The sequence below is a fragment of the Tachysurus fulvidraco genome, chromosome 21 (genome assembly GCF_022655615.1).
Source record: "Tachysurus fulvidraco isolate hzauxx_2018 chromosome 21, HZAU_PFXX_2.0, whole genome shotgun sequence".
In the NCBI taxonomy this organism is placed as follows: domain Eukaryota; kingdom Metazoa; phylum Chordata; class Actinopteri; order Siluriformes; family Bagridae; genus Tachysurus; species Tachysurus fulvidraco.
The window spans coordinates 3,382,035-3,452,204 of NC_062538.1; the positions used below are offsets into that span (position 1 = coordinate 3,382,035).

General features: G+C 41.6%; 6 protein-coding genes across 12 annotated transcripts in view; 4 read left to right on the forward strand and 2 right to left on the reverse strand.

Annotated features, from left to right (window-relative positions):
- Positions 1–11,932, forward strand: part of ssh2b (slingshot protein phosphatase 2b) — a 30,361-nt gene extending 18,429 nt beyond the window's left edge. For both annotated transcript variants that reach the window (XM_027153354.2, XM_027153355.2), the window contains 13 exons: positions 150–268; positions 394–458; positions 583–704; positions 847–912; positions 1,008–1,073; positions 1,164–1,358; positions 3,445–3,538; positions 5,138–5,266; positions 5,361–5,407; positions 5,518–5,664; positions 5,825–6,025; positions 6,463–7,345; positions 9,707–11,932. In XM_027153354.2, the coding sequence (XP_027009155.2) occupies positions 150–268; positions 394–458; positions 583–704; positions 847–912; positions 1,008–1,073; positions 1,164–1,358; positions 3,445–3,538; positions 5,138–5,266; positions 5,361–5,407; positions 5,518–5,664; positions 5,825–6,025; positions 6,463–7,345; positions 9,707–11,008 (3,436 nt within the window). In that variant the 3' untranslated portion in view covers positions 11,009–11,932. The remainder of the gene's footprint in view (positions 1–149; positions 269–393; positions 459–582; positions 705–846; positions 913–1,007; positions 1,074–1,163; positions 1,359–3,444; positions 3,539–5,137; positions 5,267–5,360; positions 5,408–5,517; positions 5,665–5,824; positions 6,026–6,462; positions 7,346–9,706) is intronic.
- Positions 11,933–13,293: 1,361 nt separating this feature from the next.
- Positions 13,294–31,569, forward strand: LOC113646897 (coronin-6-like). Of its 4 annotated transcripts, none has more exons than XM_027153376.2 (11): positions 13,294–13,570; positions 17,677–17,876; positions 21,406–21,528; positions 22,480–22,609; positions 22,698–22,876; positions 23,186–23,305; positions 23,460–23,564; positions 23,658–23,803; positions 24,795–24,852; positions 24,972–25,199; positions 30,118–30,414. In XM_027153376.2, the coding sequence occupies exons 2-11, from the start codon at positions 17,679–17,681 to the stop codon at positions 30,262–30,264; spliced, it is 1,434 nt and encodes a 477-aa protein (XP_027009177.1). In that variant the 5' UTR covers positions 13,294–13,570; positions 17,677–17,678; the 3' UTR covers positions 30,265–30,414. The 4 variants fall into 4 exon arrangements, with proteins under 4 accessions (XP_027009177.1, XP_027009179.1, XP_027009178.1 ...); XM_027153378.2 differs by lacking the exon at positions 30,118–30,414 and adding an exon at positions 25,428–25,810 and having other exon boundaries at positions 13,295–13,570; XM_027153377.2 differs by lacking the exon at positions 30,118–30,414 and adding an exon at positions 25,422–25,810 and having other exon boundaries at positions 13,297–13,570.
- On the reverse strand, positions 31,166–48,467 carry taok1b (TAO kinase 1b). The gene is made up of 20 exons (XM_027153372.2): positions 47,848–48,467; positions 42,263–42,491; positions 41,943–42,014; positions 41,455–41,556; positions 41,319–41,364; positions 40,946–41,042; positions 40,410–40,523; positions 40,237–40,328; positions 39,862–39,955; positions 39,674–39,755; positions 38,949–39,116; positions 38,600–38,803; positions 38,286–38,423; positions 37,870–38,106; positions 37,647–37,775; positions 37,142–37,345; positions 36,740–36,979; positions 36,328–36,540; positions 34,787–34,969; positions 31,166–34,713 (listed from the first exon to the last, which is right to left on the reverse strand). Exons 2-20 carry the CDS (start codon positions 42,392–42,394, stop codon positions 34,210–34,212), a joined length of 3,051 nt encoding a protein of 1,016 aa, XP_027009173.2. The 5' UTR covers positions 42,395–42,491; positions 47,848–48,467; the 3' UTR covers positions 31,166–34,209.
- Positions 48,468–54,241: 5,774 nt separating this feature from the next.
- Positions 54,242–58,590, forward strand: LOC113646889 (organic solute transporter subunit alpha-like). Its single transcript, XM_027153364.2, has 8 exons — positions 54,242–54,736; positions 55,609–55,760; positions 55,852–55,925; positions 56,066–56,224; positions 56,387–56,498; positions 57,133–57,279; positions 57,921–58,026; positions 58,294–58,590. Exons 1-8 carry the CDS (start codon positions 54,664–54,666, stop codon positions 58,461–58,463), a joined length of 993 nt encoding a protein of 330 aa, XP_027009165.2. The 5' UTR covers positions 54,242–54,663; the 3' UTR covers positions 58,464–58,590.
- Positions 58,591–60,547: 1,957 nt separating this feature from the next.
- On the forward strand, positions 60,548–68,397 carry pdk3b (pyruvate dehydrogenase kinase, isozyme 3b). Of its 3 annotated transcripts, none has more exons than XM_027153495.2 (11): positions 60,550–60,782; positions 62,170–62,311; positions 62,975–63,046; positions 63,737–63,921; positions 64,752–64,841; positions 64,938–65,015; positions 65,577–65,653; positions 65,757–65,858; positions 65,994–66,107; positions 66,193–66,306; positions 67,253–68,397. In XM_027153495.2, exons 1-11 carry the CDS (start codon positions 60,680–60,682, stop codon positions 67,391–67,393), a joined length of 1,218 nt encoding a protein of 405 aa, XP_027009296.1. In that variant the 5' UTR covers positions 60,550–60,679; the 3' UTR covers positions 67,394–68,397. The 3 variants fall into 3 exon arrangements, with proteins under 3 accessions (XP_047661971.1, XP_027009296.1, XP_047661970.1); XM_047806014.1 differs by having other exon boundaries at positions 60,564–60,782; positions 62,174–62,311; XM_047806015.1 differs by lacking the exon at positions 62,170–62,311 and having other exon boundaries at positions 60,548–60,782.
- pcyt1bb (phosphate cytidylyltransferase 1B, choline b) overlaps positions 68,085–70,170 on the reverse strand; it is a 4,103-nt gene continuing 2,017 nt past the window's right edge. Inside the window, exons 2-8 of the mRNA XM_027153496.2 lie at positions 69,923–70,022; positions 69,688–69,804; positions 69,051–69,202; positions 68,871–68,949; positions 68,624–68,766; positions 68,327–68,515; positions 68,085–68,227 (exon numbers count right to left, since the gene is read on the reverse strand). Coding sequence (XP_027009297.1) covers positions 68,108–68,227; positions 68,327–68,515; positions 68,624–68,766; positions 68,871–68,949; positions 69,051–69,202; positions 69,688–69,804; positions 69,923–70,022 — 900 coding nt within the window. The 3' untranslated portion in view covers positions 68,085–68,107. The remainder of the gene's footprint in view (positions 68,228–68,326; positions 68,516–68,623; positions 68,767–68,870; positions 68,950–69,050; positions 69,203–69,687; positions 69,805–69,922; positions 70,023–70,170) is intronic.

The following is a 70,170-nucleotide window of genomic DNA, read 5'->3' on the forward strand; positions in this document are numbered from 1 at the left end:
AGTGTGTGTGTGATAATGGACTGCTATCCCATCAAGAGCGTATTCTGTCATTGCACACAATGTTCTGAGTATAGGCCCTGATCAGGATAAAGACGAACGAATGAATGATGCATTGTTTTCTGTCTCTCTTTAATTTTTTTTTTCCTCAGCATTAGCGAGAGCTTTCTAACAGTGAAAGGCGCCGCACTCTTCCTCCCAAGGGGAAATGGCTCGTCCTCATCGTCCATCTGCTCCTCGCGGATCACAGGGCAACGTAGCAAACACGCAGGTATCGTAAATCAGACACGCGCACACGAACGCGTGTCCTCGGACCTTATAAATCCCGTTGCTTGAGAATCGTCTGATCAGCTGAACCGTTTGTCTGATTTGTCACTCGTATCGTATCGTGTTTAGGAGATCTTCAGCAGCACCTGCAGACCATGTTCACTCTGCTCCGGCCGGAGGACATCATCCGTCTGGTGAACGATGCATTGACACGTTTTAGTAGCAGTTCATATTACCGTTTATTAGTGGAAGCATAATCCTCTTTATAAATGCTTAGATCAGAATGAATGGTTATATTGACATAGTGGTGTCTGGCAGGCGGTGCGGTTGGAAAGCGTGCGCCCTCAATGCACACGCTACATGGTTGTAGTGACCACAAATGGACGACAGGATACAGAGGAGAGTGTAGTGCTGGGCATGGACTTCAGTCCCTCAGACACGTGAGTGTGTGTTACTATGTACATTTTTATCAGGAAGTGATGCTGTATCCAAATATATATATATACACGCATTAGAGACGTCCTGAAATTCTGTGTGTAACACTGCGTGTTTGTATGTATGTGTGTGTGTGTGTGTGTGTAGTTCCTGTTCAATAGGCCTGGTGCTTCCTTTGTGGAGTGACACACTGATCCATTTGGATGGAGATGGGTAAGTGAGCTGTGGAAACCAAAACCTGTTGTAGTGTTTGAACTCATCCATAACACGTCCGTGCTGAATTTCACGCTGTCCCTCTCCTCTCACAGGGGGTTCAGTGTGTCCACAGATAACAGGATCCACGTTTTTAAACCCGTCTCCGTCCAGGCCATGTGGTAAGTCAAGAAACGCATGGATTTGAACATCAGCCCTGGTCTTTTCTTTAAACGATCACTAACAGTAATTCTCCCTACTCCCTCTTTCAGGTCGGCTCTGCAGTCTCTCCACAAGGCGTGCGAGGTAGCACGCGGCCATAACTACTTCCCAGGCAGTCTCTTCCTGACGTGGGTCAGCTACTACCAGAGCCGCATGTCCTCAGAACAGGCCCACATCAACGAGTGGAACGCCATGCAGGACGTGCAGTCGCACCGCGCCGACTCACCTGTGCTCTTCTCTGATGTGTACGTCCAAATCGATCTGTTATTTATACACACAAGGATCAGTGAGATATATATATCTGTTATAAAGGCCTTCCTTTTCCTTTACTTACACCATATAAACTGCTCCAAATCACTCAATTCTGTCCTCTCAAATAAAGAGAAAGTTCATCGGAGCATGAAAACAACACCCTAATAATCTTTGGTTAAAATCACCATGAGATGGATGACACAGGAAATCAGACTAAAGATATTCACAGCATCCAATAACATAAACAAACCGGACAATAGCTTATCGATAAAGCCAGATGCAGAGAGCAGAGATTAATGAGTCTCTGACTGACAAAGAAACTTTCTCAATATATAAAAACAGCAAGTCGGTCAAACGCTCGTCCGTACAGCAGCCCTAAAAAATAAATAAATAAATAAATTTGATAGTCCCATGATAGTCACATTAAAACTTTACACATTAAAACACACAGACGAACCGGCTTACTGCTAACGGGCTGCTACTACAGAGCGTATGGGGTCAGAATTGTTTCGTTATTCTGAATACATACACTATGATCCACAAATAAATATAAAGAGTTTCACAAATATTTTTACAAATTTCACAAAAAGAAATTAAATTCACAAATAAATAAAATGGGATTTGCAAATAAAAAAAATATTTCTAAATTGTATTTATTTGCGAATGGCTTCCTGCTCATTAGTGAATCGCGTTCTGTGCATTTGTGGATTTGAAACATTTCTATCGTCAAGACGTGCACAAGAATCCACAAATAGGTGACTCCGCCCACCGTCTACTCCAGCCAATCACGTTCTGATTCACTCGCTCTTCACACTACCCCTGGACCCATTGATGATGCTGAAATCGTTTCCAAAGAAAGCAGAATTGAACTAACCCTTAGTGCTGGCTACAATCCATACAGGGTTACCAGATTGGGCTCGAATCTGCGACAAATGTTTTTTATTTGTTTTTTTAATCGTATTTTGCGGTACATATTACACTGATAGTGCGAGTAAATCAGAACGTGATTGGTTTGAGGTAGACCGTGCCACGATTGGTCAGCGCCACGAGACCGTTGTCCGATTGGCTGGAGTAGACGGTGGGCGGAGTCACCTATTTGTGGATTCTTGTGCACGTCTTGACGATAGAAATGTTTGAAATCCACAAATGCACAGAACGCGATTCACAAATGAGCAGGAAGCAATTCGCAAATAAATACAATTTATAAATATTTTTTTTATTTGCAAATCCCATTTTATTTATTTGTGAATTTGATTTCTTTTTGTGAAATTTTTAAAAATATTTGTGAAACTCTTTATATTTATTTGTGGATCATAGTGTATTTTTTCAGAATAACGAAACAATTCTGACGAGACACACCTCCTGGGAGATATACGATCCTATAGAACGTTTAAATCGGACAATCGCGAAGTTTAACTTTATAATCCGAATATCTAACAAATAAAGAAGGCTCACAGGTCAGCCGTCGCGGTTTCTACGTGATGCACATGTAAATGGAGTTTCCAGTTCAGGCTATATATAAACATCAAATTTGCACAGAGGGAAGTCTTTTCATGCAAACAGAGTTTAAACGTATTCACTAAACGAATTCAGCTCCTGTAAACAAGTTCGCGCTCTCAGTACTACTAACGACAGTACGCCGGTATAATGACCACCGTTATGAGCGAGTAGATAATCCATACAGCTACAGACGAGCAAACCGTGTGCGTGTTTACTGAGTACATACGCAACCACGTGAGAGACTGTGGTTTTATGAGCATGTCAGGAAGGAAGGAAGCCTTAAGGTCTGGTAGCTCTGCAAAATCGATTCACTTTACAGTAAGGGCACAGAGGACAAAGATCAGTTCCTTCAGTACCAGTTTGCAGAAAGGCACATGAGCTAACTCACACTTCCTGTTTGTGGGCATGTCGTCTCAGCCAGGCTGTGATGTTGCACGCTTAGTGTTTGTGTAGCATTCACCGATGTCTATATATGGTAATGGATGTTTTTTTTTTAGCTTGTTTTTGCTTTACTGAGGATGAGTTTGTTCAAAAGTAACTGGTATGTAATTGCTATGCCGATGTGGTATGTGCCGTTAGGCCAACGGAGCGTGAGAGAACGGAACGACTGATCAAGACACGCCTGAGAGAGATCATGATGCAGAAAGACCTGGAAAACGTCACCTCGAAAGAGGTATACATTTCCTCATACGTGCGGATACACGAAGGCGTGTCGTATGTCCGACATCGCAAGAGAAAGAAAAACAGAATCCCCCCCCACCCTTTTTTTCCCGTCCTTAAATTTGCTCAGTATGTCACTTTGACTTTGTTTTCCTGTGAATAGCATTAATCGGTTTTCCTTTTTCTTGCTCAGACACACCATGGTCTGTTCATATAGAAAAATAGACGTCGACGCTATAACGCCGGACCCGTGGGACGCTCTATCGTGCATGGAAACCTTTTTTTTTTAGTTCAAATTAAGAAAATCAGTGGAGGATTTTGTTCACAGTATTCCGAATATCTTTTTGTGAACTGCAGTATTTATCATATTTATTTGTCATACAGTATTTATCTGTCGTCATTTAGTATTTATGGCGAAGAGATGAATTTCGACAAAACAAACAAAAATAAATCATACTACGAGTTCGCTGTCAATCAACATGGTCGCTCAAAGCAAATTACCTTTAAATACTTCCGATCGATCGGCCGTTTTCCTTTGACGTCATTTTCCGAGTCGGAATTCCATGTCAAAGGGGCGTTTTTTTTTCTTTTCTTTTCTTTTTTTTTCTTTTTCTTTTTCTCCCCCCAGAGGTCAATAAATCTGTTATCAGTTACAGTTTAAAATGGTGTGGAATCATGGACGATAAAAAGAAAATCGGTTGTAGGCAATATAATAATTCTATTAGGTCCTGTTCACACTGCAGGTAAAAGTGGCCCAAATCCGATTTTTTTGGGGTCAAGTGACCAGGTCAGACTTCTTCAGCAGTAGTGTGAACACTCAAATCTGTCCCAGATCTGATTTTTTCAAATCAGATCTGGGCCACTTCCATATGTGGTCCTGAATCAGACCCAAATCCAATGTGGCCGCAGTGTGAACAGCCAAGGCGGATTTGATGCGACTTGTACGTCCATCTACATCGACATTCGTCACAATTATGCGCCGGGCGAAGACTTTTTTTGCTTAACACACACACGTTACCAGTCACGTTTGTGTCACGTTTTCGCCGGCGCAAAATTAATTAATTATTTTTGCGCCTGCGAAAACGTGACACAAACGTGACTGGTAATGTGTGTGTGTTAAGAGTGTTATATAAAGTGGTTACGTGAACCAGCTCATAATGTTTGCATTGAATACATCACATTACTTCCTCCATAACCTCGCCAACTTTTTAGCGCAACGGCGTGCGGCGTGTGACGTTATGGTTATTGTTCGTTTGCGCATGCGGGTCGGTTCGAAACCGCAAACAGTTCACACTGGTATCTGATATAGGTCACATTTTAAATGGTAATGTGAACAGCCAAACAAAAAAATCAGATCTGAGCAAAATATCCGAATTGAGCATTAAGACTTGCGGTGTGAACGTGGCCTTAGAACCTTTTGTTATGTCAGGTTTTCCTTCATGTGACCGCTTCTGGCTGCTTCAGTGTGATGTTTTTTTCCTCAATTAAATTCCACCATTAACGACCTGCATTTTATTTACTTCAAACGCCATGTAGTCAAAACAGTCAAACAAAGTAAATAAACCCGTCACACACAGTTTAACATCCTCCGACTCCGTCTCTGTCCTGTCAGATCCGCACGGAGCTGGAAATGCAGATGGGATGTAACCTGCGAGAGTTTAAAGAGTACATCGATAACGAGATGATCGTCATCCTGGGACAGATGGACAGCCCCACGGAAATCTTTGAGCACGTTTACCTGGTAATTAATAACCATCCATTATCAGGAATCCCCGTTTAATCTCTCACTCAGTAATTTAGCATCATTTAACTGTCCTTTTCGGGTTTGTTCGAAGGGATCGGAATGGAACGCGTCTAACCTAGAAGAGCTACAGAACAGCGGGTAAAACTGCTAGACGCAACCGTCACATCCGACACGTTCGATTACTCGTCAGCGCAAACGCACATATAAATAAATAAATAATGCTGTTTGCTACTATTTTTCCCGCTCAGGGTTCAGTACATTCTGAACGTGACACGGGAGATCGATAACTTCTTCCCCGGTCTGTTCGAGTACCACAACATCCGTGTGTACGACGAAGAGGCTACGGATTTGTTGGCGTACTGGAACGACACGTATAAGTTCATCTCCCGAGCCAAGTAAGTTTAACAACTGCTCACGCCGTGTATCTAAGATGGGAAATTTTATCCTGTCGCTTGTGTTCGTCTGCGAGCAGTCTGGGTCTTAATTCTCCTCTCTTTTTCCTTTCTATCTGTCAACATCGTTCATCTATTACAAACAACTCGATTCTGTATTCAGGAAAGCAGGAGCCAGGTGTCTGGTGCACTGTAAGATGGGCGTGAGCCGCTCGGCCTCCACCGTGATCGCTTACGCCATGAAGGAGTACGGCTGGGACCTGGAACAAGCCTTCGACTACGTCAAAGAGCGCCGTGCCGTGACAAAGCCCAACCCCTCCTTCATGAGGCAGCTAGAGGAGTACCAGGGCATCCTGTTGGCCAGGTATCCACTTTATTTTCATACATACAAAACAAAAAGGATCCTGACGGAATAACTAAAGCAAATATTTTTGCATAAACATTATATGACAACACGTTTGTTCATAATCTGTTCACCTTGACATGAACGTGACTGGCGCGCATTATAGTGTCTGTACAGTGTGTTCATGTTGGCAACAATCTACAGAATTCTCTTTATTTAATGGACATCTGATCTTACAGATAAGAGTCGAGGGTTAAAAGAACAGAACAGAACAGAACTACAGGCATCTTTAGACTATTGTGCATGCTAAGAGCAGCCAGCAGAGGGCAGAGTGCTTTTTACTTGTATAATAAATTAGTATTAAGATGAAATACATAAATCCAGTCTAGCGGTGTTCCATTTATTGCACTCTTCCTCTTTCTTGCTCTCTTCTGCTTCTTTCCATTTTGCCCCAACAGCAGGCAGAGGCACAACAAGCTGTGGCGTTCCCATTCTGACAGCAACCTGTCTGAGCACCACGAGCCGCTGGTTAAAACTCCTGCGGCGCAGTCACTGGGCCGCTCCAACCCACGCAACCAGAGCAGCAACCAGACGTCTCCGTCACTACAGGAGCTGCTCCAGACTCTCGGCCCTGCCTCGGGCCCCGCAGCAGGTCAAAAGCACTGCGAGCAGGATGCACCTTTCACAAACGGGCTAGGTAACTCTGAAGAAAGTCTTTCCGCCGACGATCCATCCCTACTTCCTAAACCCAGTGCAGCTACAGTAGTTCCTGGTGCACGACCTCATTCGGCACCCGTAAACATGGCGGAAACTGTCCCGGTGAGCCGGCCTCATCCACCCGCCGCTCTTCTACACCGTGCCTCGTCGCCTGCGCTTCACCCGGATGCAGAGGGCAAAGCACTCAGCCACGCGCAGCCAGAGGTGTGCTCTCCGAACAGAACAGGGTGTGTTAGGAGTAGAACCCCCGAGCCAAGCAGACAAGCCCCAAACTCCCCAGCTGCAGGGCAGCACACACAGGTGCCTGAGCTTAGGCAAAAATTCAGCCAGCAAGTGCCTGATGCAGACGTGGACTGTGCAGGGCTAGGTCACGCCAAGGACGATAACCATCACCAACACCCCAGTGCCACAATACAGGAAGCGGGACTTTCTGCCTCATCACCGACAGCTCTGAGCGCCGACCGCATAGATTTTTTCAGCGCCAGAGAGAAATTCCTCGGCCTGTCTCAGGACGCGCAAAGCCGCGGGAGTTCTAAACAGACGATCCGAGATAAAAGCCCGAACCAGGAGCTGAAGCTCGTGTTTCCTGAGCACCCCGATAAAGAGGAGGAGGAACAGAAAAAGGTAGTTGTGTGGGAAACAGCTATCCCTGCTTGACCTCTCCATGTTGTTTAAGTATTGATCCGAGTTAGGCTTGTGCGATATCGGTCCTTCTGTCGGCTTGATTTTGACCTAAAAGTCGAAAAAGGTCTCTTATGAATAGGCCAGCATACAGTACCTGCGAAAGCAAATACGAACTTAAAGAACGTTCATAATAACTTTAAAACTTATTACAATTATAGGTTATGCGGTCGACCCGTTCTTCTCGAATTCCACAGACGGGATTAAAAAAGACGTTTTAAACGACGCCAAGAACACAGACGTCATCTCGACACGCAAACACATGCAAAACTAACCGATGGAAAACCTAAATTAGCATCAAGGCGTCGTGTATTCTGAGTTTAAAAAAGAAAAGAAAAGAAAATTTAACCTCGCTTCAAAACTGCAACCGATAACGATCCATTCCGTCGGATCCTCACGGCGGATCCGTCACGCCGTCGAAGTATCGCACAAGCCTGTTTAAAACCATGGATTTTACTGAACGTAAGGATCTAAAAATGATGCTTAAATCACTGTTATAATTTCTGATTACAGCAACGGAGTAGTGTTACTGAGAGTAAGTCTGACCCTTCTGTTAAACTCACGTGTATCACCATTCCCCTCCGTAACCATGCTTTCAGTTTGACCTCATGTCGTTGGCTGACACCCTGTGGTGAAAAGGAATGCTGCATGGGGTTCCCTGTTTCCATCATGGTGTTGGTGGTCCATATGCTGTCAGTCGTCCTTTGGTCCATTTGTCTTTACTTAAGGCTCGTTTCCACCGAGGTCGCAGAACCTTTTGAGGAACTAAATGGTCCTGGAACTAACCTGAAAGAGAACACAAGGGGCAGGCCCGTTAATTGAATTAGGATTCATTTAGAAATCCATTTAGTGATTTTTCCTTAACGTACAGACACTATACATGACTTTATTATAAATTTAATGGCCACTTTATTAGGAACATGCCTATAAATGCACATGCCTGTGGTGGTTCAGTGACTTGGATTGCTCCAGAACGGTAGGACAAAATAAAAACATCCAGCACGTAGACGGAAATTAAACAAACCGCCGGTGAGCAGAAAAGCATCCGTCGCTGACCACCCGCACCCGTCATCGGCCACAATCTAGTCACTGAACCTGAATCCACTAGAGAAATGTTAGGATGTAGTAGAACAGCAGACGTACAACACGAACATGCAGCAAGTAAGTGATGCAGTCATATCAACGTATGTCCATTGGATCGAGGATATTCTGAGAGCAAAGCTTGCACAGAATTAGTATGATGTTCCTAATAAAGTGGCTTGTTTCTCCCAGTAGACGCATGTACAAAATATACTTAACTCAGAACGTTTGTGTCTGTATATTTATATTATATATTATATAATATTATTATACTGACTACTGCAGGTGAAGTGGGGCACCTTTTTTTTTTTTTTGATCTCAATGCCTCATGAAATTATTTTCATAAATAGCTTCTTATTGTTGTATAGCTTCTGTAGTGAATGTACATTTTATTTATTTCTTTTTCCTGCTGTTTTCTTATAGATTATTAGAGTCGAGCAGGTAGAAATTTCTTCAGGTTTATATTCAATTGCAGTTTGTTATCTGCTTCCATCATAATCACAGAAACTAAAGTGATCCTGCTGGTGGTTTGTATTAATTAATTAATTTGTTTGTTTGTTTGTTTGTTTGAAACATTTATTACATCGATTAAAGGAGTGTGAATTAGTAGAGCACAAAAGAAAGGGTGGCGAAGACCAACCACTTCCTTCTCTGTTGAAATCGTTTTCTTCCCATATTTTATTTCCATTTCCAAGGATGCCAAAAATAGCTCAGTGTAGTAACGTGTCTTTACGTTGTCCTTTCTTTTATTTGTCACCCATCTGTATATGAGGGGAATTTGGGGCATGCTGCATGTGTCTGACATGCACATAAGGAACTAGTGGTCAGGAGCTTGCATCCATGCAGCTAAAGTTGATTCATGAACTCAACTTTCAGATTCATGAAGCTGATGTCATTCTTTGTGCTTGTATCTGCGCACATTTCTACACAAAATAAGGATCGTTGTGTTTCTGTCAAGCTGCATGTAATCCTATAATCCAGCTTAAGTATGTGGTTGAGGCATCTGGTATTATAACATAGTCGTTCTTCAAATCTCATATTAAGTCAGTCAAACCTGAAGCTGAAATAGTTCCTGGAAGAAGTTCCAGAAGCTACTTTCAACCCTGCTTCAAGTCATGAGTTCCTGAAAAGGTTCCTGAGGTGGAAACTGCGCCTATAGTAACACCGTCTCAGTGTCTAGCCTTAATGATTTATTTTATTTTATTTTTTTCATTTCTTTTTCAGGAGACCTTCAGTGTTTTGGTTTATAGCACAGACTCAGAACCGAAGTCCACGGGGCCCAACATAACTCCTCCTTCTCCTTCTGCCAGCAAACCTGATTCGAGTAGCTTAAAGGAGGAGGAGGTGGAGCTAGTCAAAAACTCACCGGAAGCAGAGAAAGTGGAGGTCGGCGAGGGCCTGCAAGATGATTGTTCAGAGGGTACAGTGCGGCGAGCCACCAGGCAGCTAGAACAGAAGATAAAGCAAGACGTTTCACCGTCACCGCTGCTATCGGGTGCTCTCGGCTGTCCTTCACAGAGCTCGGCTGTTACGACCGGCAGCGGAGACGGATCTGAGAACACTTCATCTCATTTAGACCTCTTCCTTGATTTGAGCACTGTGCCAGCCCACCACCGTCAGCCTGAAGAAACGGCAGAAGTAGAAGTAGAAAAGGAGGAAGCTTCACCTGCAGTAGAAGGGATGGGAAAAGGGTGCAAAATAAGACTCAGGGAAGAAGAGCGTGGACACACTGGATTCCTAGAGATGGACACGAGCCTCTCACACTTGAAGCAAAGCCATTCCACTCCATCCAGGTCTTCTTCAGAAGCTGTCTTTAAGCTGGAGGGTGTCACAGAGAAAGAGACAAGCAGTGACTGCTTTTCACAAGACCATCTGAGGGAGATGTGGGAGACTCTGAGACAGCTTGGTGCGTTCCTCTGCCAGCTGAGCAGTGGATCAGACAAGAGGCTCAGCCACCCATTGGCAGGGAAAGAACAGACAAGAGGGTGGATAGTTCACGAACGAGCCAGAGAGGTTGAGGCAAGAATGCGTCAAGCTGGTCTGACCCCACCCTCACTGATCAAGAGATCGGCCTCCCTGGCTAAGCTAGGCTCCCTCGACCTGTCGGCTAACGATCTAAGCGAACTGGAGCTCAGTCCTGCCTCATCATCATCATCCCCATGCACTGCGAAGCCACGCCTTCACTCTCTTAACGACGATACCTCAAAAAAGAAGCGGGTTCTACCCAGACGAACAACCTCTCTCCCTCCCTCTTGCACATCCCGCCTCCCTTCTACTGGATCGCACTTGGATAAACGGTTGGAAAACTGCCAGACTGGAGAAGAACAGCACAAGGTTCCCATGCCACTGCCAGTCTCACCATCGTCTAACGAGTTCTGCGAGAAAGGAAAGATCCCAGATCCAGCATACACTCCAGTGCCAGCGCCTGCCTTAATACCTGTGGCGACACGGCAACAGTATGGGAGCACTCATCCCTTGAGGAGGCTTAAAAAACGAACCCCAATCTCCTATTATCACACCATGTGACCCAGGCTGTTGTTTTAATTGTGTGTTTATGCTGCATGCATGTGTTTTTTTTCCTTTACACATACCTCAGTGGGCCTTACAAAACCAGACTGCCGGGTGGCTTTGTAGCCTATAATCAGATACACAATAAGGAGCACAAAATTAAAGATTAGAGAAGTTACTGGTCTTTGGGTTGGGGTTGATGGGGCAGGTTTTAAACCCCAGACCCATCGGTAACAAATAGCAATCCTGTTTAAATTTTCCCACACTTTGCACAATAATCTGTCAAATGGTTTATTACACACAAGTGATAAACGTAGAGATTCCTCTCAGCCTGCAGTATCGTACTCGTATTGCAGAATGCTCTTGAATTGAATTCTCCGTTGTCTGGGGATTTGATTTGTGTATGTGTGTGTGTGTGTGAGAGAGAGTGAAAGACTCGAATGAATAAATGTTAAAATACATTCAGTTATGTGTGTATTGTAACCGAGTGCAAGTTGTCGGACGTCCGATTAGCGTGCATGAAACGCTCGATTAAGAATGGGATAAGTCGTGTGGTACGTAGAATGTAGATCTCTGGGGCTTAGTGGATGTATGTATAGATTCATTTTTAATGGATGTGTATGACTGTAAATGTCAACGTGTGTAAACACCTTCTCTTTCCGTGTTCAGTTCTTAAGTGCAGTTTCTCCTTTCTGGGTTTTTTTGTTTAGTAATATATAAACAAATGCAAGGGAGTTTTTAATATGCACTTTATCATTTTTATTGTTTTACATTTTTTAATCTGTGGTTTTTAATCTGGACGCATGCTGGCTGCGTGTGTATTTAGGGTCGCCTGTATGATGCAATGTGCAATTTAGTCCATTTTTTCTGTTCCTTGTAAAACTGGATTTTCTTTTTACTCTGCTTAAACTGTGACAATTAAAAAACGTTTGGAAAAAAACACACACGAATATTTCTATTTTTATAATATTCTAAAATATTTCTACTCGTGCTTCAACATTATTACCAGTCTTTGGAAACCTAAAACAAATATTTCAATATTTTGGTAGCTTGACTTTTTTTTTTTTTTTTTGAGTTATCATAGAAACAAGAACATCCCAGTTTGTGAGATTATAAAAAGGTTGTGATTACAAGAAGAAACACTAGAAACAATACCCAAGTTTCCAGTTGAATCTTTAACTCATCCATCAATCAGACCACAAAATGAATTACATCAAGACCATCTTACTTGTGGACCCAACATGGGAACTGATGAACCATTTGCTGTTCACACAAACAATTTTAAGATATGACTCAATAAAACCACAAACAAGACCATCTTTAGATGAGTGGATCCATGTACGGTTCACGGAGTGATATCACTTTTACAACAAACCCTTACGCAGTGCTGTTTATGTGAACTAGCTGCAAAATGAAAGTGGACTGAAAATGGAAATTTTTACCATTGTTTGTATTGCTTGTTCACACAAATAACTTATTTAGTACTCAGAACTTAGTTGTGTAACACTGAATTCTGGATATTGTCATTTAAGACACAGAAAACTGGAGCTTGTTATAGCTATAGCTACTTATAGACAGCTAGCTTTTTAGCCGTAGAGCTAACGAGCTAACATAAAGACTTTGGTACCTAGTTGAGTATTTGCTCATTTTATTAGTGTAATATATATATATATAGTGTAATATATATTATATATATATTTATATATATATAAAGTGTGTGTGTGTGTGTGTGTGTGTGTGTGATGTAGCAAAGTGTTTTTTTTCCACTCTTGTTTTATCTGTGAGGTGAAAGTAAACCGCTAGTTATAGCTATAGCTAATTATAGACAGCTAGTTTTTTTTTTTAGCCATTTGCTAAATTCAGACTCTATATATATATATATATATATATATATATATATATATATATATATATATATATATATATATATATATATGAGAGAGAGAGAGAGATGATGTAGCAGTGTTTTTAAATATTCTTTTTTTATTATGTTATAAACAGCTAGCCTTTTAGCCATAGATATAATTATGATAATTATGATATATATATAATATACTGATTTATGATATATAATCATATATATATATATAATTGTAGAACAAATTGTGTTTAAGTTGAAAGACAACATGGTAATTTGTGTCACGTTATCACGTGACCTCTCCGTAGCGGGAGATGGAGGCGCTTCGAAAATAGACCGGTGTAGAACCGCCTCCCCCCCCCCACCTATACATATCTTTCTCTCTCCCCCTCTCTCTATCCCACTGTCCAGTCAGCCCCGTTCTCTCTCTCTCTCTCTCTCTCTCTCTCTCTCTCTCTCTCTCTCTCTCTCTCTCTCTCTCTCTCTCTCTCTCTCTCCAGTCAGCCCCTATCTATTTTTCTCCTTTCTTTCAGTGGAAGCCTGAGGGTCAGCACACGGAGTGTTTTTGTACGTAGTGTTTTTTGAGTTCATAAACTTTCTCACCTGGAATAAAAAAAAACTATTTAAAAAAACACATACGAGTGACGAACGAGTTCCATCTGAGTTCCAAAAAAAAAAAGAAGCCGAGACTAGAGAAAGGAGCATTTGCCAAACAAAACCAGGTATGTATCACTCAAATACAGAGCTATGCCTTGAGTTGCGTTGATTTTGTTCTAATGACCCTTTTATATAATGCAATGTCATGGGTTTGTGCGTAAAACTGCGCCATTGCGCACCGGCCTGCGTGGCCCTGTGCGTGCGTGCGCACTTCTTTTCGGGCTGTCACACCGGAGCACGCTGTGAACGCAGGGTTTATAGACTGGGCTTTAAGGACAGGAATATTTATGGCGAATGGCCATGTGTTTGAGAGAGGGAGGGAGTTAGGGACGTTGGAGAGGGGGGTGTTATTGTGTGGCTCATGTGGGGTACAAGGGGGAGTAAGAGGCAGTTCAGTATTACCATATTAGGAACGTGGCCATGTCATTTGCTCTAGTGATGGACTCGATATCCAGATTCGATTCCACGTGCTTTGATTCACGTCTCAGAGAAACGAATTGGGATGAAACACAGAACTATAGACGAATACACAAACCTACATCTCATGCTTTGGAGTGGTCGGAAGGTGTCAACACGTTACAGTATTCGCATCATTATATGATACAGTAGTTAGGACTGGCTTTTGGATACTAAAGCATTAAAACAACAACAACAATAAGATAAGTGTTGTGTGGTGAAGCTTTCTGTAAGGACGTTAATCATTTAATGAAGGCGTCTCGAGTGTCAGTACTACTGTATGTTATGGTAGGTTTTCTGCCAAGGGAAAGTCTTCAGGACAGAAAGATTTGCGCTGTCACGTTCTCACATTTTGTCTTTTTGATTATAAGAAAACTAGTTGAGCACAACTGATTTTAGCTGCTTAGAACACAACAAATTATAGCTGCCATAATTAATGTAAGCGATAACACTTAGAACTAACTTGTATACCGTTCCACGACGTTACATTTAACCGTAAATGATGTGGATTAAGAGGAATTAAACACACAGCTAGTAGTTATTCATCATACAGTATGACTTTGGCAAGTCGTGAACTGAATGAAAGACATTTGTGGAAGAATCAAAACATTTGAGAATCAAGTCAGAAATCAGTGACACCGTTTGTGGCAGCGGGAGTAAACGGGTCAGAGGAGCTTCTGTGGACACGATCAGCTTAAAACACACAAGAGGAACATGATTAACGAGGCCTTCATAAGTGTGTCACTGTTTTTATGTGTGTCGCTGCTTTTGCACTGCAAAACCCAAGTGATATCCCTTATATTTATCTTAAATCTAGTTGTTTATCGCAACCAATTGTGGCAGTAAACCGGCCAGCATAAACCAGTCCATCCTGTCACTTACTTTATAAACAGATCTAGTTTATTATGTCAATAGTAACAAGCTTAACCTTTCAGAGGAATGCAATTAGAGGAATAATAAATTACGGAGAAGTTTACGATCACTCAGCACACATCTTGTTCATTGCTGATCCCTTGTGAAGCTTGCTGAGGGTGTGATTTTGTTAGTGATAGACGCGTGCGGGCCTGTTTGTTTTTGCCGTCTGTCCTGTGCGGTTTCCCAGAATAACATCATGATGGGTTTTCACAGTTGTGTGACAACCAGGCAACAGCATAACACAAAAGCACTCACCGACTTATTGTAAAGCCGTTACCGGAAAGTTTGGAGCAAACCGTAATATAAGTAAAAGTTTTTTAAAGATAAAATTAATCGTTATGAAGAAATTTTGTAAGGAACAGAAGTAAAAGCTAAAGCGTAGTTTTGCTGTTTTGTATCTAAACTGTCTAATGAGGAGTAAAATCACTAGTTCGGTTATTCACTGTAAGTAGTTTTGACATCAGTATCAGGCATAATTGCTGCACGTCGTGCCCTGATGTCTCTCTGCTAGCTGCTGATGAAAGTTTCTCGGATTCGGTTTCTCGGATTCGGTTCTGACCAAAATTACAATCTAAACCTAATGAGGAAGGTCCATGTGGCCTCCATTGTGTTCAAATGAGGTCCCCTGGACCTTCAATACACACAGCAAAGCCAGAAGATCTTTGGCACTAGTTGGAACTACAGGCGAGGTGGAATTATGTGGCTGTCTTACCGTTTTGATGTGTATTGCACGCATGATTGTATGAGAGAGAGAGAGAGAGAGAGAGAGAGATTTCTTTAAAAAAAAAAATTCTGTATTAACTGTTTAGCTTTAGAAATGTAGGATGAGGTGAGTGAAAAGGAGATGGCGAAGGAGAGAAACGAGTAATATTAAAGAGAGAGAGAGAGAGAGAGATCTATTTTTTTCTCTCAATCTTTTTATTGAGGAAGTATCACATACAGTCATGTACAAACAGTTTACAGGTATTCCCCTTAAATTTTTGTTATTTTAAAACACAATAAAACAGTGAGTAAAGAAAAGAAGGCATATACAGGAGACAGAAAACACGCAATAAAATAAATAAATAAATGAATAAACAAATAAACAAAATAAACAGGAGGTTGGGGGGAATTACTCACATGGTAGAGTTTGTAGCGATTTAAAATAGTCCATTTTCAGAGTTACCCCTGAATGAAAACTTTATCTTTTCCAGTTTAAGCAATGACATCACATTCTGGAGCCACACAGAAACTGAAGGTGCTTTAGAGGCTTTCCAGAGAAGTAAAATGCACCGTCTAGCCACAAGTGACGTAAATGTCAATATATCAGCCTGAGCAGGGTCAGTTAACACAGAGTTAACCGGGAGTCCAAATACAGCTAAGAAGGGATCCGTATGAAACTGAATTCTAAGAACTTTGGAGAGAATCACGGAATACCGGCTCCAGAAGTTGTGAAGTCAAGAGCAGGAGAAAAACATGTGACCAAGATTACATGGGGTACCGTGACACCGCTCACATCGATCGGTTATCTGTGAGAGAGAGAGAGAGAGATCTATTAATGCAGAATGAGAAAAAATGCCAAGGCAAATTAGCAGTAGTACTAATGAATAAGTACAGACGGCGTATTCGCCTCACGAACAGAACCTTTTGACTTTCTTTCATTGCCTATAGAGATCCAGTTAAAAGACCCCTGCGGTGATTTTGCACTGAAGCGTTTACGATTTACATAAACACAGGACAGACTCGTTCAACTCGTGTTTCTCAGTCTTGCACTGAATGGAAACCTTTATATTTGTTGTTAAAATGGTCAAATTGACACTTTTCAATATTATAAGACATATATATGTCTTATAAATGTCTTACGATGTAATAATTTCAGGTCTTAATGAGATTTCAACTACAGTAGGATGATTTTATGCTAGTTTTTTTTAAAATGTTGTATTGAATGCTACACCAGTGGATGATTATGAGTTTAATACTTTCCTGAAACAACATTAACGCTTGTTTGTCTCCAATCCCTTTCATTTCCTGGTGCAGCGATCTTTTATCCTAATATTCTACTACATGCTTTTATTTTATTTTGCTTCCTGCTTCTGTTTCCACCCCTTTTCCTGTCATACGTATGTACCTGTATTTAGTTTTTTCCGTAATCTAGTTATACCTCTACGTTCGTCATGGCAAAGGTTTAAGAAAGAAGTGAACAGTAGTGAAAGAAATCTGTATATTAATCTAGTGAATCTATAAAAACCTGCAGCACCGGATAGTTTGCCCTCGCTGATCATTAGGCAAACCTCTATAAATATCATATTAATCTTCATTGGTTTTTCAAACAGCATCAATACCAGTCCATCACACCCATGTTTGACTTCCCCAAACTGTCAAGCTGGAAGAAGAACATAAGAGCAACCGCTATAAGTGTAAATGAGTGGTGTATTGCGCAGCATCATGCTTTTCCTCAGGGGTATCTCATGATATTTAACAGGAAAATGTTCACCACACTTTCACACTGTACTGTTCAGTTCTCCATGGACCAGATTCTCACCAGCATGACAGAGGAACCTGGAATTGGTGGTTTGAGTCCTGCTTTCTGATTCTCATGAGCAGTGCAACTGTACTGTAATTGTTTACAATGTCATCAAGAGCAAATCACAATACTGGCATAGATTTGTGTATCTGGAGAGGGACGTTAGTCAATCGTGGGCTTGTGTACTGACTGTTACGTAGTATTAATGGCGGGTATGACAGATCTAACGGCTCTGTTGATCCAGGAGTTTAACGTCGTCTTCGATCTCACCTTTTCCGTTCTTTTTTTACCCCCTAGTGATGAGTCGCAGTATCGTGCGCCAGAGTAAGTTCCGGCATGTTTTCGGTCAAGCTGCGAAGCCGGAGCAGGGTTACGACGATATTCGGGTTTCCAAGGTGACGTGGGACAGCTCGTTCTGTGCAGTCAACCCCAAGTTCCTGGCTGTTATAGTGGAGTCCAGTGGTGGAGGAGCCTTTTTGGTTTTGCCTCTTTCAAAGGTAAGTAGAATAAGAATTTGTAACGGAGTACGGAAGATTCAGTGCTACTGTGACCGTAAAATAAATCATTCGATAAGATATTATTCTGCAGTAGTATTCCAACTGTTTTAAAAAAATGTTTTTTCGAATACCTCAAAAATCTGAAAACCTTCTTGACATTTAGCGACATAATTAAAATAACTTAAAGAGTTGAATTCATTAAACAGGCCCCGTTTACTTTTGTCAAGATCTCAACAAACGCCTAGTGTTGGTCAAACATCTCTGAGCAAACCTAAATAAATAAATCATCTAATCATCATTCATTCATTCATTCACTCATTTTCTACCGCTTATCCGAACTTCTCGGGTCACGGGGAGCCTGTGCCTATCTCAGGTGTCATCGGGCATCGAGGCAGGATACACCCTGGACGGAGTGCCAACCCATCACAGGGCACACACACACTCTCATTCACTCACACACTCACACACTCCAGACAATTTTCCAGAGATGCCAATCAACCTACCATGCATGTCTTTGGACCGGGGGAGGAAACCGGAGTACCCGGAGAAACCCCCGAGGCACGGGGAGAACATGCAAACGCCACACACACAAGGCGAAGGTGGGAATCGAACCCCCAACCCTGGAGGTGTGAGGCGAACGTGCTAACCACTAAGCCACCATGCCCCCCTCCATCTAATACAATAAACGATAAATTAACTAATTGAATGAACTCATTGGTTGGATGAGGTGCACTGGGGACTTGTCTTGTCTTGGGAGTGATTAAGACTTTAAACAAAAAGACCTCTTGGGAAAATTCACTTTGTGGATTAAGATTTTCTCCGGAGTTTATTGTCGTACCTTGATGCACTATATTAAGCTTTCATGTACACTATATGGCCAAATGGTTGTGGACATCTGTCCATCACACCGATATGTGGTTCTATCCCAAATGGTTGTAACTAATGTGGAAGCATGCTATGCATTAGAAATTCCCATCACTGAAGCTTTACCTGCTTAAGCATGAAACAGAGGCTTGACCTGAGCTCTTGCTGAATGGACAAACCCCCACAACCATTCTCCAAAGTCTCCAAAGATTGGAGGTTATTCTAAGAGAAAACAGGGATTTATTGTGAAATGGAAGAATCGACAGGCTTATGAGAGTCATGGTTGGGTGTCGACAAGCTTGTGAACCTCGTGCAATAAATCCAAAATTGAGTCGATTTACTGGGTGCTGCTAAGAAGCTTAGGTGAGAGATGAATTGAATTCAAAGCTCTAAAAGAACATCTTTCTTGTACCTACTGAGATTAAGGACATTGAGTCTAAACAGAAAATCTACAAATCATTCGATCATAAAGCTGTGGTCAGAAGACGTGGTGTAAAGACATGGCGCTAATCCTAGGATGCCCCGGTGGACGTGATTCACTCGAGGCGTATTAGAGAGTCAGAAGGGCTATAGAGAAAGTAGTAGCAGATAAAAAGTCTGTGGCATGGGAATTGATGGACAGGTCATGGAAAAAGATGTTCTGGCAGACCATTCAGCTGATCAGGAGGGGGGGAGGTGAGACTATGCACAAGCTCTGCTGAGCATGCGAAGGGTAGTGTTGATTTCTACTAAAGATACTGTTGTGTTAAAGATGGAGCGTTAACTCAGTAGCAAGGGTCTCTTTTCAGGAAGCACTGACGGAATCCTGCTGTAGATGTCCGACTATAGTCTTAGCAAATTTCCCCATAGGGATTAATAAAGTACTCTGTATTCTACCAAGTGCCGAACGATGAATCAGGTAGATGCTTGTCGTCCAGCGCTTCTCCAGGTGTAATCTGTTGGCCGTTGTCTCTCACACACACCTCCAGCCTATCGGTTATTTCAGTGAGAAACCTGTAAGCGACCGCTAATCGTATATCACTTATCGTTCACAGATCAGTATGACAGAGTTCAGAAACTGTTCCCATATATGGAAGCTTGCTATTTTGTGATCGTGTCCATATCAAGACCGTCATTAATTAAGGCTGATGACTGGGTATTATTGGAATATAAATACAGTCCTCCTTGTTTTTTTTTTGGGAATGCAGTTTGCAGACTCATTACACAGACACACGAGCATGTAGAAGCAGGGCTTAACAGACACCCTATAAATACCCTGCCTGCTTTCTCACCCGGCCCAGTTCCAGAAAGGTCAGTGTAAAATCTGCCTTTTCATCGCCTCGTCACAGGGCTATAAATACACACCAGGGAAGCAAGGAGCATACAGCAGCAGGAGCAGCACAGAAAAGGCCCTGACTTACACACAGACCTTACAAACCTGGAATCGCTGGAATTAGAAGAGTTTGCTTTCGAGGTGTAATTAAACCAGATCTACTTCTTTGTCACATGCTGTACATTTACATCGTTTGGCAGACGCCTTTATCCAGAGCGACGTACAAAAGTGCTTAAGTCTCTATCATTGGATACATTAACTCTGGTTCACTAGGTCACATACTTAAGATACCATGAGTCTAAAACACTGTTCTGAGGTTTATATATATACTGTATATAATATATACACAAAAAGGGAAGGAAGTGGTAGTTGAAGCGTTTCATGAATAAGTAGGTCTTCAACCGTCGTTTGAAAATAGAAAAAAATAGAAAAAAAAAAATATGAAAATTTGAAAATCTATGCAGTGTTCCTCATGGAGCTCATGGAGCTTAACACACTTAGTATATTCATTCATTCATTCATTTTCTACCGCTTATCCGAACTACTCGGGTCACAATGTTTTTTCGAATACCTCAAAAATCTGAAAACCTTCTTGACATTTAGCGACATAATTAAAATAACTTAAAGAGTTGAATTCATTAAACAGGCCCCGTTTACTTTTGTCAAGATCTCAACAAACGCCTAGTGTTGGTCAAACATCTCTGAGCAAACCTAAATAAATAAACTATCATCTAATCATCATTCATTCATTCATTCATTCATTTTCTACCGCTTATCCGAATGTCTCGGCGTCATCGGGCATCGAGGCAGGATACACCCTGGACGGAGTGCCAACCCATCGTAGGGCACACACACACACTCTCATTCACTCACACACTCACACTACGGACAATTTTCCAGAGATGCCAATCAACCTACCATGCATGTCTTTGGACCGGGGGAGGAAACCGGAGTACCCGGAGGAAACCCCCGAGGCACGGGGAGAACATGCAAACTCCACACACACAAGGCGGAGGTGGGAATCGAACCCCCAACCCTGGAGGTGTGAGGTAAACGTGCTAACCACTAAGCCACCGTGTCCCCCCCCTCGTAGTTCCAGTGAAGAGAAATTATAATAATGCAATAGAATACAAAGACATTCTAGACAACTGTGTTCTTTTAATTAATCTGTCAACGGTTTGAAGAACCACATACACGAGTGTGACAGTCGGGCGTCCGCAGGCTTTTGGTCACACCAGTAATGTACTCACATAGAATTAAGAGACATTTGAACATTTCTAGCATTCTGTATGACTCCATCTGGAGACAAAAAAAAGCCAAATGATGCCACAATCATGTTCTCTGCTGTTACAGGTGGGACGAGTGGATAAGAACTATCCCCTGGTGGTGGGACACTCAGGTCCTGTCCTGGACATTGACTGGTGTCCCCACAATGACAACATCCTGGCGAGCGGCTCTGAAGACACCACTGCCATGGTAAATCTTTCATGCACATAGTACATACTAATCCCAGACATCGTACATTAAAGATGTTTGTTTGTGTTCGGTCGAGATGATACGGCTGTTAAATTTATGTATCTGGACTTGTCCGATGTCGGTACGTTACAGACACGCACGGTATGCACGTCTGGTACTGAGAACTCGCCGCAGCTGCCATGAGCTGAGTTTGTGAGGGTGTGTTCACACGTAAAAAACACCGATGTAGCGTTTCTGAAATATTAGCGATGAGCTAATTAGCCGTTTTAGAAGAACATTACTATGTCTAATCGTACACATCGATTTTTTTGTAAACACACTTTTGTTTGCTATTTTCTGCATTATTTCTACATTAAAATCTAAAAATAAAAGGTTAGAAAGTATGAAGTTAACGTTACAACACGTTAGAAACGAATCGGAATGAAAGCTTTTGGGGATTTCCGGCAAAACACAAGAAATTGCGAGATATTTAGATCCATTTACCAGGCAATATTCTCAACAATAAAAAAAGAACGTATCATATTTGATTTACAGCATTACTTTATATCTATGCACAGGATTATCTACGGATTATCTATGCTGGCTCTGTAATAGCTCTATAGTCTTGTTACGTGGAGATTCTCATGTAACACATGCTTATTTTCAGCTAAGCTTAGATCATATATTTATCTCATAATTAGCCTTACTGTGACCTGATTCTTTCATGGCACACTTTTCCCCTGAGCTCATAGGCCATGAGATGGGATCATGATAAGATGAGGTCTAACACTCCGGTGTGAAAATTTGTCATCCTTTTATTAGATGGAAACTGTTGGACCAACTCGACCGTACGCTGCCTCTGTGTTAGGTTCCTACTAGGAGTTCTCTGTTTTATTCTCTCATAGATCCCTTATCTTTACTTGTAATATCTGCATGCGTAAATTTCATGCGCTGTGTTTTCCTGTTTGGAAGGTGTGGCAGATCCCAGACCACACTCTAGCTCGGCCCATCAGCGAGCCCATCGTGGTGCTGGAGGGCCACTCCAAACGCGTTGGCATCGTCAGCTGGCACCCTACGGCCCGCAACATCCTTCTCACTGCAGGTTCCGTAGCTCCTACGAATCTCTAAACCCGATGCTAAGCGTTATTATCCGTGTCGGTTTTGATCCATGACGTATGCGTGTTTCACAGGCAGTGATAATCTGATCATAATCTGGAACGTGGGCACCGGAGAGCCATTGATAACAATGGAAGATCATCCAGACCTCATCTACAACGTCAGCTGGAATCACAACGGAAGCCTCTTTTGCACAACCTGCAAAGATCGGCGCATTCGTGTTTGTGACCCACGCAAGAGAGAGGTGGTGGCTGTGAGTATAGAGAAAATATTTCCTCCGCTTATCAACAAAACAAAAGCTGGAGATCGCAATAAAAACCAGATTAGAAAATCTCACATCATTAAAAAAAGACAACCCAAGAGTTCTTTGAGTGTCCAAATGATAGCATATAAAAATCAATCAAATCAGAGTTTATTTTTCATTAAGACAAGAAGACTGGAACGTTTCATCGTCTAGAAACACCTTGGTCACGTCCACAGACATGCACCTGACACAAACGCCATCTCGGCCTGTCTTAATGTATTAGAGACGTCTCTCCGATGTCTGTTTTTGTCCCTGTAGGAGAGACTGGCACCACATGAAGGCATCAGGCCCATGAGAGCCATCTTCACCAGAGAGGGTAACATCTTCACTACAGGTTTTACCAGGATGAGCCAGAGGGAGCTCGGCCTCTGGGACCCGGTAAGAAGACAATTCCTCGTATATCTAAAATATAAGATTAGATAAAAGTCTTTTATTTGTATTCATTTTTCAGTCAGGCTCGATTTAAAATCAGCGGACAACATTTCTTTTAAAATGTTCTTTTAAAACCACAATAAATTGATTTCCATTTCAGACAAATTTCGAGGAACCCATCGCTCTTCTGGAGCTGGACACAAGTAATGGGGTCTTATTGCCATTTTATGATCCCGACACCAGCCTTGTATATCTGTGTGGTAAGGTACGTGCGGCCGTTAAGCACGATATGAATCCGAACGCTCGGCGGTGTATCCCAGAGCTAAGTCTTTCTTTCTTTTTCACCCCTTTTTTCCAGGGGGATAGCAGCATTCGCTATTTTGAGATCACAGACGAGCCACCCTATGTGCATTACCTCAGTACATACAGTAGCAAGGAGCCACAGCGAGGCATGGGCTTCATGCCCAAGAGAGGAGTTGATGTGAGCAAGTGTGAGATCGCCAGGTATTGTATTTGTACATATACACTGAATTAGATGTTGGTGCTTGTTTACTGTAGTAGCAGGGCAAGACTACATGGAGTTTAACTGGTCTTCTGTAACCTCAGGTAGAGGTCTTCACCGGTCCACTTAGATCCGAAAACCTGAGGTCCGACCTGAGACCCGAGAGGGTTCGGGTCTAAAAGTTTCACGTGTGCCTCGGACACGGGTCGGGTATAATAATAATAATAGCGGCATCGGTTCTCGGGTGATTTAAAATGAATGTGTTTTTCCCGACCGGACCCGAGAAGACCCGAACTACTGTATCTCGTGTGTGTGCATCGACTCGAGTCCTTTTCCAACCTCTCCTCTGTTTGCCAAGACCGCTTGCGACATGTGGCTGGCGACGTCTGGCTGGCGCTAAGCTAATTTTCGTTGAAACAGACCTGTCAATCAATTCTGAATCCACTCTGTAGCGGTTACTTTAGTGTAGAGTTACGCAACATTCGGGTCCAGTCGGGTTAAAAAAAAATGCCAACGGGTCAGGTCGGACTCGGGTCAAATTTTTTACCCGGGTTCGGGTAAAAAGTGATTCGGGTCACTTCGGGTCGGGTAGATTTCTTTAGACCCGAGAAGACCTCTAGCCTCAGGGCCTTGTTCTTGGTTGACAACAGAGGAACCTAATTATAAATTCTCTCCATTTTAAGTGTTTGATGAATCGTGTTTTCTGAGATGCTTTTCTGCTCACAACGATTGCAAAGAGTGATTATGTTAAGCTAATAATGTTAATGCTTTTCTCGCCCCACCTTCTCATCAACAAGACGTTTCCTCCCACAGAACTCACTGCCCTTGACCCGTATCTGCACGATAAAAGATCGGCTGATCGGATAATCGCATGCACGGCAATATCGCATCACTGTATTGTTTAAGAGAAACAGAAGAAAAAGATCTTCTGTGGATGTCAGATATGTTTGTTTAGAAGCTTTAGTGCTCAGTCTTCTGATTTCGTCTGATCAGATTATACAAGCTTCACGAGAGGAAGTGTGAGCCTATCATGATGACAGTCCCTAGAAAGGTACGTACGTTTATTCACCATATGATTCACCGAACGCAAGCATGAATAACGTAGCCATATAAATAGAGTTTGCCGTGCTAGGATAGTCCGAACGATCCTTCTGTCTTCCGTCTCTCCAGTCAGATCTGTTCCAGGACGACCTCTATCCGAACACAGCGGGTCCAGACCCTGCACTGGAGCCTGAGGAGTGGTTGGAGGGGCGAGATGAAGACCCTATCCTAGTCTCGCTGAAGGATGGCTACATTCCCCCAAAAAACAGAGAGCTTAAGGTGGCCAAGAAGAATGTTCTGGACAGCAGGCCAGCACCACGCAGGAGCATGTCATCTGTCGATGGGAGCACCTTGCCTGTGAGTTCACTGTTCCTCTCTTGTTCTTATTCCATTTGCTATTCTACCTGTACTCTGCTTTTCAGTTCTTATCTCCTGACTTTTTTCCTTTCTGTTCTTATCCCTTTGCACCCAAACCCTTGTTCATTTTCTCATTCTTCTTCTTCTTTCTTCTATCGACTGTCCCTACATGTCCTCCCCCACCCCTTCTCTGCTATCCCTCCTGTACTCTCTCCTTGCTAGCCTCAGTTGTTGGAAAAACTTATAGAGGAGATTCAGAGTCTGAAGGCTGCCGTTCTCTCTCAAGAAAAGCGAATCTGTGACTTAGAGAATAAGCTCTCCAAGTACACCAACGGCACTGTCTGAGCGATTCAGTCACCCCTGTACACACCGCCCAGCTACCCCGACCCCTTTATATATGCACATACATATTCTTCATCACCACAGCATTCACCCAAGTGCATTCATGACTCCTCTTAACGAGGCTATGAGCAATAGTTACATTTTAAAACACTCTTATGAATGCCTTATATCGTTCCCAATGTAGAATATAATGGGACGGTTATTGCACAAATGCTATACGAGTGCTACACAAGTTCACGCCAGCTTTAATAAAAAATGATATACACTCACCAGCCGACTTAACATGAACACACACAAGCCTTCACAGCCAATCATTTTCAGCAGCAAAGTGAATAAAATCAGAAAACCACAGATTGGAAAATCACCGGTCTGTTTCCAGTGGATCCTCAGATTCCTGTCCTCAGCTGAAGGAGTGCAACCGAATGAGAGGACTTTCTTCTCACCACGGTTGAAAAGAGTGGCTATCTAAAAGAGAAGACATTCACTAAATTCCAGGGGTTTCGTTACCACGATGTAAAGTGGGCGTGTTTCCGGAGGTCTTAGAAAAACGGCCACTTTAAAAAAAACAGCATACTATGAAGGACAAAACAACCAAGGGCACGGTGGCTTAGTGGTTAGCACGTTCGCCTCACACCTCCAGGGTTGGCGGTTCGATTCCCGCCTCCGCCTTGTGTGTGTGGAGTTTGCATGTTCTCCCCGTGCCTCGGGGGTTTCCTCCGGGTACTCCGGTTTCCTCCCTCGGGCCAAAGACATGCATGGTAGGTTGATTGGCATCTCTGGAAAATTGTCTGTAGTGTGTGAGTGAATGAGAGTGTGTGTGTGCCCTGTGATGGGTTGGCACTCCGTCCAGGGTGTATCCTGCCTCGATGCCCGATGACGCCTGAGATAGGCACAGGCTCCCCGTGACACGAGAAGTTCGGATAAACGGTAGAAAATGAATGAATGAATAAACAACCAAAAACTACGGTTAGAGTTAGGGTTAGATTATCAAATAGGCCACGCCTACCCGATGACGCAATATCTTTTACGCTATTCTGAAATCCCTGGAAATAAGTGCATCCCATTTGAGTAACCATTCAATCTGACTTCATCATGAAGTTTTTTCTTCCTTCAGAACTGCTGCCCGTCGGATCGGCCGGTTAGATAATCGCATGAACGTGCAGGTGTTCCTCTTGAGGGGTCTGGTGAGTCTATATTTGTGCAGGTTTTAAACAGGCAATAGTCAAATTCTCTGTAGGAACCGTAGCATGAACACACACACATGCTAGACTTCACCCTTCAACCCTTCCTGGTTTGAAACAGATGCGTGTTAGATTGTGAATTGGCAAAACGACCAAACTGGAATCAAAATTGGATTTGAATAAAATGAACTGAATGAAATGACGTGAAGCTCGTATGCCAAACACAGCTATGTACATCATCATCATTCACAAGTTAACATACCAGAATCATCTATACCAGAATCAGAACAAAATTGTTCACATATTAATTGGACTTGTACCGTATCCTACGTGTTCAGTACTATTGTTAAATATTGTATCGCTGCCTTAAGAAGTGAATTTTTATCTTACGGTACACCACGTTGTAAGCCTGAGGTTTATAGCCTTTAGTAATCCTCAGGCACAGTGAGGTCTTCTCACTGTGGCTCCTACAGCCGTGGGTTAAAAACTGGCCATTTCACTTGTACAGCATCTACGCTCACTCGTCCATGTTTGACCAACATGAAAGATCTAATGGGCTCCGAAAATGTAAATATTCTTTAAAAAAAAAAAAAAAAAAAACTAGTGAGATTTCGAAATCAAAGAATATAAAAAAGTTGAGTTTTGTGTGTTCTTTAAAGGATTTGTGAGAATGATGGAATCAATAAAAACATCTTTTTTGTAAAAAAAAAAAAAACAACCCAAAATACTTCTTGTTCTTACACACACACACCCACACACACACACACACACACCAGTCCATATATATATATGAGAAACAGATGTACACTGTAAAAAGGTTTCTACAGGTATTTGTGTAAAAAAACAAAAACAAAAAACACTATTGGGTTTTGTTTGTTTTATTTCAGTGTTTCAGTGTGTGGGGGGTCACGGTGGCTTAGTGGTTAGCACGTTCGCTTCACACCTCCAGGGTTGGGGGTTCGATTCCCACCTCTGCCTTGTGTGTGTGGAGTTTGCATGTTCTCCCCGTGCCTCGGGGGTTTCCTCAGGATACTCCGGTTTTCTCCCCCGGTCCAAAGACATGCATGGTAGGTTGATTGGCATCTCTGGAAAATTGTCCATAGTGTGTGAGTGTGTGTGTGTGTGAGTGAATGAGAGTGTGTGTGCCCTGCGATGGGTTGGCACTCTGTCCAGGGTGTATCCTGCCTCGATGCCCGATGACGCCCGAGATAGGCACAGGCTCCCCGTGACCCGAGAAGTTCGGATAAGCGGTAGAAAATGAATGAATGTATTTCAGTGTGTGAGATTAGGTTATTGTTAATCTGGTCAATCTCATGCTATAATTATGTATCCCACACTTTAAGTGGTTTATGAGGCATTCTATTCTGTAGCCTGATTACCCCCCGGTAATCTCACACACTCGAATAAAACAAACAAAACCCAATACAGTATTAAATTCAAAGAATTTCATTCACTCTTTCAAATTTTTTCTGACATCAGCTTACACAAGATCACGATACCTCCTGGTTACATAAACAAACTGCCAAGGTTCAAAGGTCGTGCAGATGCAGCGACCTTCGGGTCTTTGCCCCGCTCGAGCTCTCTAGTGCTTTAAACCCGTCACGTCTTTTAGCTCTGTTATAAGAAAGAAAAAGGGATCGACCTCGTTCAAGCGAGCGAGACGTGTTTCATCCGATTCCCACTTCATTTCCCTCAGCTACAAGTATCCTGTTTGATCCATAAACAAGAAGGAGACAAGTTCATTATGAGGTTGGTCCTTGTAAGCGTGTAGTTTCAACACCTCCCCATAAACAGCTGAACAGGATAATACAGCTCTCAATTTCTACCGTTTTCAAGGCTTTAAAAAATAAGTCATGTGGGAATTTGTCTTCTGCTTGACACCTTCCATGCTTCTGTTCTCAGTCGCTATGCTATTTCGATCAAAGCGGATTTGCCGTCTTGTGGAGAAAGGAACGAGGAAGCTAACTTGTGGAATACGGATTATTATTTGCTCGCTGTTAAAGCTTCTGCACCCTTGTGTTTTCTACACCTCCTGGGACCAGGATGCAAAAATCAAGCTGGTCTACAAACCGACAGCTCTGGCAAACTACGTCATAGAGAACTGTAAAGCTTTCGCGTGCGCTCCGTCGGCTAGGTGGCCAAAAGCAGACCCTCATTTACAATTTTTTTTCAATTTCATATGCCCCGTCGAGGACGATGCACAGAGACACTGTGGAATAACCTTCACCAGGGATCATTTACAAATACAAGATGGCGGAATTGTAGCCCTGGATTGGGCGGTCAGGCTGAAAGAGCAGAATGCTCAGGCTAAGATGGAACATTATCCAGGAGAAAGAGCTCCAGGCTGCCGTACCAGTACTCCACCCGTCGTCATTCTCATTCCTAACGCTTTGGGAAAGATCACACAAAATTTGTTGAGCTTATGTCGCTTGGGTCTGCAGCAGGGTTTCTACCCCGTGATCTTCCATCGCCGGGGTCATGGTGGATGTCCGCTTGCTACTCCGCGCTACCAGGAGTTTGGGGATCCTTCTGATCTGGTGCAGGCGGTACTATTCGTTCAGAGCCGACATCCATCTTCGCATCTGTTTGCCATCAGTGAAGGTTCCGGGTCTGGTCTGCTGCTGTCTTACCTTGGGGAGCGTGGCTCGTCCTCCTACCTAGTAGCAGCTGCTTGTATATCCCCAGTGTTCCACGGACAACGGTTCTTCGAGACGCCTTTCCCCAAACTATACCACGAGGCAGTATTGTACTACCGCAAGCTGCAACTCAGCAGGTAACTCATATTCACAGTTCCACTTAAACCTGATAAGGAGTAGAAGGCTTTAGTGCAATTTGTTTGTATTTCTGCAAAATAAAAAGCAAATCAAGTACCGTTAATTTTTTTTTTTTGTCCCCGTCGTCATTGTACTTTGTCGGTTGAGTGGAAATAGGGGAATTAAATAATTTGCCAGTAATTTTTCTAACAAAATGAGCAGATTTTAATTTCTGGGAACTGAGTACGACTTTATAAAGCCTGTTATCTTGGCACCATTAAAAATCTTTGGCTCACGCTTTTGTCTTTGCTGTTTTGTCCCCCATATGTTTACATGTACGGTGTGGAATTAAAAAGTCACTGGAGTGTTGCTGTTTTTTTTTAAAAAGCAGGATTCTTTGGTTTCTCGCATGTAGTAAAGCTACAGGTAGAACTTCCATCACTACCTGATCTCTAAGCTAAACATCAGCAAGGCCTCATTTTGACTGGTGTGTTGCTGGAAAACTAAAATAAGCCCCGCCGCAGTACAAGCTGATACCGTAATGTAGCGCTCGAGTCTCTCGAGGTAATAAGCGATAAACTTTTTGATATAATTGTCAAGAACTGTTGATCTTTAAATGGATGTTGTTTAAACCCCCCACAGGTATGCAACTGCCCTAAGTTCAGTAATGGACATCAAGAAAATCTTCAGCTGTCGTTCTCTTCAAGACATGGAGAAGTTGATGTTCTGCTCAGTCAAATTGCTAGACACCAGTCAGAAGGACACACTGAACCAGGGCGTGGAGCTTAGATCTGTACAGACTAACTGGGCAGGTTACTGGGAACGTAACGAACCCTTGCGAGATGCTGATGAAGTTGCTCTTCCTGTGCTTTGCTTGTGCAGCACTGATGACCCTTTTCTACCTCCAGCCTACACCTTACCCATGTCCATCTTCCAAAACAGCCCATATTTCTTTCTGGCTCTGACATCCCAAGGAAGCCATTGTGGCTTCTTGCAGCAGAACGATGCTTCCTGGAGCCACAAAGCAGTGCTGGAATATTTCCAGGTTGTCACCGAGTTCTTTACGGTCGAGGAAACAAAATGCTACATGGAAGGGTTTGTTGGGCGAGATGTCGTCCAAGGGCTCAGGCACAAATCGGGTGGCTTTGCTCACAGGAGGAGGAAACCAACCATGCTGCGCAGAGACAGGCCTGTCTCGGGTTCACAAAGACAACTCTCCTCTCATTCGAGACCGGTCACGTTTGAAGAGCAGGAGACGTTCACGTGGAACAGATCGTACACTCGATGACGTGTGAATTGTAACAACGGTGCAAACGGACAAGGGAGAAAGACAAAACCTGGAAGAGTTTTTAAAGTGCTTAAGATATTAACCTTTTATTTCATTCTAACTAGTTCACTTGTCTGTCTAAAAAAGGGGGAATGTATTATTGTGGAAATTAAAAATAAGTTCTGTTCAGAAAATTAATTTTCTTGTCCCTGAACGTACAAATGTGGGAAAAAATAGACTCCGGTTCGGAAAAAGACTACGAAGGAACTCGTGCCCATGAGAGGAAGCGGTAAAACGTTTTAACTTCCTGAATCATGCCTCACACACACACACACACACACACACACACAACGATCCATCTATCCGACCAAATGGCTTTCGAATCTTCTCCCACACTCGCAAAGAAATCTATCGAGACCGACGTATATTAAAATTACTTTATTACAGATGATTTCTTTTTTAATCCAGTAGCCCTCTGCCAACAAAAGGAGTAATTACAAACAAAAACGTTACATTTGTCCCCGTAAAGTTTTCAGAATTTTTGTTTACATTTTAATGGATTTTTTCTTCTTCTTCTTGTGAATAGCCATACAATTTGTTGTTATAATCTTAATGACATTCAGCTTTTCACAATCTATACATTTTAATACAGGTTATATATGGATTGTTATGGTAATGTTGAAGCAGAAAAAAAAAAGAAAAATAATTGATCGTTTTGAAGGAATACTGGTGAACACACTGTAACTGTACATACAAACCCCGTCGCTTCGTTTCTGCAGATTTCCCTTGTTCTCACACTTTTTTTTTTTTTAAAGGGATCATTAAAACAGGGGGGATGTTGCAGGCTGCGATGTGACGCATGACATTACACTTCCACAAGAGGGCGCACCTCTGTCCTCTTCGTGCTTCTGGAGCTCAAACGAGAGTGACTGACCTTAGTCAGAGTCCGGGTGAAATAAACTGTTGAATTTTTGGGATTTTTTTGGCAGCTCATCTGATTCCAATCGAGCATTTACGAGGTTGTGAAGTGATTTTGGCATGTTAGCTTCTCTCTCTCTCTCTCTCTTTAAATTCGGCCCCAATCCTTTGAGGCCTGAAAGTGCAATGGCTCAGTCAGCTTGTAATATATAAGCTAAATTAAAGTTGAGTTTGTTGACATCTCTATGTGGCCAGCGATGCCATGAAAACACTTGAGGACATTTACAACACTAGATGTTCATTAAACGACCGCAAAGACGAGCATTCAAGGGACCGTGAGTCTCGGGACGCATCGTTTTGATGGCCTGGAACATGAGGCAGATCTCCTTGGCTCATGTGATAAAGTAACGTAAGCTTCACGAAATGTCTCCGTCGCCATCTGTAAAGTTAAGAGCGTAAGACTGAAAAAGCTATTCACGTCAAGGAAGATGCAAGATGTTGGAATTTTCTTGATATCGTGATGTCTTGCTTTGGATATTTTTATTTTTAGACACCTTCAAGCAGCTAATTTTATATATCAGGTTTTAAATTTGGGTATCTCTCGGGCTCGTAGATTTATAATATTTTATTTAAAACATTTTCTATTTGTACAATATACACAAACTTTCTCTATACAGCTCAATTAAATGTATACTTGTCTCCTGGCTATCTTCCAAAAAACATGTTTTATATATATATGTTTTCTGCCTTTGTGTTTTTCTTAATCTTTTGTTTGTACACATAATTAGAAACGGTGGTTGAGGGAAGATGTTGAGCAGGCAGGAGATGCCCGGAGCTTTGGGATGATGAGTGTGAAGGTGATCGGAGGTGAAAGAGAGCTTCTCACCCCCAAACCTACATACTGTATATACTGCCCTGACACCAAGCTGGGAGGGGGGCAGAAGAGAACACACCGTAGGTCTGAGACACAGAGAGGACACAGAGCAGCACGTGATGATTAGTTTTGTCTTTGCATAGCTGGGGTCAAAGGAACTTTGGCTTTTTGAATAGGAATCATATATCTGACTGACAGATATTTTTATTCTTCCTATATGAGTATAAAGTATACACATTACCACCAACACACACACACACACAAAATCAACTGCTTCCTTTTATCACCTAAATCAGCCGTAACTATATTTACTTTTCCATGATATTTTCCTTGTCTATCATTTCGAATCCATTAAACCTGGCAAAATATAATAAGAAGAAAATGTTTTTTTTTAAACACAACAAGATCCCATGACAATTCACGGAAGCCGGTTGTTATTGTGCTTGTAATAAGAATTAGTGCGGACGTATAAATTAGATCTGAAACTAAAATGTAATTTATAAGCACGTAAGCGATGATCCCACGGATCCGTTATCGTACGAGCGTACGCGAGATGAGCTGTTCGTCGTGAGGCACGCTATGACCGCATGATGTAGTGTTTACAGAGACTCTCCTTAAAATCAGCTCAAGAAATACTCGCAGTCTTCAAACATCACATTTTTCCTTCTGCATCTTTTGAGCTTCCTGTAGCCCTTCTGTTAAAAAAAAACCCCAACAACTTAGCAACTAAAACCGTAGTTCTCAAGTTTCGGTGAAGATCTCCAGGCGATTCTCACCAAACCTGATGGCTAGCATGGACAAAACAAAACAATCTTTCAATCAGGATTAACGATTTTCAAATCATAAGGTTTATTATGGCCAAAGGTAGAAAACTAATTACTTAGAGAAATACTCAACTGGCTTCCCGAATCGTCGGCGATTACTTTTCCTTCCGCATCGTATCAGCTTCCTGTGCCACTTTTTTCCCCTTCCTTAAAACACTTAGTGTTAAAAACAATCATCTCAGATCACCAAACCATACAGCTTTACTGCAGAGGTTCTCATTGAGAAGATAAACAGACTATACATTCTTTGAGGAATCAAACATCCATCTGAGGATGAAATCGAGGCTGTCGTTTCTGTCTCAGCAAACGTACCGCGCTTAACACAAAGAACTTTGCGCGCGTTCGCACCGAGGGACTACTGTGTGCTTACAGTTTATTGGTTAAACTGTAACATGATTGATTATGTGCCCTAAAACCACAACAAAAACTAGTGTGCCTGTTTACGACGGATGACGTTGACCCTGCTTATATAAACGCTCAAACGAGACCTCATTCTATCTTAACCACATTCGTAAACACACACGGTCACGTTCCAGTCATCGTATTAACGCACTGTTAAAAGGACTTTGCTCCATATACAGTGCATACTTTAGACTTATGATATTTGCAGATGAATCTGAACCTGTGAGTCTTTTCCAATGAGGATTCTAAATATAAGGTGCATTTTTTTTTAGTGGAACATTTCCACAACTGCAAAAATAAAGTGTTTAAGAGGGAGAGTGAGAAAGAGAATATCACTCAGGGCTCTGTGTCTCCTCGCTGACCTTGGTGTACCTAATGCCCCTCTCAGACAATGCGTGTAGTGTGTGTGTAGTGTGTGTGTTGAGGGAGGAGTGTTAGAGCGGGCTGGCTTATGTGTAGGACAGGTGCGAGCCGTTGGAGATCTGAGAAGCGATGCTGGAGCTCCTGCTCATTCCCTGCTCGCTGCGGCCTCCTGCCGATGTTCTCCGCGCCGCCTGAGGGCTGTTCCGTGCCCCGCCGGTGCTGGACCGCTGGCTGCCGCCTGAGCCATGATGGCCCCAGGAAGGATGTCCGCTGTGTCCCCAGGGCTGCTGGATGGAGCCGCTCTGGCCGGCATGGTGCTGATGGTGATGGTGGTGGTGATGATGGCTCTGCTGGCTGCCCCAGTGTGGCCCCTGTGATCCAGTACTGTGTGGTGAACCCCAGGCACCCGGCCCGCCTGGATAACCGTGGCTGTGACTGTCAGACGAGGCCAGGTTTGACAGCACCATGTTGTTGAAGCCTAGACGCATGCTTTCAGAGTCGAAGGCTTCGATCTCACGTGCCTGCCTCTCCAGCAGGCTGCGGATTCTCTCCGAGCGCTCGTTCTGCAACGTCACCATCTCCTCCTCGATCTGATATTAAAAAAAAATAAAAAAAAATCTAAATATTGCCTTAATTTTACACTGAAATAATGCTGCGACTTACCTTCTGTTCCAGGAGAGCTCTGCGCAGTGAGACTCTCTGTTCTAGCTCTTTCCTCTCACGATCGTGCTGCGCGTCGGTCTGCATCTTGATTTTACTCTGATATGCGTTCAGCAGTTCCAGCTCCTGCTGAAGCTGCATCTTCAGCACCTGACACTCTGCCTCCTGGGCTTCATCCAGTCGCAACTGTAAACGGGACAGAAGCAGGGCTCAGACGGGGCGATGTCGCTGTGTTCTGCATTCTAAGTCGCTACTAGCTGTGTCTTATGTCATGTTTGTTAACTCTCCTCTGTGCTCAGTGGTGTAGTCTACGTGATACGCAGGTATACGCCGTATACCCACTAGGAAAGGCCAAAGATTTCCGTATACCCACTTAAAAAACGTGAGGATACGTGACAGAACTTTCATTCATAAATTCACCCCGTCTGTATTTCGAACACAGACTGTGGTTGCGATTGCGAATCACTAACATTTTTGGACCATTGGGGTTTCCGTGGCCTGTGTCCTGATCTGACGTCACCTACCGAGGAGGAAAATCAGTTGCTTGGCGGTGTTTTCTGGCGCAAATTAGAAATGAACTAACTAATGTAAAAGAAGATATGAAACAAAAGCAGACTCAAACTACACTCTGAGTGTTTTCGGAAGCCTGCGCTTAAAGCTACAGCAGCTTCGGGTGACATTTCACCCACAGCCCGAGTACAAATGTATTTGGAAAGCTTTGTAAACTACCAGTTCATAATATTCTGCAATGAAAGAGTGTTGATGATAAAACTGAACAAACGTTTATTGTTCACTCTTAAATGTACATTGAAAATTGACAGCTGATAAAACCTGAGCTCCAGGTCCCATATTCATATAACATTTAAGGCTAAATGTAGCTCTTAAAGGTATAAAGTTCACCCAAAAATGAAAATTGTGTCATTTTTCAAAATATCATCTTTTGTGTTAAACAGAAGAAAGAAATAACACAATTTTCATTTTTGGGCGAACTTTATACCTTTAAGAGCTACATTTAGCCTTAAATGTTATATGAATATGGGACCTGGAGCACAGGTTTTATCAGCTGTCTGTCTTTTGTTGCTTACAATAAATTGGAATGTTGATAACACATAAGCAGTCTTTAATAATGCCCTCAATTACATGTAGATGCATATTTAATGCATTAGTGAGTGTGGTGGTGCCTATAGGGTGTCGCTCTAGGATGGGTGTGTATGAGACTGGGAGGGGAAAAAAAAAATCGCAGTATACTCAGTACAAAAAACTAGACTACACCACTGTCTGTGCTATCAGTAGATGCCAAGGTAAATTGTAAAGCAGTGGCAAGAGATGAAAAGAAATGAACTTAAAGAATACAAGATAAACCACTAATATGTAAACTGTGTGTGTGTGTGTGTGTGTGTGTGTGTGTGTGTGTGTGTGTGTGTGTTAACTTCCCGCTAATGCCGACCCCTGAACAACAAATATGTGATGAACACGGACCCATCACACGTCTGTGTTATTAACACTACAGTAAACTACAATTCTGCACCTACACCTTTACTTACAGCCTGAGTGGAGAGCATGTCATTGATGGAATGATCATATTGCTCAGCGAGAATGGCCAGTTTTCTCGTTTGCTCCTCCTTGAGTCTCTTCAGCACAGCCTTGTGGTCTGACTTGGGCGTGGTCTCGAGCAGGTGGTTTCGCAGGGCCTTGTACTGCCGTGTCTGGATCTTACAGGTGTCCTGAAACTGCTTCTTGATCTGTAGCTCTTTGGACTGAGGCACAAAAGTAAAGAAGGGAGAAAAGAGAGAGAGAAAGAGAGACAGAGACAGAGAGAGAGAGAGAGAGAGAGAGAGAGAACAAGACAGCACAAAAACAACAGCAAGAGGAGGACGTTTAATGAAATACAGAATAAAGAAAAAGTTAGTTTGTGTTATCAACTGAAACCGCCAGCTGCTATAAAGTCCCACTAACCTTTAGGCTCTTGGGCTGCTGCCGGACCTCCATGACGTGCTTGCGACGCAGTTCTCTCTCTCTGCGCTTGTTGTATTCCAGCTGGTTCGTGAGCTCGGTCTGGTGCTGCAGGCGGATGAGCTCGGTCCTCATTTTGTGGATGGTGCCCAACTGCCTCACCTCCAGCTCCTGCATGGACTCGTGGTGGCGCAGCAGCATAGCATGCTCCAGGTCCTTCTGGGTCTGACGTTTATTCAGCTCCTGTGTTGGAGGAAAGAAATATCGTGAGGGAAGAGTAAAAAAAAAAAAACGAGACGTACCTTATGACGATATCCTGTAATCAATTCTGTATTACTTTGTAAATAAAAAAGTTATCAAACCGCTACAACGTTGTTTTTTTTTTTACGGTAGATGCTGACGTACTTCACGCACGAGGTCCTGCTCTACGTTGTGTTTGGCGATGAGGATGCGGCGTTTGAAGCGCCGGCACTCGAGCTCTAGGTACTGCCGCTGTCGGCGGAGTAGGTTGGCTTCTTCCTCGGCTTGAAAGTGCTGGATGTTCTCCTTCTGCTTGAACAACCATTCTTGCTTCTCCTTCTTGGGTGTGGACTGGTTCTCGTTCAGCTCCTGACGAGCCATGTAAATACACGGTGCTTTATATCGCTTAGACATATTCTGTTTCTTTTGCATTAACCCATTTTTATACACTGTTATGCTTCGTGCTTAAATTTACAAATCCTCTTATGCAGCTTTCAAACCTACTTACAAGGCTGATTTGCATACTAGCTTTCTGGAATCATCCCCTTTAGTTTTTTTTTTTTTTTCATTTCGTATGCAGTACGTTACAACGATCACGACAGCAAATGTACAGGTCTCGGTTAAAATGTACAGATCTCAGTTATACTGTAACTACAAGGACACTGCTAACCTCTTTCAGTTGCTCCTTGCGTAGTTTATACTCTCGTTTCTGAGATTCGAGAAAGCTGCTTAGCTCTTTCTTTTGCTGGGCCTGAATGTGCTGTTGGAACTTCTTCTCGTCGTTGGCGAACGACTTGGCCTTTAAAAAACACAAAAATCACACAACACGTCTGTGCTTGGTTATATGTGGAGTAGGGATGTGAAGAAACTGATCGGAGTTGATGCACGCTTACATCTTTATCCATGGCTGCTTGGTGCTTTTTCACCAGTTTCTCGATCTCGGCTGCGAAACTATTCCGCTGAGTCTCCAGCTCCTTGTCCAGCTTTAGTCTGTGCTCATCCATCTCAGCCTTAAGCTTGTTCTCCAGAGCCATCAAGTGCTTCTGGTGCTGCCGTCTCATGCGCTTATAGCCAGACATCTGCTCCCTCAGCTCTGAATCCTGTTCGTGTTCTTGCATCTGCCTTGTTACCTAGAAAGCAAAGCCCGAGTGAGCGACGCCCTGTACAGATATCCCATCCTCCCTGTCTTGTTATTTCCAGTTCTTATGATCAAGAAGCTCCTTATTATATAATAATGAAATAATATGCTCTATTGAGAGGAGCACAAAAACCTCTCCCGGCATGACAGAACAAGGGAGGGGTGACTCACCAGTGAGGCTGTACGGATGGTGGCAAAGTGCTCGCGGTTGCGGTGGTATTTGCGTGGGGGTGGCTGTGCTGGAGCAGCCTGGGGCTCGGAGGGATGACCGCGTGCCTCCGGGTCATCTCGGTAAACCTCTTCCTCTTCCTGTCAACACCATAAAGGTGAGATGAGTGATGAGACCTACTAGTATCTGAAATTGACTACATGAGTAATGTATCGGTTCTCAAAAACATTTTCGCTGTTATTCGAGATAAAAATAATCGCTTTCGACGCTTAAGGCTAACGATGATGCGTGACGGCGAGGAATGGAGTGAACGTACGGGTTTGAGGTGTATAACAGAGCTGTTGGACATGACGGTGTGGTCTCCTTCCATCAGGTCCAGTTCACTCTTATCATCTGCAGCATCAGGAAGGCTGTTGACAGAGCTGCTCTGAGAGCTGGCGCTGATGGACATGCTGGGGATGGACTGGTTACTTCCTACACTGTTCACTGTGCCTGTCCGCCCAGCCCCATGCTCAGGCTCCTACACACACACACACACACACACACACACACACACACACACACACACACACACACACACACACACACACACACTTCGTGAGATCCTAAGGTCTAAGCACCATTTCATGACACCACAGAGCAATACTTGAGTGCACTAGTCTGACCTCTTCTCCCTCTGGGGCCTCAGTAGCTGGCCCATTATGGGCCTCCTGAAAGAGGATCTTCTTCATCTTGCGGTACTGCAAGTTATCCAGCTCCCGGACGGCGTCCTTGGTTCGCATGATCAGGTCGATCAGGACAGTTTCCGGTCTCTCTCGTTTAACAAATGCATGCTGTGTGCAAAGCAGGTAAGTTAAACTCAGATAGTTATTTATTTATTTTGTAATTAAATATTATTCCCTCTATACCTAAGACCACTGACCAATCCAGCAGGTCCTACAGAGCTGATCTTGTTCATTAAGTACACTATGTTGATTGTTTCGGAGTTTGAACTGAATTTTATAGGGACGGTATTTGTGTTGATGGAGTAAAGGCCACAATAAGTGTGAGAAAAGAAAGAACCGTTTGTAAAACTGTTTGAATAAAGTCACGGCTGACAAAGTAAAGGCAAAGTGCGACTGACTTTTTGTTCCTGTTTGTACAGGGAAATGAAGCAAAAAACAACACAACGTTGTCTCAAATATTGATATTGATATTAAAACGCTATGTTGTTCTGGTATTAAGTCAGTCATGACTGATTTAATTGGTTATACCTTGAAATGAACCGTCCGTGAATAATAATGCACAGATCAGATAAAGAGTTTTATTTTAGGTCATAAAAATGTAGTTTGTACGATTAGAAGAACAACGTTAAAGCAAATTAGTTTCAAATTCTACTAATAGTGGTCACCTGTAGCAGGTCCTCTGATTGGGGTCTATCCTGGGGGATTTTCTGAAGACAAGAATCAACAAAATTTCTAAAGTAATCCGTCCTAGAAAACAGAAAACAGAATATAATACGCACTATGATTGTGTTCACGATCAAATATTGATATTGAACAAGAACGGCTACTGTTTTTTTGTGCACCGGAGACTCACCATTCGATCGACTGCAGTGCTGGGCTCTCGTTCTGCGCTATATGGTATAAGGCACTCATTGCATTCATATTGAACAGGGGAGGCTTCCTTTCAGCTGGAAGAGACACAGAGAAGATCGAGGATTTACATTTACATTTATGGCATTTAGCATATATATGGCATTTAGCACCCTTATCCAGAGTGACTTACAACTGAGCAACTGAGGGTTAAGGGCCTTGCTCAGGGGCCCAGCAGCGGCAGCTTGGTGGACCAGGGGCTCGAACCCATGACCTTCCAATTAATAGCCCAACACCTTAACCACTGAGCTACCACATCCCACTCTAAACTCGGCTTAGCCGCATAATGTATGTCAAATTTAGCTAGGAGCAATCTTACCTAGTTCTATACAGGTGATCCCGAGGGACCAGACGTCTACTTTCCCGTCATACTGCCCCTCGTCCATAGCCAGGATCACCTCTGGAGCCATCCTGAAAGGAGAAAGACAACGGAAATGGTGCATGCAGATAGCGATGGTGTAATTTTACAGGCATTTACAGCACCGTGCTCACCAATATGGCGTCCCAACGAAGGAATTGGCCGGAGAAGCGATGGAGGCAGAACCGAAATCTGCCAGTTTGACCTGGCCAGGTTCAGTCAGCAGGATGTTCCCAGCTTTAATATCCCTGAGAAGTGCAAGAGAAGAGTGTAAGGAATCATTTTTAGTGGGAAGCTATACGACAACCTGGTAGCAGACAGATTGATGCGTGGGAACTTTGGGAGGAAGGCGGTTTTAAACTCAATACAATTGTATTATTTCTGTGTTAAGAGTTTGAACAGGAAGCAGACGTTATGGTCTTATATGAACTGAGTAGCAATCGGCAGAACGGATAGCAATCGGCAGAATTTTCTTCGTCTCCCGAACCTCCTCAGCTAGTTCATAAATGCTAGACGTTGTGTGAAATACATCGTGCCGAAAGAAAGTAAGATAGAAAGAAAACTAATTCTGCACCCACTATTTATATCTGTTTTTAAATTCATTTAAAATGTATTCTCTGTCCAATCCGAGTTACGCTGTCATGTTGTTACGTCGTGAACGGTCACCTACCTGTGAATCATGTTATGAGAGTGAAGGTAGGCGAGCCCCTGCAAAGCACCGTGGGTGATAGCTGCGATCTCGATTTCCTGAAGGGGCTTTTTGTGAACTGCAGAATACAAACAAAAAGGAAAACTGAATACTTTCTATTATAGAAAACTGAATACCAAGGAGTGTACTGACATTTATTATAACGCCTGTGAATAGAGCTAAGGGATATGACGATTTAAAACTTTTTGTATGAATAAAAGACATGAAAAATTTTTCAAATATCTCAAAGAAATGATCTCGGTCTCGAGGTTGATTTGACAGAAATATGTGAACGCTCGCAGTAAAGCCTTTCGCGTTTTTTCCCCGGTTGAACCTTTTTACAGGAACGGCTTACCTTCGAGGAGGTCGGAAGCTGAACCCAAACAGTACTCCATCACGAGCTGAAAAAGGGATCGAGAACAAACGTATTTAGAGGTAAAGTGGGGAATAAACGAGGATGCCTACTGTACGTTTGGAGACGGAGCGTTTACCCATGCTGTGTGTTCTCGGAGATAGCATCCTTTATACTCGATGCTGTTCGGATGCTGTATTCTCTGGAGGAATTTTACTTCTTTGATGATATCCTGCCATTTCTGAGTGGAAAACAAGTAAAAGCGGTGCGGTTAGCCACTCAGATATACGTTATAAAAAAGAAAAAAGCCTGCTGATACGGAGCTATGCATGACCTCATCGCTTTACTCAGACGTATATATCTGAGTGCAGCTAAACACAGGAGATGAATTCAGTCCTTCGTTGCGGTGTAGTCGCCGCACCCGGCGACTCGGACATCTTCTATCCTCGGATACGTTCGGGATTCAAAGTAAAATACGAGATATTTCTTTAAGATAAAACGAAAGAGAAGCCGTCCTTTTACCTGGTGCTTAGTTCATAACGAGATTATGATATTTTTCCGGGCACAGCGTGAAGCTTCGAGGCACTGCATTAAATCAGAATGAAGACTAAGCTCAAAATGATTCACCTCATTGGATTGCTTTCCGCTGTAGGACATCTTTTTAATGGCCACCACCTCTGCGGTCCGCACATCACGTGCCTGGAGACAGACGCGTGGAAGAAAGAAAGAAATCAGACAACTAATGTTTGCGTCTTCGAAAAAACCCCCATATTATTATTACTTTTATTATTACTATTAGGCTCTGTCATGCAAAATCGTGAATCTGTCAGCTTTCAAGTCAATCGCTGACCTTAATTAAGGTACTGAAGTGCAAAATGTAATATGATCCGGTGTTGTTGCATCCATAGACGGTACGACGGCGATGTAAGCTTTTTGTTGCTACTTACAAAATATACGGCTCCGAAGCTGCCATGTCCGATCTCACGCAGGTCGATGAAGAGCTTCTCGGGGTCTTCTTTAAAGAACAGCTCTGCGATCTCGGGGTCCTTGAGGTTCCCTGCCCTGCTGGTGGAGGGCATGCTGCGCTCGCAGGGGACTATCTGGCGGTGCGACTGCGACGCGCAAGCCCTCGATGATGACTCATCTGCCAGAGGATGGCAGCGTGTGCATAGGGACCTGTGAAACAAATAGACTTATTAATTAAACACGTGTTCTTAAATCAGCGTGACTTCATGCAGTGGTTATCCTTAAAGATACAGAGAAACGGGGCACGATGCTACACCGGTGCGACTGTCTGATTATCGACACTTATTGAGCTCTAGGTGTTGAAAACAACACACAAAAACCTAGCGAATCATTCTAATCATTTGATTGAGAGCCGCAAAAATAAAAGAGCGCACTCTCTCTACAGGAAAATCTTTAGTACTCTGTGGAAGACTGGACATGCCATGATCCCTATAATCCTCTAAACCTTGCGTAATGACCACAGAATTAGTCCAGGTGACGTGTATAAGTACGTTGACCGGGTCGTGCGTGGCGTTCTGTACAGCGGATCGCCTTTAATCGCTCTGATGCTGTTTCCTGTGTAATTAAAGAGTGTGTATAGTGCATACGGTTGTATGAGGTGATAACGAGATGTTCACCGTGTGAAGACTTTTCTGCTGCCTAAATGGAGCCATCTGTGAAATTGTGATGAACCGTAGTAGTGAGTTAGCAGTCTGGTCGACCGAGCCAGCTTATTCCGGCAGAAGGCATGTGACACAGGCGTGCCGTCTGTTCTCGTTCGTTATGCGGCTTTAAATGCTCCGCTGATGCTGACAGGACGCTCCTCTATGCACTGAGTGCAGGACAAATGCAGCAGTTCTTGCGGTTTATGATTACCAACATAAAGCAACTCCATGGTCTCGTTCTGTTCATGTAACACTTCAGCCTTTATATCTTCAGTGTGCAAATAACAGCAAGAGTGAAGAGTGGTCCTGGTATTAATAATGAATATCTGTGTGTGTGTTGGGCACTAAAAGCATTTTCGGTGAGACATGTGAGTAGCTAGAGTCACAAGACAGAGAGAGAGTGACTACCAAAAAAAAACACCACACAGTCCCAACCCTTCGTCTGCTCTGTTAGACACAGGAACACAACGAAGATCGCTTACGGAAATTTGTTGACACAAATCCATTAAGTAATACGAGGTTGACGCCTCGTTTGCTTAACAACGAAAGAAACAAACGTTTTCTTTCTCCTTTTTTAAAGAAACTGACTGCTTTCATTCACCTCACACCTCCAGGGTTGGGGCTTCGATTCCCGCCTCCACCTTGTGTGTGTGGAGTTTGCATGTTCTCCCCGTGCCTCGGGGGTTTCCTCCGGGTACTCCGGTTTCCTCCCCCGGTCCAAAGACATGCATGGTAGGTTGATTGGCATCTCTGGAAAATTGTCCGTAGTGTGTGAGTGTATGAGAGTGTGTGTGTGTGCCCTGCGATGGGTTGGCACTCCGTCCAGGGTGTATCCTGCCTCGATGCCTGATGACGCCTGAGATAGGCACAGGCTCCCCGTGACCCGAGGTAGTTCGGATAAGCGGTAGAAAATGAGTGAGTGAGAGAGTAACTGCTTTCAACAAAATCTTCAGGTATCCACACGACATTTCTGTCACTGTGATCCAAAAATATCGAGGATATCAGACAGTTTAGCCAACTTCGGAGCTTTTATAACTCGTTCTGTTTTAATCGATCGGGTTTGAGACTTAGTTCATTCTATTAAAACGTGACGTCTGTCCCCCTTCTGCACACGCGACCTCACAGACAGCTACGGTTGTACGATTCAATGGTGGCTGCTGTTATTAAGCGACATGGGGCTGCCATCCATTTTGGTTCACATCAAAGTCAATCCCAAAATGATTGTCACTGATTCACTTGAGTCAGTCTCAAAGCTTTAGAGGCGAATACATACACACACACACACACACACACACACACACACACACACACACACACACACACACACACACACACAATGATTGACCTCACATACACACATGACAGGTAAAACCATTTCTGTGGGAGCTTTTTGCTATTTAGAATTTTAGTTTTGGGCAGAGTCAAACAAATCACATGCTAAATGCAGGTATGATGTATATCTGCAAAAATATGTACAGAATACCGTCACGTTGTCTCATTTATTCTGACATGGACATTTGGAAATATACTTTAGAAAAGAGATTAGCTGAAAAATGTCAGTAATGTTGTATTGCACTTAGTGACCTGCATCTCGATTAATGGTACAACAGTCAGTCGTGTTTCGTTTCTTACTTGTACGAATAGTTTGATGGATATTTAGAACGATATAAAAATGATCGGTCAACCCTAACTGCATTACACTGTGTATATAAAAGTGGAAAATAAGTGGGTTACCGATCGTTTTTCTAACAAATTTCTTAAAAGGTTCTGTGGTGGACGAAGGAGTTCCTGCGTGTAAGCTTTCTTGAACCTGTAGAACTGGCAGTCAAAGCTTTAAATACACAATAAATACACAAAAAAAATCCCACAAATTTAAAAAAAAAAAAAAAAAAAAAAAAAAAAAAAAAAAGCAGTAAATAAAACCTCTCGAAAGGCGTCGGCATGTCAAGTTCAGGTTAATCTCTCTGCATTCTTTTACAACCCGAGGAGGCATCTCAGTAATCTGCGGTATTCGTTCCGATCATACACATACGATCTGTATACAGTACCTTCACACATCTAGGACGATTCCTGCTTTCTATATTTTACGCCCTTCGAGCCACTCGTTTATCCTTCAGGGTCTTTTCGCTGTCACGCTAGAGCTTAGCATCACAACAATGATTAAGGAAATTTAAAAACAAAGCTTAGTGAAAGAATAACAAGACGTAGGAACGGAAAAAAAAGCTACATAATTAGCATTCTTACTGCTACGATGAACAGATTGCGAGCCTTATGACATAATGTGATGAGAAATGCTTTTGTACTTTTGGTGACGCCGCACTGGGTCCGTTCGCTCTGAAGAGATTCCAGCATGATCGCGTCGACAAAATATTAGTCTTTATAATATAAAAAAAACGAGTGTTTGCTTTTTTTCAACTTTGATACAAGTGCAGAATAGAGTGTAGGAGGAAGCCAGATAACCGTCCTTAGTTACGATTTGATTCTTGATCGAACAAACCAAACAGTGGCTTGGTGAGGTAGCTAAGTATGGAGAACAATCAAACATTTAAGGACAGGCCTGTTACTTTCGCTCATAATGGAGAAACTTAGATGGTGCGTGAAGACAAGATTCGTTCTCTCACTCAATCTGACGAGCTGAAAATTGGTTATTTTTTGTGCTACCAGTTGAAAACTAGCCACCGAGACTTTATCAAGGTTTATCAATAATCGTAATTTAGTCTGATCGATTTCCAGGACGTCTGGCTTTAGTACACAAAGGTAAAGAGTATTGAAATTGAAAGCTCCATATGGACCAGATAAAATTGACATGTGATACCGAGGAAGTTTCCGATATTACAGATGCTTTGTCCAGACTTTATTTCCATCGTGTCGAAGTTTTTTGGCTTTTAGCATTAAACGGTGTCTCGATACCATCTAGACAGATATAAAGACATCATAATGCTTCATAAAGTTTGAGGAGCCACTCGACGTGTCCTGCCCGGACTTTCTTATTCGGTGGAGATTATATAAACACATCGAATAATGCTGTGTTTGAAGGCACAAATAACTTGTCTGTAAATTCATTTTCTATGCAGAAATTTGTGATTAAGGCTTTCCTGCACTTTCGAATTGTTGTGGAACTTTGGTTCGCTCCAAAACTGAAATAAGACCCGGCATCTCTTCTCTACTCCGGGGTCTCTTTCACGACGTAGCGTCCGAGCCGTCAGAGAAGTGCGAGCGTACGTACGACCGGGTGATGCAAACGTCTGTGTTCGTAGAAAATAAAACCCACTAACAACTCGCTCCTGTGTTCGTTTCCATCTTCAGGCACGAGCTTAATCGGACGTCTTACTGACATCTCTGTGATAAACGAATCCAATCCGAATAGAACTAAAGAAGCTTCCGAAAGAACTTTGCAGATCCTTTAAGAAGCTGTCGGGCAGAACATTTTAATCAGACCTGCCGACATCGGTCTAGATATGAATCATGAAAACAAATAAAAGAATAAAAACAGCTATTGTGATTTCAGAGGCCCTTTAAAAAGACTTAATCGGCGGTCGTTTATGTTTATGTTCCAGATATCTCGTTTAAGGTTGAGATCAGCCATGTTTTTAATTAGATCTCTAATAATTAAGGAGGTAGATTGGACTTTGATCTTTCTCGAACCCATCCTGTTCACGAAGCTCCGCCCTTAGGATGTCTCATATCCTGTCGAGTCGTGTGTTGTTTAAAACGACTGACCAGAGTTCTGGACCTGTTTTCTCATCCACTTGTGTTGAAGCTTCAGATTAAAGCACTATTTTGATCAGGTTTTACGTATAAAAAACAAACAAACAAACAAACAAAACAAACAAACAAAAAACAACAACAAAACGACAACTGCACCTTTAAATGTCTGGACAATATGCATGCCTGCTTATGAAGGTTAATTTAAGGCTAAACTCTGATACGTGTGACGTGTTGTAGAGATTCATAATGAATAATAGTGAATAATAGTGAATAACTGTGTGTGATAGTGATGCTGAAAACCTGCCAAGGCGCTTCAGTAAAAACAGAGACGAGAAACGCGGCGCCTGCTCAATGTTAAAGCCTTGTGCTTACGTCAAAATGCGCTTGGTTGTTATTAAAGCGTAACGACGCGTTATAAGGCTTCATAGCGGCGGAATTTCACGATTCGGCGCTTTTCTTTCGGACACAAACATGACAGGCTTGAATGCGACAGAAAGCGCGTCCAAGTGCCAGAGAAACAAGCAGGGAGCGTCTGAGCAACACAAACACTTTACTAACATGTTCGCTTGTTTATTCGTGTCTGAGGATTTCTAAATAATAATAATAATAATAATAATAATAATAATAATATAAAATAGTGAACATGTAGATTTTTATTCCGGATTAACAAATCACAGCCACAGCACATCTTTGTCCTGTGTGAACACCTTTTACACACGGTTTATCCTTAACCGAGTACAGAGAACTAGTTAACTATATAACTAGCAAACGGACACAACTATAACTAGCAGCCTTCAAATACTAAATCACAAACATCACGTCACGTCGTGTTTATTTCTCTCATCGTCTCATTTCACCTCATCGAGGATTAAAAGTCCTCGAATTGACCTTGTAGCGTTTTTTAATCCGATCTAAAAAAAAATAAATAAATAAATAACCACACGACTAGTTAAGGATAGTTAACTCCGGTGTCCGAGGTTTACGGCTACATAAAGTTAGCAGCAACGATTTACCTCAGAGGCGTCTGCATGCTAGCGTTAACATGCTAGCGTTAGCATTCTAGCTAACTGTTATGATTTCAGATGACAAGCGACAACGAACCACGGAGAAATTCTTCAGAGTGTCGAGAAGTGTATGTTTGGAGAACATCTTACCCGTCAGACAGGCCAGTTTTGACAGAAAAAACAGGATTCGGTGAGGGAAATTGTTGTGTTAGCTCGGTTTGCTAACTCGGCTAGCTTCAGACGCAGTTATCCTGGGAAGAGCAGGCAGCAAACAACCGGCCTGTGAAGCCACAGAGGACCGAAGCACAGATTTGACACAACCGTGGACGAGTTTGTTATTCCTTCAGTGCCATCATTAATCCTCCTCGCTGCCAAGTCGTCTAAACTAACAGTGTCCGGAAACGTTAGTGTGTTGACCTGCGTGATGACTGCTTGAGATAATATAACACACATATAAATAGATTTATTTATATATAAAAACAAACCCAGTGGATCCCAATAGCTCTAAAGCTAACGTTAACGTTAACTCCCCACTCCCAAGTCACGTCCAAAAAGATGGCGGATGGTATTGTTTTTTTTGTTTTTTTTACATCCTCCTCCCCTCAGTGACAAAACACCAGTAAAATCCAGGCAGGCTTCGTAACCACACAAAACAGCGCTGTTATGACCCGAGAACACGAAAGACACTTTAAAACTATAAAAGTTCTACATGCATGAGAAATACTGTATATCTCAAGCTTTCAGTGACCAGGCACTGATTTTTCTCCACACTTTCTGGTAGCTGGTTCGCTGCCAGCCACTAGACGGCGCCCAAAACAACAAAAAAACAACAGCAGGCAAAATAAATCACGACGGTGCATGATGTGATGGGAAAATAAATCAAATCAAATCTTTAGTTGTCACTACACATACATACAGAGTAGGACATGCAGTGAAATGCTTTTTGCATCTGTCCGGTATTCAAACATAAGGAATGCAGTTTGGGATTAATATATATATATATTACACCTCACACCTCCAGGGTCGGGGTTCGATTCCCGCCTCCGCCTTGTGTGTGTGGAGTTTGCATGTTCTCCCCGTGCCTCGGGGGTTTCCTCCGGGTACTCCGGTTTCCTCCCCCAGTCCAAAGACATGCATGGTAGGTTAATTGGCATCTCTGGAAAATTGTCCGTAGTGTGTGAATGCGTGAGTGAATGAGTGTGTGTGTGTGTGTGTGTGTGTGCCCTGCGATGGGTTGGCACTCCGTCCAGGGTGTATCCTGCCTTGATGCCTGATGACGCCTGAGATAGGCACAGGCTCCCCGTGACCCGAGAAGTTCGGATAAAGCGGTAGAAAATGAATGAATGAATGAATGAATATATAAACGAAAGGAGGTAGATAAATAAAAAAAGTATAAACTATATAAAATAAAAACTATATAAAATTTGGAAATATAAGTGAAATGTAATGTATATACATATACATGAAGATACATAAATGCGTATGGTTTTATTTCATTATTGTCCTTAAAGGTGGGGTCTCCGTCGTTTGAGAACTGCTTCAGGAAACTGTGTTGGGCCGCCAAACAAAACAAAAACAAAACTAACGTGTAGCCAATCAGTGCGCATGTGTGACATTAGCAGAAAGCTGTTTTAACATTGACACGGCGGAGCTAAAACTTTCACGGTACAACACACAGTCCTACAAAAACACATCGTATTACTCATTGAGTTCATCAAAAATATACCCTCGGTAGGCTGCCCCAACATGTTCTGCCATAATACTTGTCTGGGTTATACTTGGGTTATACTTGTCTGGTGTATGTGTGGGCAGAGCTATCAAAACAGGGTTGGGACCCATTTGGGTTAGGGGTGTGTTTGTTTTGGTGATTTCAAATGTCAACATTGGCTTTCAAACATCATACACCCCACCTTTAAAGTGTCCATGTGCAGTATGGTGTGTATAAAGTGTATAAAGTGGTACTGTGCTGTGCAAGTCCAGAGTTAAAGTGATCAGTGATGTAGTAGTGATCGGGAAGTATCTAATCCTCTGTCCATCATGCTCATATTTCTACACTTTGTCTCTATATTTTGCTATTTTTTAAAATCATTAACGCACCCAGGGGGGCACAGTGGCTTAGTGGTTAGCACGTTCGCCTCACACCTCCAGGGTTGGGGGTTCGATTCCCGCCTCCGCCTTGTGTGTGTGGAGTTCGCATGTTCTCCCCGTGCCTCGGGGGTTTCCTCCGGGTACTCCGATTTCCTCCCTCGGTCCAAAGACATGCATGGTAGGTTGATTGGCATCTCTGGAAAATTGTCCGTAGTGTGCGTGTGCGTGTGCGTGTGCGTGCCCTGTGATGGGTTGGCACTCCGTCCAGGGTGTATGCTGCCTGAGATAGGCACAGGCTCCCCTGTGACCCGAGAAGTTCGGATAAGCGGTAGAAGATGAATGAATGAAAAACGCACCCAATGGGATGCTATCTCAGTGGTTGAGGTGTTCGACTAATGATTAGATGGTTGTGAGGTCAAATCCCAGAGCCACCAAGCTACCACAGCTGGGCTCCTGAGCAAGGCCCTCAATCCTCAATTTCTCAAGCTGTATAATTGAGTCTAAATGTAAGTCATTCTGGATAAGGGTGTGTTCCAAATGCAATAAATATTGTGACAAATCTAGTGACTTTTGGGAAAGAATAAGCTACTTTGCTCTAATCATCCCTGACTGAAAATTAGACAGTGGCTGTGTGCCATGTGAAAGAAAAAATAAAGACATTAAGCCACTTTCTCCCTCTCTCTCTGAGTGATCGTTTTACATGTAAATATAGGCCTTGGCACATTTGACATGCAAAGTGTGGAATAAAATCATGGAACCCTCCACAAAAGTGTCTATTTTGTTTGCTTTGCGAACCCATAAAAAGCTAATTTAACTGCACCTTTACAGTTACAGGCCTGAGTGGCTATTTGTGCTGTTCTGTTATAATAAACTTCAAATGTTCATGCAATATTTTAGAATTAAAATCACAACAGAAACAACAGTAGCGTTAACAACAAGCTTGCCAACTAACGTGGGTTTCTCTTTCTAAACTATTTTTTTTTATGGTGACTAGATTGATGTAGCAATGAGTTTAATCTGGCCCAATAAATATTTAAAACATCATTTAAATATGAGGGGGGGGCACGGTGGCTTAGTGGTTAGCACGTTTGCCTCACACCTCCAGGGTCGGGGTTCGATTCCTTGTTCTCCCCGTGCCTCGGGGGTTTCCTCCGGGTGCTCTGGTTTCCTCCCCCGGTCCAAAGACATGCATGGTAGGTTGATTGGCATCTCTGGAAAATTGTCCGTAGTGTGTGAGTGTGTGTGTGTGTGCCCTGCGATGGGTTGGCACTGAATCCAGGGTGTATTCTGCCTTGATGCCCGATGACGCCTGAGATAGGCACAGGCTCCCCGTGACCTGAGAAGTTCGGATAAGCGGTAGTAAATGAATGAGTGAGTGAGTCATTTAAATATGTAGATTTATTTTGTATAATTGAATAGTCTATATTAAAACCGGTGCGCTGTAACACTAAATATTTAATACTGGAAAAAAAATAAGCAAAAATTTATTTATGTCTTACAGAATGGAGTTCTAATTAATCGACTGAATAATAATATGATCAATGGATAATCAATTGAACAAAAATATAGTTCTGATACCTGATTTTGGACCTCAACACGTTTAACAGCTAGTAGTTTTTTTTATTAGACCAGGAAGGAAGTAAGAAGCCTTTTTTGTGCATTCACAAATCTATGGTAATAAAAACTAACACGGTGATAAAGATATCCTAGACAACCATTAACAGCCACTGAATAATGTCACAGAAGGTACTTGGCACACCTACAGGGTATTATGGTGCGTTGTGGGGTCAGGGACCTTTATGTTGATGACTGGTATTATATGAAGAAATTTTATTTTCCCGCTGATCAGATTGTGTCTGAATTTACATTCCTACCAGCATAATAACCGAAGCTACCCCAGCATAATCAGTCGGTATTATCTTAATAAATCATTAATTGTTAAGCTTAATCGGTGTCATAAAAATAGAGGCCAGCAACATAATCAGCTTTCAGCATTGTCGTTTCACGTTTTCATGACGAATTCATGATGTTTTCATTCTTCAGTCTTATCCCACTCAACCATAAAGTTCTTATGATGTATATAGAAATACACAGAATTCCTTACTCCAAAGTCAAGAATTCCTTTCAGATTCGAGTTCAGACCGGCTGTCGGATTTTTGCTGACTATGAGTTATGAGGAACCGAAGAAACATTTATTTGTCACATACAGTATATTATATAATGTGACTAAGTACGGTGACCCATACTCAGAATTCGTTCTCTGCATTTAACCCATCCAAAGTGCACACACACAGCAGTGAACACACACACACAGCAGTGAACACACACACACTGCAGTGAACACACACACACAGCAGTGAACACACACACACAGCAGTGAACACACACACACACGGAGCAGTGAACACACACACACACGGAGCAGTGGACAGCCGGAGCAGTGGGGGATTCGGTGCCTTGCTCAAGGGCACCTCAGTCGTGGCCGGGCCAAGACTCGAACCCACAACCTTCGGGTTACGAGTCAGACTCTCTAACCATTAGGCCACTACTTCCCCCCAATATATTACAGTAAAGTGAAATTCTTTTCTTCACATAGCTTGTTAGGAAGCTCTGGTCAGCCATGATATAACACACCTGTAGCAGAGAGTGTTAAGATTCTTGATCAAGAGCTCAACAGCGCCAAATCTGTGGTGCTTGGGTTTGAAACCCTGACCTTCACTGGGTACCACACATTCACTCTAGGTGACATTTAACTTAGCCAATCAATGTACTGATTTTTGGGGAAGGTGGAAGGAAACTGGAGAACCCATATAGACATGAGGAAGACATGCAGTCTTACCACTTGTTCCAATATTCAGTATAGCACATTGCATTACATTTACTGCATTTAGCAGACGCCCTTATCCAGAGTGACTTACATTTTATCTCACTTTTATGCAATTGAGGGTTTAAGGGCCTTGCTCAGGGGCCCAGAAGTGTCAGCTGGGTGGACGTATGATTCGAACTCACAAGCTTCCGATTGGTAGCCCAACACCCTAACCACTAGGCTACCACATAGTTCAGTTTTATAATCTGTAATTCTTTTTAACAAGAGTCACAATGCAGCTTTAAATAAATTAGATATCTGGTGAGCAAGCCAGAGGTAACATTGGTAAGGAAAAAGTCCTTGAGACGATCTTTGAGGAACCAGACTCAATAAATCCTTTTCTAGGTGACACCCAACGGTGGGAATATAAAAATCGTTATACTCTTAAATCTAAGCGTATTAAATGTGTTGAAAGGTTATTCACTATGAGTGATTTAATCTTTATGATTTCAGCAGCAGTTCTTAGAAACATGTCTACAGTATAGGATTATCCATTGAAGCATGGGATGAGACCTTTGCGTAAACTGGTTTTGAGACTTTTTAGTGTATTCATGTAGGACTATCCACGTCAAGTCAAGTCAAGTCAAGTCAAGAAGCTTTTATTGTCATTTCAACCATATATAGCTGTTGCAGTACACAGTGAAATGAGACAACATTTCTCCAGGATCACGGTGCTACATAAAACAAAGACAGGACATGTAAGTAGTCTTAGCCACATAATGTGCAACTGTGCAACCTGGTGCAGGACAGTGCAGGACAAAAGACAGTGCAGGACAAAAAACAGTGCAGACATAAAGTTAGAAGCAATGGTCGGGCTAAAAACCGTAAATAAAAACTTAAAAAACGTAAATAGCACCTGTATTGAATCCGGAGAGGCCGCTGCGTGCTACTGCCGCGCCACCATCTTGACGTAACGACATAACGCCTTGACGTAAATTGTGATATACAATCATACTTATTTGTTTAGAACAAAAATAAGACATTTTGTAGTTGATGGTAATGACTATGACTATGACCACTGTCTACTTTTGAAATCACTTGCCATCTTTTAATGTTTGGGATTCTCCAGTTCTTCTTTAAAGCTGATGCGTAATAAGGGTGCCACTATTTTTTTTTTTATATTGTGCTACAGTGATAAAGAAATGGAATGAGCTATTTCATTAGGAGTGGCAAAGGGTGAATGACCTCAAGACCATTTACTAAACCCTGACGTGAGGAGGAGCAAACTACCACGTTGGCTGGCAAATGTAATGGGTTTATAGAGTAACCAAATTACAATTCATCCCTTATTGGATGTGCATCCATATTTCCGATCCTGAGTGAAGAAATTCTCCAATTTAAATTTCATAAAGATTTTTATTACATGGTTTTTAATTTCCCCGTTTCGCCCGAACAAGGTCAGTTCATGTTTGTAGAGCTATAAGAGAAACAGACGTTGACTATAGCGGTCAAGGAGAACGATGAAACACTAACACAAGCTGATGTTTTCTTTGAAACATACTGTAGCATTGGGTTTTTCAGAAGCACCGAAGAGAAACACGTCAAATTCACCAGCTATGCCTTTATGATATGAAGCCTTTATAGCCACCGGATATTCAGCAAATTAATTTCCCTTTCAAAGTTCAGTGTTTTAACTATTTGATGACTCACCTACCTGACACATTAACCAAGAGACGTAAGGAAGCTTGTAGAGTAACTAGTAAGAATATAGTTTATACCTTAACAGAAGAAACCTACAGAGTGATGATTTTTGGTAGGGATTTGGATATTTCTATGTACGTCGGCTCTCGTGTTTTTCATTGGGCCGTGCAGTGACACCAGATACCTGATCGAGGTGGAGCTTCTTGGGATTTTATTTGCTCAGCTAACACATGAGTTAAGAACATTTTTTCACCACACGTGTATATTACGGTCTATTTCAGAAGTTTTGCAGATTTTTAGTTGAGAAAATCATTACTGGGAGTTGTTTTGTTTTGTTTTCTCTGAGTGTTGCATGAATTTCAGTATTAATTATGGATGATCTGAATGGAACAATCGATCCCAGATGTCTAGCTGAGCCACCTATGGCTATGGACGTTATTAACGGTAAGTGTTTTTTTTTATGTACTATTATTATATAAATTAATTCACAATGATTAGAATGTAGTTTTGAAACGGATGGACAATTCGTTTTGATCACTCGACTACATACATTTGATGAAGTCTAGATTAGTTTTTTATTACTGTTTAAGAATGAATTAGATCCACATTGCAAATTTGCAGTATATGTAGTAATATTAATTCATTTTGGTTCATCAAAAAATTTAGTAGTAAGACATACTATAGGGATATAATAAAACTGTAATAAAACAGGACAGAAGATGACAGGACACAAAATGAACATATTAAACCCATATTTTTTTTAAAGTCACAATTTAAATTGGGGGTGGGGGGGACGGTGGCTTAGTGGTTAGCACGTTCGCCTCACACTTCCAGGGTTGGGGGTTCGATTCCCGCCTCTGCCTTCTGTGTGTGGAGTTTGCATGTTCTCCCCGTGCCTCGGGGGTTTCCTCCGGGTACTCCGGTTTCCTCTCCCGGTCCAAAGACATGCATGTTAGGTTGATTGGCATCTCTGGAAAATTGTTCGTAGTGTGTGAGTGTGTGAGTGAATGAGAGTGTGTGTGTGTGTGCCCTGCGATGGGTTGGCACTCCGTCCAGGGTGTATCCTGCCTCGATGCCCGATGACGCCTGAGATAGGCACAGGCTCCCCGTGACCCGAGAAGTTCGGATAAGCGGTAGAAAATGAATGAATGAATGAATGAATGAATGAATGAATGAATGAATTTAAATTATAATTAGATATTTTGTTCTGCCATAACAGCATTATGTCCTTTGCTGATTATTGTTTTCCATACAAGTTGAATAAAAGTTCTTATTCTAATTATATAAATAATTAAATGATTGATTAATCCTCACAGAGCTGGATATGTTTGGGATTGCTCTATACTCCATCCTGACGTTTATGGCTACTGTGTCTCTACTGGTGTATGCGGAGCAGTGTGCGTATGTCTACAAAAACGTACCCTACCCAAAGAAAACCAACATCATTTGGGTCACCGGTGCTGCACCAGTAGGTTTTTTGTTTTGTTTCAACAATAATCTATTCATGTGTGTTTTACAGTGATGATGATATATTATGTATTGCTGTTACTTCATCGTAGGTCATTTCTACTATGTCATGCCTTGGAATGTGGATCCCAAGAAGCACCATGTTCACAGATATGACCTCTAACTCGTAAGACACTCACTGTGACTCCTAAGAACGAGGTCATTGACCTGCAGGATTGAATCTCTAATGGCGGGTCATTATGATATATTGTTTGCAGAGGACTGTTACTATTATAGTAGGTTTAATGACGTGTGTTCTGTGTGTAGATATTTTGCGGTCGTGATCTATAAGATTCTGATTCTCATGCTGTTGGAGTGTGGTGGTGAAGAAGCCTTTTTGAGACACTCGGTAAAGAAGACGTTCTGGATCAGCACTGGACCGTGTTGCTGTTGCTGCCCCTGCCTCCCCCGAGTGCCAATCACACGGTAAACCCTGGTCAAATCTGGTGTGCACAAAGAGCCATTTCTGGCTGAAAGAAGTCACATGCTTAAATATATCTCTTCTTGAAGGTGAATAAAATGTTTAATGATAATCCCTAAAACAATTAATAATGCTATGAAACATTAATACCCTCTAATTTTGTTTAGGCGTGTGCTGTTCCTGCTAAAGCTGGGATCGCTGCAATATGCCATCATGAAGCCGGCCCTCTCTGTTCTCTCTGTTATTTTGTGGACCAATGGAATCTACGATCCTAATGACGTACGTAAAGTCAATACCCAGTGCATGCAAACAATCAAAATCTCTTGCATATGCTTGAAAACGTATTTATTATCTATAGTGAAGCCAAAATTCCAAAATTTAAAGCAGATATTTGTCTGTTACTTGAAGGGTTTGTGCATGAGTCTCAAAACAACAAACTCTGCACAAAGGCAAGCTAGATGAAAAATATACCTCCAGTGAAAATAATACCACATAACCAGTATGTTGTTTCTGATCATCATCAGCATCAGATGATCAGATCGACAACGACAGATTCAGACATTTTATTAACATGTTTGATTCCGAGTGAACCGTACTATTACTCAAGTCATTACTGTTTACAACCGTGGTGAGCAGAAAAGCATTTCAGAACGCTTATAGAGTAGGTACTTAACATGGCCTCCGTGTCAGCCATTTTTGTTCATTTTCTGACTCTTACTGGACTTTTTTTTCCAAACAAATCTCTCCAGATAGGATTTAAAAGGCATGAATTGATTTATCCAGTCTGATGTTTGTTTTGAACTTTACCTTTAACTATATATATATATATATATATATATATATATATATACCAACAATTTTGTCCATGTGTGTCTATGCTTACTTGTTTTTCTTTGTCTATATTTGGACACAGCTAAGTATAACAAGAGCCACTATCTGGATAAACCCATTCGTAGGAGTCCTGACTATTATCTCCTTGTGGCCGGTAGGCATCATGTTCATGCACATACAGAAGACACTGCGCAGCATCAAGATCATCCCCAAGTATGCCATGTATCAGGTGAGTGTGTTTACTGACTGCTCCGTGACAGTGACTGGCAGTCTGGTCAATGTCTTCTTTAAAGTTTATGTAGTCATGTGAATGTAGTGGTAACCTTATCACTGGGGTCTTAAGTTCTGAACACTGAATCACTTATCAGTTTTGCCCAGATAGTTTATCTGCTACTGTAGTGTTGCCTCATTTACTCTCGTCTTCTTTGTGATGTTGTGGTTTACCTTCACTGAGAAAGATTAGACCCATACGCAGGATAGAAATAAAATAGGGCACAGACATAATGGAAAAACAGGGAAGAACTAACAAGAAACAAAAGCGAGGGATAAAAATAGGCAACAGCGATGACAAGGATGTACACAAGACAACAGGTATAAAGAGGGGAAATATGCAAAGGAACACGAGGAACATGTGTGGGGAGGTGGGAAAGGAGTCAGGATCGCGACAAAAAACAAAAACACATTCGAAGAAATAACAAAACCTCTGTAGAAAAAAACGCCCCCTGGTGTTACAACTGGGAATTATCCCGCCATGTGATATGGGGTTGTTTGGATATAATACTGAGAATTTTTTAAAATTAGTTTTAACTTGTATGTTATCTCTGAGTATTTGTGCTTAATGTATTCATTCTCATGTCCATGTGACTTTAGCTGGTTTTGGTTCTGAGTCAGCTGCAGTCAGCTATTATTAATATCCTGTCACTTAATGGAAAAATCGCTTGCTCTCCACCTTTCTCATCTCCAGCCCGAGGATCTAGTGAGTATCTTTCTTGTTGACTTTATTAGTAGTGATTAGATGAGATGAATAGTAACTGTAAAACCCTATACAGAAAAATGCTGAGGGATTTTGCTGAAGGATTTACAGAAAAATAATAAATGGCATGATGATGGAATCCATTACCACCTTAAAGTTGATTATATTCCTATAGCAGAATGCCCCAAAATGATTTATTCTTCTTATATAACAATTTGGCATGCTGTAGTGTCAAATGACTTTAATGACCCAACCTCCGTTTCTGTACAGTGCTTAGTCAGCAGTTAATGATTATCGAGATGTTCATCATCACGATGGTGACGAGGACACTCTACAGACGTTCCTACGAGCCTGTCGAGCTGGAACCTAACGAGAGTGTAAATAACTTGGATGTTAAACTCAGCTTAAACTCCGCCTTAGACGAGGAACATGCTGCATGATGTGAAAGAATATATTTATAATTCTATGCCTTTTGTATTAGTGTATTTGTATTACAGTACGTCATATATCACTTCATGTTTGGTGTGTATATAGTATATAGGTAAAATAAAATAAAACATACAGATACTAGAGAACACGCTGCTTCTATCACCTCTTCCTCATCTATTACTGTGTTAACCGTTTTCTGTCAGATTACTTGTTTCTTTTTTTTTGTTTGGAAAAGTGCTTTAGAAAAAAAAAATACTTTTAAATAATCTATGCAACTACAGACAATATTGATTCAAATCTTCTTTAGCATGAGTATTGAAGCTGGAACTACTACCAAGGTTCTTCAAATTCTTATTGTTTTTCCTGACATTGGAAAATTGCAGGATAAGTAAAAGCACATTAAGTGCTAAGGACCTTGCTCAAAGTTTGATTCATGGCCAAAAGGCCAAAAACAGCCTTTGAGATCTTAGCTTGCATTCTCATTCTCAGTTATTAGCACTAATCATTTATCAGGCAAGCACCATAATACAGAAATCTGGCTTTTTTTTTTAATACTTTTGACTAATTCAGGTTTTTACAACAGTACAGGATTCAATACAGATGACCAAGAAATGCATCTCTACATCTCTACAGTGTTGCTACTGTATTAATGCATTTGTTTCTTTGTGCATGAAACAGACAATGTTTTTAACTATTCAGAAAGACATTTTCATTAATCCTTTTGCAACTAGAGTGCTGATCTTGATTGAAGTCATTTCACTTATAAAGACATCACATTAAGTTTATATTCTCCATGTGGAATAAAAGATGCAACAAAAAAGGAACCATTTATGTAAAACTTATCATAATAAGTCACATGTAATATGCTGTGTGTGTGTGTGTGTGTGTGTGTGTGTGTGTGTGTGTGTGTGTGTGTGTGTGTGTGTGTGTGTGTGTGTGTGTGTGTGTGTGTGTGTGTATTGTGCATGCACTTGCTTTCCACTAAACATTCACCAACATGCAAAAATGTTCCTGAAATAAGATTTCTTTTGAAATAAAAAATGATTGTAAAATGATTGTAGAGATGACAAGTGAAGTTAAGATAAATAGAATTTGTGTATCTATAGAAATGATACACACTAAAGATTGTTGCCGAGACCAAGACGTGATTGAGTCCAAGTTGAGATTGATTGAATATTGAAGATCAAGAACATTAACCATCAAATTATTTTTGGCACTAGTTAAACTGGTTGGCTTCATTCTCTTCATTCATGTCTTTTGGCATTCTTTTTTTTTTTTTTTTTGAAGAAAGACTCAAACTTGTGACATGAATGTAACAAGAAAAAACATACATACATACATACATATATATATATATATATATATATATATATATATATATATATATATATATCTATATATATACATACATACATACATATATATATATATAGCTAAATGTAGCAGCTAAATGTGGCCACAGTGTGTGTGTGTGTGTGTGTGTGTGTGTGTGTGTGTGTGTGTGTGTGTGTATATATATAAATTTTTTACCAGCTCTCATATATATTTATATTTAAAAAAATATAAATAGCTAAATGTAGCTAAATGTGGCCACAGTGTGTGTGTGTGTGTGTGTGTATATATATATATATATATATTGTAGCAGCTAAATGTGGCCACAGTGTGTGTGTGTGTGTGTGTGTGTGTGTGTGTGTGTGTGTGTGTGTGTGTGTGTGTGTGTGTGTGTGTGTGTGTGTGTGTATATATATATAAATTTTTACCAGCTCTCAGTCAAGACTGTGGCCACATTTAGCTACACCATGAACCCAAGAAAAGTTCAAGTAGAGATGCAAATAAATTTGAGACAGATCCAAGTCTACAGAAAAAAATGTCCTACAGCTCGACCCTTGAGACTGTAATTATACACATACAAAACATCTGACACTTTCACAGCACCAGTACAAGATAGAGAATGACTATATAAACAATGAATTCTATATGGAAATAATAATGCATTACATTAAGTCAGATTTGCTGTTTAAAAAAAAAATAATTGAGGATGATAAGAAAAGTTACAGAACACATTCTTACTGAGATTGAGGCACTGTAGATCTGAGTTTGGTGAAGAGCGCCACCTCTGTTCAGCTGCGTCACAACGCCATATCACGTGTAAGAGATTATTAAATCGTGCTCACGAGATATAAACATTAAAGGATTGAATGTGCTGATTACTGATATACTGTCAACCATGAAGCTGTTTCATGTCTTACTGAAAGATGTCACGCGCAAAATAGAGTTTTATTCATGCTTCTCTCCTTCACCGATGTCCATCAAGCAGTTCTTGGATTTCGGTGAGTACCCGATGACGCACACGACTGTCATGTCCAGGGTTAATGCAAGCAGTCAGGGATATTAAGAGTGGTTAGTAGATTAGCTTTAGGATGAGTTGTGTATTAGAAAATATTTATTAAACTTTATATACATTTCTATGGAGTCTTGCTAGATATCCGAAGCCCTTTTTACGCACAGTTCATGCAGGCACTGAAATGCAAGAGCGCACAGTTGTAGATACTGTATGTAGTTTTAGGTTTATTGATAAAATGCTAGATTGTGATTACATATTGGTCTTTTGGGTTAAAGCTGAAATTTTAAACCATAAAGCGAGGTTGCTTTGTCAAAGGATGTTTTATCACCAGTACATTATATAATCTTGTTGGAGATCAACCATCATCACTGTTTTTGTTGTTGTTGTTGTTGTTGTTTTTATTTAGTTATCATGGGTGTTACAATAATGGACTCGTTCTTTGAAGCGAAAGGGGTTCATCTAAAACTTAAAACTAAAAATTATAACTAAAAGTATCATTTAAAAGTAATTCAGTAAGTGTATATTTTTTAGAAGGATGCATGATAATACGTTTAATATTATAGTTAGAAGGATTTCATATCAATTCACGGAAAGTATGTGTACTGTATGAAACTCTGTATTTAACAAATCAAATCTGGAATAAATCTTGAAATCAGGCTTGTTGTATATCCATGCTCTTAAGTATGCTTAGGTTTTACAAAGATAAGTTAGCATTCACGAATCACAACAGTTCCCATACTCCCAATAACACAGAACGAAAGTTTACACGTCATTAACCTGTAAAATCCACAGGTTGTTTTCCCTGTACATGCTACCTTTGCACTTTCAAGCTTTTTCCAGGTAATAGAGTTTCATTTGCATAAAATACAAGTTGCCACATGGAGGAGTTATCAAGTCCATTCCTGCAGATGTTGCCCTGCTTGACTTCATGACATACCGTGATTGAGGCCTAGTTTACAGAAAACTATTGTGAAACTAAAACTACTGTATATAAGAGAAAATTATAAGAGTAGAACAATAAGTCATGTTCACTGTGTCTGTATATTTATGATAAAACAAATAAAGTCTTATAATACAGGATAGAATATGCTTTCGAGACATTTACCACCCTGGAGATGTTAGTGTGTAGATGAAAGTGATATTGTATTTAATCTAAATACTTTCTCTGTATGTGGTCTTGGCAGATGACTAAACTAAAGATAGTAAAAGTGTATGCTGATACCAACATTTAATGTGGAACACTTTCCTGGCAAGACCACTGAGCACTGACCTTTGAGAAGAAAAAGAGGGGCAGCACAGGGGTAGATGGACATACCGTGGAATGTAACTTGAGAAAATAACTATAACCTGCATGCACACTTTTTCTTGTCCAGGTAGAGAGAACGCTTGTGAAAAGACCTCCTATATGTTCCTGAGAAAAGAACTGCCTGTTCGTTTGGCCAATACAATGAGAGAAGTCAGTCTGCTGCCTGGCAATCTGCTAAACCAGCCATCTGTCAAGCTGGTCCAGAGCTGGTGAGAGGCGGGGTTACCGAGGGCAGGATGGCAATTGATCGAATCGATTAATATTCCTGATATTGTAAATTCATATATTCTGCTAGATACCACTGAAAACATACTTACTAGGTGCTCACTTGGAATAGACACTTGGGATATTCCTTGGGCGCCATCTAGAGGAGGGTACTATTTTACAGAGGTTTCAGACTTTAGTTGGAGATGTTTTCATTATTCAGCTGAAGCTCAAGCAACACAATTTATTTGAAGTCAGATTGTATTTAATGTGATATTCGACCACACCCATTGTCCTTCTCATTGTCCACAGGAAGTCCACAGGAAGTGGAGATGCTGTGAAAAAGAGTATTATTATTATTATTATTATGCTGCTGCTGCTGCTGCTGATTATTATTATTATTATTATTATTATTATTAGTAGTAGTAGTAGTAGTAGTAGTAGTAGTATAGTAGTATTATTATAAGTTTGTATATTGAGAAATGTCATCTACGTGTATCGAGAAGTCCATATATGATACCTGCGATGTTCTTGTTATTGTGCATGTATGTGAGCGTAGAATAATTCTCTTTGAATTGAATTGAACAATGACTCTTTTCTCCTCTAGTGAAATATCTTTATTACTTCTGTAAAGCTGTCAGGGTCAAAAAGTTCATTTGATCTTTCAGGTACAGCCAGAGTTTTGAGGAGCTGTTAGATTATGAAAACCGGAGCCCAGAGGATCCTCACAGTCTTAATGAGTGAGTATTTCTGACCAGCTTAGATGGTAAGCCCATTCATCAGGTGCTTTCTTGCAGGCATCACCCCAAAGCCTGGTTCCCAGTAACCCTAATGTGGGCAGGAAGCTCTTTTTTTCACCTTTATTTAGGATCTCTTGATTGTTCTTTGAAAGGACACACAGTGAGCAATATGATTTTAAGTTACATGTGAAGGTATATGTGAATTTAGCCACAGAAGTCGCAAGCCAGTGACTTCTGCGCCGGTCTCAGGCCTGGATAAAAAGAGAGGGTTGTGTCAGGAAGGGCATCCGGGGTAAAACGTGCCAAATCTAAACATGTGTCAATTGGCAATCCGTACAGGATCGGTCGAAGCTTGGGTTGATAATGATCGCAGAATGAAATTGGACTATCGTTGGTCGAGGAAGGAGAAGAGAGCGAAGGGTAACATGAAGTTAATAAGTTAGGATTAGCTGGAAACAGATGATTTGCTGTGTGCGACCCCTAATGGGAAAAGCCGAAACTAAAAGTAGATGTGATGATATATGTCAAATTAAATGACCACCTTATAAGCGTTTCCTGTTAAAAATACTTTCAGCTGTTAATTGTGAGAAAATCCATTCACTGATACATAATGCTTACAATCACCTGCATAACAAAAAACCTTTAAATAGATTCACGGATTCTTTTTTTTTTTTGTGTTGAAAACGTCAGTTTCTTAGACCTCCTTATCCAGATCCGGAACAGACACAACGATGTGGTTCCCACCATGGCACAGGGAGTGATCGAATACAAGGAGAAGTTTGGGTTTGACCCTTTCATCAGCAGCAATGTGCAGTACTTCCTGGATCGTTTCTACACCAGTCGCATCTCCTTTCGCATGCTCATCAACCAGCATAGTATGTGCTTTCATACGCATGGCAACTGCATGTAGGACCGACTAGACCAACATAATACGGGATTAACAAATCTAGTGCAGCATAATGGCTCAGCAGCCACTTTAATAGGAACACCTGCTCACCTAATTGTTCATGCAGTAATCATAGGATGATAAAAAAAAATTCCCCAATATTTAGCTTTTGCTTTCAATCTTTAGCGGCATAGTTTGTCTTGTGCCTGCCTCTGTTTTGACATTTTGTGTGTTCTGACATGTCTTTCTGCTCAGGACAGGTGTAAAGAGTGGTTACATTTGTTAATATCAGCTTGACGTGCTCTCATCAAAGCCACAGAACTGCCGTTCTCATTTTATACTGTAAATACTGCTGTGTGTGTTAAGATACTTTTTAAGGGGAAAAAAAATCAATCTTAATGTTGGGACCAAGTCTAAGTCATCATAAACTTAAATGTAGCTCTAACCCTAATATTAATTGCTATCGGATGCTTGATATTTGAGCATAACATACCTAAATTTACCAACATTTATTTATTTGTTTTATGCTATGACAGATATAAAGCAGCTGTTATTATTAAATGCATGGATTTTTAGACTGGACACTAAAAGGAGAAATGATTAAAGTTAAAAAAAAAATAAAATAAATAAAAGATACCTTTTAAGCACTGCACTGCTGTCCCATGATTGACTGATTGAATAACTAATGTACCTACTGTAATATAGCCTCCAGTCAGTCTACATGTATTTCTGCCCTTGCCGTGCAATACATATTTATACTCTAATGTGTTTTGATTTTGACATCATATCCTGAGAAGGTTTAACTACATCCTATTGCAGCTCTCCTCTTCAGTGACGGCATCGACCATGCCCATCCCAAACACATCGGAGGCATCGACCCAGCCTGCAACGTGGTCGAAGTAGTAAGAGGTATGAATCTCTCAGTGAAGGCACCGAGCTAAAGGTATATAGTGTCATATAGTCATATCCGACTTCTCACGCATGACTGTCTCCTTCCTGTTTCAGATGCATATGAGACTGCAAAGATGCTCTGTGAAAAGTATTACATGATAGCACCTAAGCTACACATCCAGGAATTCAACAGTGAGCTTGTGATACTTGCGCTGTAATGAGTATTCGATTATCACACTTATTATTATTGTATTAACATTTATATACAGCATCCGGTAGCAAATGAATACAGTAGTAGCCCAGCTCCGGCCTGCACTTTTACTTCTCTTGAGATGGCAACTATTATCGTATCTTTATCTTAAAAGTAAAAAACTACAGCTTGATGAGACCCTTGTTGTGCAATGGTCTGAGAAATCCAGTCACGTTTGATCATATTACAGTATATAAGACAGAAGATTAATATGCATAACGACATCAAGATATCATAACACTCCTTTTTCACGTTATTTTGCTGTATAAATGTGATCGTTGAGGGAATACATCTCAAGGAAGGAATAGCATTCCATATAAAAGATATTAGTCAGTATAGTACAAATTCTATTTTGGACATATTTAAACTGACTTTTATTTTAATTGTGTTTTTTTTTTTTTGATCCACTCCGTCTCTAACATTTTTATGAAAATGATAAAAAAAAAAAAGAGATTTGTTTTATAAGTAAAGTTCTTTTAAAGACCCATGTGTATCCCTTCAAGGCAAGAACCCCGATAAGCCGATCCAGGTGGTCTACGTGCCGTCCCATTTGTTCCACATGCTCTTTGAGCTCCTCAAGGCAAGTGCGGTTCAGTCGGTCGGTTACATGATCCGGTGTCACTCTGATCTGTTGTTGGACGGTGGCAGTAATGACACTTCATAAATACCACCTTTATTTGTAGAACTCCATGCGAGCTACGGTGGAGCTTCACGAGAACAACACAGCATCAATTCCCCCTGTGAAAGTCTGTGTAACTCTGGGAAACGAAGATCTCTCCATAAAAGTATATGACGTTAAAGAGACTACTGGCACAGCAAGAACACAATATTTATTAATAATGTCGAATCTTCTTTATTTGTAAAGGTAACATACTGTAAGTTCATTTACGCTTCTGTACTTTTTTCTTTGTCTTTGCCAGATTAGTGATTTTGGAGGAGGCGTACCATTGAGGAAGATTCACCGCCTCTTTAACTACATGTACTCCACAGCTCCGACACCATCCCTGAATCCATCAGAAAATGCTGTGCCTCTGGTAACTCTGCCCACCGTGTACTGTTTTGCTGTTTGTGAGATAAGCATGTGTAATAGAAAAGGTAACACACTTTTCCTTAACGCAGGCTGGCTTTGGCTACGGTTTGCCCATCTCCAAACTGTATGCACGCTACTTCCAGGGAGATCTATGTCTCTACTCTATGGAGGGAGTAGGCACTCATGCAGTCATCTATCTGAAGGTGTGTTGTGTTACGTGTAAGATATTTACGTGTAACAAGCTCTACGGTTGTTCATGTTACATAGTCTGTAAAGGTTCTGGGTTTGATCTAGATCGGGGTGTCCAACCAGTCAGAGACCAAGAGACACATTTTTTATTGTGCTACAAAGAGCCACATCATACACACGGGCACACATGAACATCACCTTTTTCCCCTGACATTTTGAGAGCGAACTTGACACAAATTGTTTCCTCAAATGATTTTGCTCCTACTGGGAAACTCGGAGGTATTTTCATCCCACTCACACGCGCGTTTGACGAAAATACCGTATCGAACTCAAGCGAAGCGAACACGCACAATAAAAAGACACAAATACAAACTTCAGTACGAACGTAAGAGCCGCATGAAACCGGGCAAAGAGCCGCATGCGGCTCGGGACCCCCGGGTTGGCCGTCCCTGATCTAGATCATAGTTGGTTCATTTTGTTTCTTGTAGCTTACAATCTAATGAGTAATGTTGTGTGAGCCATAATAACACACCAAGGCAAATGATTTATAACACAAAACAGTTATCATTAACTCATTCTGTACATGAAGCCGGAGGAACACGTATTCTTGATTAAACACTGAAGCTGTGTCTCTAATGACATACTATACACTACACACTACACACTATGCACTGTTACTTTTAGAAGGGTCAAATCATCTCAAATGGAACACTTCCTGTCCATGGTAAATAACTTCAAATGCACATTATGTGATTATCCATGTACCAGATCATCCAAGTGCACTTCTTCTTCCTTTCCTTCATGGAATTATACTGCTACACAATGGCACAGACGTAGTACATAAGTATGCAATTTGGGATGCAACATGATTTGCACTAATCATAATATTTTGAGGATTCATTTATATTAGGTAGAAGAGAAACACTCATGTTAAGATTGTCTATAAACTGTAATCCACAGGCTCTGTCCAGTGAGTCCTTCGAGCGACTCCCTATCTTCAACAAGTCAGCGTGGAGACATTATCAGTTAGGGCCAGAGGCGGACGACTGGAGCAACCCCAGCAGAGACCCTCGGGACGCATCCAGATTTAAAACAAACTAACAGAGTAACACATTCTGTGTATCAGTGAATGTGACCTGGAGCGTATTCACTCAGAATGAACAGAAACCGACATATCCTGGGAACTGGGTGCTTAGATGAGAATACAGCTTGGATCGGGTACCAGTTTATCACCAGAGAGAGAAAGTGCACATGCAAATAACTTTTATTATACATGTGGATCACATAGGAATCGGTACAATACAGTATCATGTGTAATGGTGGAGAAATCCATTTAATACATTTATATGTATTGCTGTGGGCAATTTTTGATTTAATGCTTTTTTGAAAGACACTGACTTTTTATTACAGCTAAATATCGTGTAAGAATGGACATAGGTTATCGCATTTTGTATAATAAATAATCGGTAAATAAAATAATGGCTGGGGATCGTTCACATAAGCTTTAAGGTGTCTCTCAGGAAAACCATTAAAATGCAGCTTAATCCATTATTTCTGTCTTTGATATAGATTCATTTGTGAAAAATTTAATGGGTATTATTTTAATATGACAAATATTGCAAACACAGCAGTGCAGTTTGTAACCACTGGGAATGAAACTTTGGAATGCAGCAGACAGGCTTTGACAGGTTTGGGAGGAATGTGTTGGTTGGATTTTAGATGTCGTGTATGATGGTGGATTGAAATTTTCCTGTATGCTGCTGACTCAGCCTGTGAAAGCTTTAGGAAGGAGATGGTGCAGGGGTGTGGCAGGGTTCAGAGAGCCGGAGGTGAGGGAGAGCGTCCTCTTGTGGGGCTGCTGCTGGGCGAGGTGCGGGGCGACTGGTACGGGGACAGAGCCTGCAGCACACGGCCACTCCGCTCCTGGATCATATGCTTTTGGGGAAGAGTGCACAGTATAAATAAGATTCAATTTGTTCTCGTTTCATTTTTCATTTGCTTCCTAATTGATTATTGAATGCTTCGCTTGCTCACCCATGGTCCATCGGGGCCAAAGAGCTCCAGAAAGTTTCCAATAAACTCACGGGATTTTTCTTCCCATTTCAGTATGAGGTCATGGCTTTTCTCTTCCACACGGTGCACTAAGTGTTTAGACTTCTCTTCCACGGTTCTCACCTTCTCTTTCATTTTATCCACCTGGTTCTGCAGACGATACTTGTTCTCCTGTACGTTTAGATAGGAAGTGACACGTTAGGGTGCGGAAAATTTTAGAACATCATAGCACAAACAAACAGTACAAAATTAAATGCCTAATGCTTTCGTTCTTCCTACATTGAGAAACCCGACGTTCAGTTCCCGGGCCGTGTAACCTCTTTGCAGGTTTCTTCGCACGTAAACGTCGTAGTCGCGGACGATGCGTGTGATGAGGTCTGAGGTAGAAATACCTTCCGTCCTTTGTGTGGCTACAAACATTCCTAAAACCCACAGTAAATAACCCAACACACATTTCACATATTTCACCTAAGATATTACGCTAAACTTGTAATAAAGACTTCTGCAATGTTGTGCTTGGCCATACCTGCTGCTTTGATATGTTTATACACATCTTCCGATCCTGCAGAAGTGTATGGGATATCATCATGGGCTACAAAGTCAATCTGCATAAAAAAGCTATTGTTAAATGTCTTCATTGCATTAAAGAACATAAAAAAAAAGTATTTAAACTGGAATATAAGATTATCGGTCACACTCTACTGACCTTGTGTTTCTTCAGGAACTCGGGCGTGATGGTCCACGGGGCATCACGGACCACCTCGTCTACATAGCGGCAGTGTATGAGAGCTTCGTAACGCTCGTCTTCGTTCATTACCGTGTAGCCTTTGAACTTATGTGTCAGCTGGTCACTGCAAACTGAAACACACACACATACAAATGATGTCTCATATTTCTTCTCGAATTTTCACTGCTTGCTGTTGTCCTCACTTCTGTGTCTTAATATTACTTCGCCTATTTATTATTTAAACATCCTCCTTGCACACACACGTATGCTCCGTGCCATGCCGTTCCCCCTATTTCCACACGCTATACAGTGACTGGGGGTAAAAACTTGCCTGGAATCTTTACAATAGTATTTTAAGAAAATTTATTTCGTTCCTGTCCTCCTCTCTCTATACTACATTTAATACTTCTATATTAAAATATCTACGCAGCATGGAGCAAAACTCTGACTTGACTTACAGTATGTGTTTAAATATTTGTATTTATTTTTTTATATTTATTTATATTTATTTATTTAATATTTATATTATTTTATATATTTATTAGATATGGAAGACATATGTTTTCTTTTCAATGATCAGTATGTATGTGAGTGTACCTGTGCACCTGAAGCTCACCTCCAACGATCAAGCACGTGTTGGGGAACAGATTCTTTGCCTGCATAAGAGCACGGGCATGGCCGGAGTGGAAGAGATCAAAAATTCCATCAGCATAGACCCTCACAGGCCGGTGAGCTGTGGAAGAACATAAAAAAAGACATAAGGCTTGTGTTCTGTAAACACTTTATCATTACAGACTTTCATTTGAACGTTAGATTCGTTTTGTGTTTCTGAAAGCGCAGAAGGTGCATACCAGGAGTGCCACGCCGGGCCTGGGCTAAAGTCACCTTATCATGGGGGACCTCAGTATCAGTGCCTGAATCTTTAGCAAAGATAGCTGGTACCCTTAGAGTCTGTAGAGAAAATGATACTATTACATGGCATGTTTACAGTTTTTGACAATCTACTTACTGGTCACCAACATAAATCCTTCATAAGGACTATAGCATTTTCTTTCAAAAGGATATGGTGCAAAACACACACACACACACACACACACAC

What these genes read in the sequence shown, in the direction of transcription:
- LOC113646897 (XM_027153373.2), top strand. Translation starts at nt 28,576, where the DNA reads ATGTGGGAATTTGTCTTCTGCTTGACACCTTCCATGCTTCTGTTCTCA. An exon ending in CGCAAGCTGCAACTCAGCAG is followed by an intron (nt 29,496 to 30,117) that starts GTAACTCATATT and finishes AACCCCCCACAG; the next exon opens with GTATGCAACTGCCCTAAGTT.
- taok1b (XM_027153372.2), bottom strand. Translation starts at nt 42,394, where the DNA reads ATGCCCTCCACCAGCAGGGCAGGGAACCTCAAGGACCCCGAGATCGCA. An exon ending in TTCGTTGGGACGCCATATTG is followed by an intron (nt 40,329 to 40,409) that starts GTGAGCACGGTG and finishes TTCTCCTTTCAG; the next exon opens with GATGGCTCCAGAGGTGATCC. An exon ending in AAGCAGCCATGGATAAAGAT is followed by an intron (nt 37,776 to 37,869) that starts GTAAGCGTGCAT and finishes TGTTTTTTAAAG; the next exon opens with GCCAAGTCGTTCGCCAACGA.
- LOC113646889 (XM_027153364.2), top strand. Translation starts at nt 54,664, where the DNA reads ATGGATGATCTGAATGGAACAATCGATCCCAGATGTCTAGCTGAGCCA. An exon ending in GGCTATGGACGTTATTAACG is followed by an intron (nt 54,737 to 55,608) that starts GTAAGTGTTTTT and finishes TAATCCTCACAG; the next exon opens with AGCTGGATATGTTTGGGATT. An exon ending in ACAGATATGACCTCTAACTC is followed by an intron (nt 55,926 to 56,065) that starts GTAAGACACTCA and finishes TTCTGTGTGTAG; the next exon opens with ATATTTTGCGGTCGTGATCT.
- pdk3b (XM_027153495.2), top strand. Translation starts at nt 60,680, where the DNA reads ATGAAGCTGTTTCATGTCTTACTGAAAGATGTCACGCGCAAAATAGAG. An exon ending in CAAGCAGTTCTTGGATTTCG is followed by an intron (nt 60,783 to 62,169) that starts GTGAGTACCCGA and finishes TTTCTTGTCCAG; the next exon opens with GTAGAGAGAACGCTTGTGAA. An exon ending in CAGAAAATGCTGTGCCTCTG is followed by an intron (nt 66,108 to 66,192) that starts GTAACTCTGCCC and finishes TCCTTAACGCAG; the next exon opens with GCTGGCTTTGGCTACGGTTT.